The sequence below is a fragment of the Pseudopodoces humilis genome, chromosome 7, assembly GCF_049639895.1.
Source record: "Pseudopodoces humilis isolate 2021_Gansu_Grassland_sample_001 chromosome 7, ASM4963989v1, whole genome shotgun sequence".
Taxonomy (NCBI): domain Eukaryota; kingdom Metazoa; phylum Chordata; class Aves; order Passeriformes; family Paridae; genus Pseudopodoces; species Pseudopodoces humilis.
Window position 1 is genome coordinate 52,333,044 of NC_142206.1, and position 69,407 is coordinate 52,402,450.

General features: G+C 41.9%; 3 protein-coding genes across 11 annotated transcripts; 1 reads left to right on the forward strand and 2 right to left on the reverse strand.

Annotated features, from left to right (window-relative positions):
• The first annotated feature begins 883 nt into the window (after positions 1-883).
• DYNC1H1 (dynein cytoplasmic 1 heavy chain 1) lies at positions 884-46,031 on the forward strand. Its single transcript, XM_005520123.3, has 78 exons — positions 884-1,189; positions 3,761-3,848; positions 4,454-4,627; positions 4,840-5,095; positions 6,022-6,208; positions 6,384-6,655; positions 6,765-6,992; positions 7,450-8,526; positions 8,831-9,010; positions 9,936-10,085; positions 10,337-10,483; positions 10,628-10,768; positions 10,901-11,077; positions 11,179-11,289; positions 11,372-11,491; positions 11,724-11,963; positions 12,499-12,654; positions 13,019-13,132; positions 13,745-13,855; positions 13,935-14,144; positions 14,533-14,679; positions 14,899-15,065; positions 15,739-15,912; positions 16,615-16,780; positions 16,861-17,049; positions 17,131-17,319; positions 18,001-18,283; positions 19,597-19,697; positions 21,205-21,364; positions 21,631-21,874; positions 22,071-22,254; positions 22,735-22,947; positions 23,116-23,354; positions 23,465-23,621; positions 24,020-24,247; positions 24,481-24,711; positions 24,824-24,964; positions 25,209-25,442; positions 26,034-26,240; positions 26,336-26,457; positions 26,828-26,993; positions 27,234-27,397; positions 27,660-27,789; positions 28,563-28,696; positions 28,948-29,062; positions 29,187-29,348; positions 29,425-29,639; positions 29,726-29,930; positions 30,067-30,240; positions 30,341-30,460; positions 30,588-30,708; positions 31,311-31,506; positions 32,154-32,271; positions 33,207-33,422; positions 33,972-34,184; positions 34,364-34,491; positions 34,900-35,053; positions 35,775-35,921; positions 36,005-36,155; positions 36,326-36,579; positions 36,729-36,863; positions 36,958-37,052; positions 37,145-37,319; positions 38,137-38,212; positions 39,262-39,422; positions 39,677-39,788; positions 39,871-39,931; positions 40,303-40,426; positions 40,778-40,891; positions 41,175-41,345; positions 41,492-41,709; positions 41,900-42,003; positions 42,386-42,597; positions 43,070-43,223; positions 44,058-44,200; positions 44,586-44,754; positions 45,115-45,242; positions 45,649-46,031. Exons 1-78 carry the CDS (start codon positions 919-921, stop codon positions 45,775-45,777), a joined length of 13,950 nt encoding a protein of 4,649 aa, XP_005520180.1. The 5' UTR covers positions 884-918; the 3' UTR covers positions 45,778-46,031.
• A 1,968-nt stretch (positions 46,032-47,999) lies between these two features.
• On the reverse strand, positions 48,000-53,702 carry LOC148184032 (uncharacterized). 9 transcript variants are annotated; one of them, XM_088057581.1, is made up of 6 exons: positions 53,581-53,702; positions 52,946-53,091; positions 51,988-52,055; positions 51,281-51,331; positions 49,700-49,759; positions 48,000-49,509 (listed from the first exon to the last, which is right to left on the reverse strand). In XM_088057581.1, the coding sequence occupies exons 3-6, from the start codon at positions 51,988-51,990 to the stop codon at positions 49,021-49,023; spliced, it is 603 nt and encodes a 200-aa protein (XP_087913707.1). In that variant the 5' UTR covers positions 51,991-52,055; positions 52,946-53,091; positions 53,581-53,702; the 3' UTR covers positions 48,000-49,020. The 9 variants fall into 9 exon arrangements, with proteins under 9 accessions (XP_087913707.1, XP_087913706.1, XP_087913703.1 ...); XM_088057580.1 differs by having other exon boundaries at positions 51,281-51,334; XM_088057577.1 differs by having other exon boundaries at positions 51,281-51,334; positions 51,988-52,058.
• A 2,057-nt stretch (positions 53,703-55,759) lies between these two features.
• On the reverse strand, positions 55,760-62,635 carry HSP90AA1 (heat shock protein 90 alpha family class A member 1). Its single transcript, XM_005520122.3, has 11 exons — positions 62,479-62,635; positions 60,574-60,732; positions 60,114-60,480; positions 59,523-59,656; positions 58,739-59,047; positions 58,470-58,635; positions 58,019-58,209; positions 57,737-57,884; positions 57,117-57,385; positions 56,665-56,998; positions 55,760-56,505 (listed from the first exon to the last, which is right to left on the reverse strand). Exons 2-11 carry the CDS (start codon positions 60,730-60,732, stop codon positions 56,396-56,398), a joined length of 2,187 nt encoding a protein of 728 aa, XP_005520179.1. The 5' UTR covers positions 62,479-62,635; the 3' UTR covers positions 55,760-56,395.
• Between the last annotated feature and the right edge of the window lie 6,772 nt (positions 62,636-69,407).

A 69,407-nucleotide genomic window follows, 5' to 3' on the forward strand; every position in this document is an offset into this window, starting at 1 on the left:
GTTTGAGTGCTGGATTCATTAAATTGTAATTAGCACAGCTGGCTGACTGGGCTGAGTATGTAAAGCATATCCAGAACTGGAGATACTTCACTGAAGAAGCCTTGCAGTTAGCCTGCTGCTTTCTTCACGGGAATATGTCATTTTTGCCACCTGACCTTATGGCTTCTGGGTTAATTTTTCACGTGAAAGGAACTTATTTTGCTTTGGACAAATGAGCCTCGGGCCTGCTTTATCTTCCGGGTAAGGAGGCAGCAGCAGGAAAACACATCTCTCGCGGGTGCTGCTGCCAGAGCAGTGAGGGGGAGGATGTTGCCTTCCCCTTTCCGCTCACATCCCGCCCTCTTCTTCCAGAATAAACCACTCTGATAAAACGTTGTGAAAGGGTTTCCTGCAGGGAAGCCTTCAGTAATTGAAAGGAGCTTACAAGAAAGATGCAAAGGAGCTTTTTACAAGAATATATAGTGACAGAACAGTGCGGGAATGGATTCAAACGGAATGACAGTAGGTTTAGATTAGCGATTAGGATGCTCTTTATAGTGAAGATGGCGAAGCACTGGAACGGGCTGCCCAGAGAAGCTGTGGATGCCCATCCCTGGCAGTGCTCTAGGCCATTTTGGATGGGGCCCTGAGCAGCCTGGTCTAGTAGAAGGTGTTGCTGCCTCTGGCAGGCGAGCTGGAACCAGATGATTTTTAAGGTCTCCCCCAAGTTAAACCGTTCCATGATTCGAAGAATAGGTGGTGGCCGGGAGCGGCCGCTGCCCGGGCGGGGCCGTCGGGCGGAGCGGGGCGGGCCGGGCCGCCCGTCCCAGGCTCCCCCGCGGCGCGGCCGGGCGGGGCTGGCGGCGCGGCGGGCGGGCTCAGCCGGGGTGTGGTCAGGCGGGCGGAGCGCGGTGCCGGCCGGTGTCCCTCTGCCTCGGTATGTCCGACTCCGGCGGCGGCGGGGGCGGCGGCCCCGGCGGCGAGGAAGGCGGCATGGAGGTGTCGGGCTCGGCGGTGCTGAACGTGGCCGACGTGTCGGTACTGCAGAAGCACCTGCGCAAGCTGGTGCCGCTGCTGCTGGAGGATGGCGGCGAGGCGCCGGCGGCGCTGGAAGCGGCGCTGGAAGAGAAGGGCGCCCTGGAGCATATGCGCAAATTCCTCTCCGACCCGCAGGTCCACACGGTGCTGGTGGAGCGCTCTACGCTCAAAGGTGAAGCGGGAGCGGAGTCGCCGCGGTGGCAAAATGGCCGCTGCCGGCCACAGCCGCCGCCCTGCCGCGGGTGGGAGGGGCGCGCTTCCGTCGTGGCCGCGTCCCCGCTCCGCCTCAGCGCGGCCCCGGCCGGGAATCGCCGGGCCGGGCAGTGCAGGCCCGCTCCGCCTCAGCGCGGCCCCGGCCGGGGATCGCCGGGCCGGGCACTGCGGGTTTGCGGTGGGGCTTGGGCGACGGCGGCGGCACAGACCGGGTTTGGGCGGGTCTCGCCGGCCGGCCCGGCCTCCCCCGCCGCCTTTGTTCCGCGGTCCGGGGCCCAGGCGGGTGCGCGGCGGGGCTGCTGGCAGGCTGTGGGCCCAGATTTGCTGTGCTGCGGCTGCGGCCGGTCCTGCTTGGAAAGGCACCCAAAGTGCTTCATCAGTCGGCCGTGACAGCGCTCTTGCGGCAGACAGGCTGCCGGGGAAGTGACCTCTTGGCCGAGGTACATAGCCGCTCTGAAACAGAACAAGAGCGTCAAAACCCCAGATAAAGGGAAAACGAGAACCCCCCAGCCTGAATCGACCTGTAAAAAGCGTCGTTTCTTGGTTGATTAGGGAGTTCCCATAGTTGACAAATGAAGATGTGGACCTTACCGTGGCTTTGTTTAGTTAACAAAGCCTGGTGACCGTGCTGCTTGCGCTCGGAAACTCATTAAATGCTGCATGAAATACTGCAGCTAAGCTGAGACTGTCTTGAGTGTCTTTGTTGTTCATATGCTACTGTAACTCACTGTTTATTTCGAAAATTACTTGTCAACAGATCTATTGCTAAATAAGCTCCTACTGTCACAGAATGCAGCCTAATGAGCAGTGACAAAATACAGCTAGGTTTCATCAGTAGTGCAGACTTCTACTTCTAAACAAGCCTCTACAGTCTGCAAATGGCTACCTGACTGCCAGCGTGAGCTTGCAAAATTCTACTATTAAGCTTCTGGATTGCTTCTCCTAGTGTGCTGGTGGTTCTGGTCTTGTATATTTCAAATCCTAATAAAGTCGTATTTCATATTGCATTATTTAACATGTCAACAGAAATAGTTTAACATCCTGATATATGCCCTGCAGTTGCTGCACGTAGAGAGAAACATCAAGAAGGTTCTTTCATTCACTGTCTATTCACTGTAAACTTCAGATCTTGCTTAAAAATATCCCATCATTGTTTATTTTGTGCCTATTTCCAGATTATCCTCCTCTGTCCCCTTTCACAGTTTTGAGGCTTCTTTTTCAGTAGGGTTAATTTTCTTGAAGAGAACAAAAGAACAGCTGTCTTTATGCATTCATGATGCAGTGTTTAATAAGATGTAAAGAAAACTGTTTAATATTAATGCAGATGATTCCTGCATTTTTGCTATGCCTCTATCATGAGAATGGTTATCCCAACTTCAGGCTGGAAGCAATAAAGATAGTGGTGATCAGTTGTCTCCAGGCTCATGGCATAGATATTGTTTTATGTGTGTGCATAAAAAGAAATTAAAAGACTCTACATCTTTCAAAATCCAAATACTAATTTATGATGCACAGAAGCCATTTCTGTCCGTATCTTCTGATTTGATAGCAGTTATTTGGGCAGACGGTATTTTATGAATGACAGACAGGTGTTCTGTTAACAGATCTGAAACTTCCAGCAGCATATGGAGAGCTCTCACACTACTAAAAATGTTGTTACTATTGAAGCTTGTCCATGGACTACATAGGGTGAAGTAGATTATTGATTAGAAGTACAATAAAACAGAAGCCTTATTTCTACATTATGAAAGCTGCTCTTTGGTGTCACTAGCTCCCCAGCCTGCCAGCTGCTCTCATACGGGTTCCTGCAGTCTCAGGTGCTGTGTTGTTCTGTGACCAGGCTTCTGGTGCTTGGGGCCACAAATATGACACTCTGAGGCTGTATCTCCTAAGGGCTGAAGGAAATCAGAACAGGACAGTCTGCTGTATTGTGTCCAGTCAGAGTGTGTCCCCCAACAGGGAGGAACCTGCGCTGAAATCACTGCATTGCAGCAGGACTGCCTGCCTCCCCAGCAATTACATCATCTATGATGCACTGGCTGTGCTAATGCCTGAGTACTTCCCATGGCTTAGCTTTTTGTTCTGTCAAGAGATTTTTTTTCTCCTTCAGAGACTTGAATTTCCAAATAATTTTCAAAGTAGATGTCTGAAAATAAAAAGCCACCTTTGAAAGAAGAAAGCAGCTGTTAAATGTTCTCACTGAAGCATAGTTGTCCTGGCAACATATCTCTGCAAAGAAATGTACGTTCTGTATTGCAGATTTCTCCCTCAGAATGAGTTATAATTAATTTATTGTAATGTTTTATTATTTTTATAGCAACCTAAATCTTAATGGAGTTTTGTTTAAAGACAATGAACCCATTCTGCATCTGAGAGATATTGCAAAGCTACATTTGACCTAATTTAGTTAATTAAGTTGGTGTGGAGCTTAATGGTTAGAAAATAGTCTGGTAATAGCAGAAGGTGGTTGAGAAGGAGTGACAGATGTGTTAGAAATTAAGTATTACTTACATACTATATTTTCTTGCAGAGGATGTGGGAGATGAAGGAGAAGAGGAAAAAGAGTTCATTTCCTACAGTATCAGCACTGACATTCATTATGGAATAAAGTCGAACAGGTGAATTAATAAAATAGATCTTAACATTTCCACTCTTTATATGTAAAGCCCACACTGGCAGATTTGCCTGCTTTACCTACAAATTGACCTCTGGTGTACCTAGTGCTTTAAGGCAGTGTTTTTGTTCAAGTGGCACAATAGCTTTTCAAGGCCGTTTTTATTGGAGGCTGTGATTAAAAAAGGGTGTGTCGTGTGGTTGAAAAGAGCGGACCTAGGACTTCTAGCTCTGGGGTTAAAGAAACAAAGTTTTATTAATTTTGGCATACATGCAGCTGTAACATACACAACTTGGGTTCAATATTCTTTGGTTATGTCTGGCTCTTACACATTTGTCAATTATCTTGATGCATATTTTACTCTGAAGCTTTGCAAAATGTGTTTTTTCTTTAGTGTGCCCCTACTTCAAAGTCCTTATTGATAGCTCAGCTTGCTTGAACCGTAAAGATGTATTTATTAGGAAGACTTGTATTCTAGTCTGTTAGAAGAATAATTGTGAAGTATGGTGACACAGATTACCATTTGACTTCTAGACTTGCAGTCAGATTAAAGCTGTTGTGTCACTTACGTTTCAAATTACTGGTTAGTAATTCTTCTCTGTTCCATAGCCTGGCCTTCATCAAACGTACAGCAGTGATCGATGCCGACAAACCAGTGTCTTCTCAGCTCAGAGTGCTCACTCTCAGTGAAGATTCTCCATATGAAACTTTGCACTCTTTCATTAGCAATGCTGTTGCTCCCTTTTTCAAGTCCTATATCCGAGAATCTGGAAAAGCAGACAGGTAATTCAGTATAAATACTGCATTTCTGTGTTAATGAACTAAAGGAAGTCTTTTATTATTAAAAAAAAAAATAACAAAAAGTGAATCACGTGAATTGTTTAAGCACAGTTGTGTATGATGCTGTTGCTGACTCTGGAAGCAGTTCAGCTCTGACTGTGTTATGTATGGTTTTTGGTTTGCCTTCTTTTATGGAAACATCTGTGCTTTTTCAGGGATGGAGATAAGATGGCTCCTTCAGTTGAGAAAAAGATTGCAGAGCTTGAAATGGGCCTCTTGCATTTGCAACAGAATATTGAAATTCCAGAGATCAGTCTGCCAATTCATGCAACCATTACTAATGTTGCCAAGCAGTGTTACGAACGTGGAGAAAAACCAAAAGTTACAGATTTTGGTGAGAAGGCTGAGGATCCATTGTTCCTGAATCAATTACAGTCTGGAGTCAACCGCTGGATTAGAGAAATACAAAAGGTAACCAAACAAAGAACAGGGGAAAAAAGCAACTAAGTAATAAGAACTTCTATGTAGTACTGTGTATCTTCTTCCCAGATTAACTGGTAAAATGCTGCTTAGTGCAGGATATTCTGAAGATCTGAGACCAGGTTTTTGAGTCACCAAGAGACAGGGGTCTAAATTAGGCTAAGTCTAGTCCAAAATTAGGCTAAGCCTCGTCTAAATTTGGAATCTAGTCTAAATTGTTTTACAAATAACCAAGGGTGTGACTATGTTGTACATATTGTAATAGACTCAAGGAACTGGCAGTAACCCTGTGAAATTTGTAACTGTTCTTCAAAATCCTTACAGCAGATTGAGAGTAACATCTCAATCACATCTGATTGGCCTGTCTTGTTATTTGCCCCTGGTGCATCCACAACCACTTCACAATGGTCACTGCAGGCCTATCTTGTAATCTCATACTTCTGCCTGATACTTTTCAGAAGAACTGCTGGTCTGTTTTTGTTACTCAAAAACAGCATCTGTGATACTAGTCTGAATTTTTTGCCTCTGTGCACAGGAAACACCTATTGCTCATGGAACAGTGTTGTCTTTTCTTACTTACGAGCATAAAACATTTGTTATCTTGCCTGGCTCATCTGCTTTTAACCAGAATACAGATACTGTTCAGGAAAGCAGCCAGGTGACATTTTTAGACTGTGCTGAAGATTATTACACGAGCGTCCTAAAACCAACCCTTAAGATCTATGGAATTAAACTTGTAATTTGTTGCATGTAGTTCCTACACTTTTCAAATAATGAGTGCCAAAACTGAGGTTGGATTATTAAAACCTGGCAGTTGTTGCATGTTTAAATTATATTTAGTAACAGCAAGTTTTTACAGTTGAAAGTGCACAAATTAAATGCTTTTCTTTCTTCTCTTTCTCTCCATTACTTTGAAGGTGACCAAATTAGATCGAGATCCTGCATCAGGCACTGCATTGCAGGAGATAAGCTTCTGGTTGAATTTGGAAAGGGCTCTGTACCGCATTCAGGAAAAACGTGAAAGTCCAGAAGTTCTGCTGACTCTGGACATTCTGAAACATGGCAAACGTTTTCATGCAACTGTCAGCTTTGATACTGACACAGGTAAAATATCTGTTCAATAACATTTTTCTCAAATGTCCTACAGAACTTAAACTGTTTCAAGACTTGAACATTCTGGTACAAAGAACAATGCTGTTTAGAGGAACCTTGGACTAGTTAGAGGTAGAGATTTTCGTCAATGAAATGAAAAGTTATATTCAAAATCTTTTCCATTTAGGTCTGAAACAGGCGCTGGAAACTGTGAATGACTATAATCCACTGATGAAAGACTTTCCACTGAATGACTTGTTGTCTGCTACGGAGCTGGACAAAATCAGGCAGGCCCTTGTTGCAATATTTACACATTTGAGAAAAATCAGGAACACAAAATACCCAATCCAAAGGGCATTGCGTTTAGTGGAGGCTATTTCAAGAGATCTGAGCTCTCAGCTGCTTAAAGTGTTGGGAACCAGAAAACTGATGCATGTGGCCTATGAGGAATTTGAGAAGGTGTGTTCATGGCTTTGTGATACTGGTTGCTGTATTTTTGCATTGGACTGTGACTCTCAGGAAGCATTTAATTTGGGAGCTAAAGTTCCTGTTCTAAAACTTTTTTTAGGTAATGGTTGCATGTTTTGAAGTGTTCCAAACCTGGGATGATGAATATGAGAAGCTGCAAGTTCTGCTGAGGGATATCGTGAAGAGAAAAAGGGAAGAGAATCTGAAGATGGTGTGGCGCATCAATCCTGCTCACAGGAAACTCCAGAGTCGTCTTGATCAAATGAGGAAATTCAGGCGTCAGCATGAGCAGCTGAGAGCAGTCATTGTGAGAGTCTTGCGACCTCAGGTAATCTTGGTTGTTACCAAACAAAATTTGTGTGGCTTCTTCAAAGTTGTTACTATTACTTGAAGTTACCAGCACAAATGTTTCCATGTTTAGTTTTGAGCCCTTGCTAATAGGCTTAGCTTTAATTCTGATTTACATTTCATAATACATGCTCATGTTAATAAACTCAGCAAGTCCAGACATAACACAAGAGGAGATTAATAAGTGTTTAAATCCTTGAACTTGGCTAAACCACAGTGGAAAATAAGATTATGCCGCACAGTAGTGGAAGTTTGTAAAGCAACTGTCTTGCCCTATTCCTACTGGAAGTTAATTCTGAAGCATGACTGAAAGTTTGTTAAGAATTTATCACCGATTGTTAGGGGGTTGGTGCAGTGTTTTTTAGAACCAATTGCATCTTGCTACTTCCAGGGAAATTTTGAAGTATCCAACTCACTAAACTGTGATTCTAATGTAGGTAACAGCTGTTGCCCAGCAAAATCAAGGCGAGGTACCTGAACCACAGGATATGAAAGTAGCAGAAGTCCTGTTTGATGCTGCAGATGCTAATGCAATTGAAGAAGTCAATCTTGCATACGAGAATGTTAAGGAAGTAGATGGGTTGGATGTTTCCAAAGAAGGTACAGAAGCCTGGGAAGCAGCAATGAAGCGCTACGATGAAAGAATTGATAGAGTTGAAACAAGAATAACAGCCCGTTTGAGAGACCAGCTCGGTACAGCAAAGAATGCCAATGAAATGTTCAGAATCTTCTCTCGGTTTAACGCCTTGTTTGTCAGACCTCACATTCGCGGTGCCATTCGTGAGTACCAAACACAATTGATCCAGCGTGTGAAAGATGATATCGAGTCTCTTCATGACAAGTTTAAAGTACAATACCCACAGAGTCAAGCATGTAAAATGAGTCACGTTCGTGACTTGCCTCCTGTGTCTGGGTCTATAATTTGGGCAAAACAGATTGACAGGCAGCTCACTGCTTACATGAAGCGTGTGGAGGATGTCCTTGGCAAAGGCTGGGAGAACCATGTGGAAGGTCAGAAGCTAAAGCAGGATGGAGATAGCTTTCGCATGAAGCTCAACACTCAGGAGATCTTTGATGACTGGGCAAGAAAAGTTCAGCAGCGCAACCTTGGTGTGTCTGGTCGCATCTTCACCATTGAAAGCACTCGTGTTCGAGGTCGAACTGGAAATGTCCTGAAACTGAAAGTGAACTTTCTCCCAGAAATAATTACACTTTCAAAAGAAGTCCGAAACCTGAAGTGGCTTGGTTTCCGTGTCCCACTAGCAATTGTCAACAAAGCTCACCAAGCAAACCAGCTCTATCCATTTGCTATTTCTCTCATTGAAAGTGTCCGCACATACGAGCGAACGTGTGAGAAAGTAGAAGAGCGTAATACTATCTCACTGCTGGTCGCTGGCTTGAAGAAAGAGGTGCAAGCTTTGATTGCAGAAGGAATTGCACTTGTGTGGGAATCATACAAACTTGATCCGTATGTACAGCGGTTGGCTGAGACTGTCTTCAGTTTCCAGGAAAAGGTTTGTGTTTTCTGTGAAAATCTGCAAAACTTACATTTGTAATTCAGTAATGTGTGGTTATCTAAAAGTGTCAGTGGATAGCTGAGAACCAGTTCTGCAGCTCTTGCACTAAGTAGCTGACTGAATGGATCTTTTAGTAGTGCTAAAATTGCTATTAGCAGTACTATTTTCATTTGATATTGCTAAAATTGATGGATTGCTGCATCCAAATAAAGATACGTGATTAACTGTTACTGAATATTGTTATTGTTTCTTTGACCTAACCTGTCAAACTAAACATCCCACTTTTCCTAAACTATCTTAGGTGGATGATCTGCTCATTATTGAAGAGAAGATAGACCTGGAAGTGAGATCATTGGAAACATGCATGTATGATCACAAGACTTTCTCTGAAATATTGAACAGAGTTCAGAAAGCTGTGGATGATTTAAATCTTCATTCATACTCAAATTTGCCAATCTGGGTCAATAAATTGGATATGGAGGTAGGTTTGAGATCAAGGAGTGGTATACGTTTAGAGGTAACATTTTATTCAGATGCAAAATATATTTTGATTATTGTCTTTATAGTCACCCAGAGTGACTTTTATAGTCATACCAGAGACTAAATTCTCATTCCCTGAAAATTTCAGGGTATTTTTGGTATGCAGAAGATGCAAGACCTGTGTTGGGGTTTTTTTTGCTGTTGACCTTTGGGATTAATTAATTCAAGGGGAGTTTCATCTTTTGAAGAAAAAAGTTTGATGCAGTTTGATGGCCTAGAGGGTGCTGGGGGGAGCAAGGTAGATAAAGGGTGGTGGAAATTTGCTAAGCAAAGACTTGTTGCCCTTATATTGTTTCTTTCTGCCTGTTAAGTTTCAGATCACTGGTCACTAGGCCACCTTCAATACTGTTCAAATTGCTTAATTACATTAAAGTCCATGAGGACCAAGAGAAGCTTTGAATTTTATTCAGTGCAAATTTACCAAAACTCCTAAACCTCTTTCCAAACCTGGAATGGTTTGGGTTGGTAGAGACCTTAAAAATCATCTAGTTGCGGCCCCATTCCGTGGGCAGTGATGGCACTGATTTGGTAGCTCAAAGCCCCATCTAGCTTGGCCTGGAACACTTCGAGGGATGGGGTATCCATAACTTCTCTGGGCAACCAGTTCCAATGTCTCACCACCCTAATACCTAATTCTAAACCTCCTTTCTTTCAATTTAGAGCCATTATTCCCTGTCTTATTGCTACAAGCCCTAGTAAACAGTCCTTCCAATTCTTGTAAGCCCCTTCTGGTGCTGGAATGGCTTAGTAAAGGAGCACGTGGTTCTTTGAGGTGCTGTAATGTGCTTGTCAGAATATACTGGAAGTGGGGATCTTCATGCAGTGAATATGCAGTTTTTTCCTCCAATGTGCCTCATTTTCTTTAGATTGAAAGAATCCTGGGTGTTCGTTTGCAAGCTGGACTGAGGGCCTGGACCCAGGTTCTTCTGGGACAAGCAGATGACAAAGCAGAAGTTGACATGGATACAGATGCTCCTCAAGTGAGCCATAAGCCTGGTGGTGAACCCAAGATCAAAGTAAGTGTTACTCTTTTTTTTTTTTTTGGTTGGTTGGTGTTTTCCTTATTGTGAATTAACTAATGCAGAAATTATTTCTGAGGCTTCTATGGAAGATAAATACTTTTTCTGCATCTCTTTTTGGAGAAATATTTTCCTCTTTCCATTTAAGTGCGAGTTAATAATGGAAAAGTGCTTTTTGAAGTTCAAAATTCTTGTCTATATATAGCAGTATCTGCCAGTAAAATTGGGTGTTTTTGCTGTTTCTGCAGAACATTGTACATGAACTAAGAATAACCAACCAGGTGATATACTTGAATCCTCCAATTGAAGACTGTAGATACAAACTTTACCAAGAAATGTTTTCTTGGAAAATGGTAATCCTGTCGCTGCCAAGAATTCAAAGTCAGAGGTATCAGGTAAGTAATGAAGCTGTGTCTAAGTCTGAGCAATTGCTTTCACTTAGTAATTAACTGTCTTCAATATATTAGTGTATTGATCTAAAACCAAACCAGAGTGCCCTGGAAGTTCATGTATATCACAAGTATAACTGTGGTTCATAGGTTGGAGTGCATTATGAGCTGTCTGAGGAAGAAAAGTTCTATCGTAATGCATTGACGAGGATGCCTGATGGCCCTGCAGCTCTGGAGGAGTCATACTCAGCTGTCATGGGAATTGTGACTGAAGTGGAGCAGTATGTCAAGGTAGGAGGCTGACAGGATATAATGGAACAGCTAAAATGAACATGGAATTTCAGTTTTCCTTGGGGCTGGAGGGAAACGCATCTTTTGGAATACACTGGAGAAGTTCTGAACATTGTGAAATACCTCCATTAGGTTTGGCTGCAGTACCAGTGTCTGTGGGATATGCAGGCTGAAAATATTTACAACCGTCTTGGAGAAGACCTGAATAAGTGGCAGGCCCTTTTGGTTCAGATAAGAAAGGCAAGAGGAACATTTGACAATGCAGAAACCAGAAAGGAGTTTGGACCTGTTGTCATAGACTACGGCAAGGTAAGAAATTGTAATTATTTGTTGTGATAAATGAGTTTCAGAATAGATGTATAACGGAAAATAGCAAGGGTGACAAATTACTATGTAACATTCACTTGTAGGTACAATCAAAGGTGAACTTGAAGTATGACTCCTGGCACAAGGAAGTGCTCAGCAAATTTGGCCAAATGCTTGGTCAAAATATGACAGAGTTTCATTCACAAATTTCTAAGGTAAGAAAAGCTTTAATTCCAGCTTTTAACTTTCAGATCAGCTGTTGTAGAATGCTAAAATGCTAATTTGTGCCCTTAACAGTCCCGTCAAGAGCTGGAGCAGCATTCTGTGGACACTGCTAGCACATCAGATGCTGTGACATTCATCACATACGTGCAGTCCTTGAAACGTAAAATCAAACAGTTTGAAAAGCAAGTTGAGGTATGTTTGTTGTCTTTTGCTAATGATTCTGACTTGTAGAAATGTCAGGTTTAGCTCATAAAATGCAGCTTCATCGTAATCATAAAAGTATGTTCAAGTTCTCTTAAAAACAGAGTCAAACTTCATATTTTGAAAAATCCTGTGAGCTCTATAGTGAACTTATTAAAGTACATTTATTTAGCCTTGCAGCTTAAGTTTTGTCTTTTTAACTTAAAACCACTGTGTCTTGTAGCTTTATCGCAATGGTCAGCGCTTGCTTGAGAAACAAAGGTTCCAGTTTCCTTCCTCTTGGCTGTACATTGACAACATCGAAGGAGAATGGGGTGCCTTTAATGACATTATGCGTAGGAAGGATTCTGCCATTCAGCAACAAGTAGCAAATCTGCAGATGAAAATAGTTCAAGAGGATCGTGCAGTGGAGAGCCGAACAACTGACTTGCTGACAGACTGGGAGAAAACAAAGCCTGTAACAGTAAGTAGTGATGATTAATATTCAGTGAATGAGGTAGATTTACTGCATTCAGTAAGAAGTAGGGAGTTCGTTCTGATGCTTTTTTTGCGGTTTTTCATTTTAGGTGATAGTAAAAGTCTTTTTAAGGGTTCTGTAATAACCTGACATTGTTTTGATTTTTGGCAGTATTTGCAGAGGGAAATTTACCCTTAAAACATAGGCCTCTGTTAGGTGCAGAAAAGTAAATTACTTTCTTGACTAAGAGAGCTTTGTCTGAGACAAGTGTGTGTCAGAGGTATGCATGTAGGAGAATTCAGAAGCAAGCTGCTTTTTGCTCTTTCCCCCCCCCACCGAAGTGCTTTTTGGTAAAGCCAAAAAATGCATGTAAAAAAGAAATGAGACTTACTGTGGAATAACTAGTATGTTGTCTTATTGTCAGCAGAATGGAAATGTAAAAAAATTAGACAAACCAACATTTATATTTAGTCCTCACTTTTAACATGCCTTCAGCGTAACTCTAGGATTATTGGATTAATGTATCCCATGCAATCTTTAGGGAAATCTACGTCCAGAAGAGGCTCTTCAAGCTCTTACCATTTACGAAGGAAAATTCGGCAGGCTGAAGGATGACCGTGAGAAGTGTGCGAAGGCCAAGGAAGCTCTGGAACTTACAGATACTGGACTGCTCAGTGGCAGTGAGGAGCGTGTCCAGGTACTGCCGGCTCACACACTTGCCAGCTTTGGATAAAAATGTTTCAGTTCTGCCATTTTCTCCCTCAGGAGAGTGACTACTGTGTGTGCTGTATTAATATCAGGGCACAGTCTCCCCACTGACTCAGTTCTAGCCTTCAGAGCTTGTCTGTGATCTCTTCATTGACTGTCTTAATCTTTTGGAAGTCTGATGTGAGCCAAGATAGAAAATTTCTACTTGGTCACTTGCTGTTGCAGTTCTGTTGAACTGGCAAGCTATCCGAAGGTTTTTGATGTATAAGAAGTATTTTGTTTAACTCACTTATACTATTGACTTTGAAGAAATTAGGAATAACTGCTGATGTTTGATACACTCTTTACTACAGGTAGCCCTTGAAGAGCTGCAGGATCTCAAAGGTGTCTGGTCTGAACTCTCTAAGGTCTGGGAACAGATTGATCAAATGAAAGAACAGCCCTGGGTCTCAGTACAGCCTCGCAAGGTACTTCAGTTTTGTATACATGAACAACATAGCTGACACAAGTATATGCAAATTAGAAATTAGACCTCTTGAGACAGACATGCTCTACTGTCCATCTGGATCATTTTCAGTGTTTAGGTAAATTTTTCAGTATGTTGTGAGGATGTTTCTTCTGAAGCTAACCTAAAAAATACTCACAGGATTGTCGTAATTTAAGTAATTTTACAGGGAATTTATGCATTTTCCATAGTTTGAGATTGGACTGCATCTACAGAGAAGAAACTGATGTTTTTACATAGGCTGTTAGACCTCATTAGAGAAAGTTCATTATACAGTTGAGTAAACAGCATTGATTTTAGTTCAGTGCTCCGGAGGTAAAGAGCAGAAAGAACACTCATCTATAAACTAATTGCCTGTGACAAGATTGCATCATAAATCTCAGTCAGACCAATAAAATTACATTCTCAGCAGTAGAATAACCACATCTTAGGGAAATAAGGGTAACACTTAAAAGAGCTGTCCTGTTGCTAAAGTCTCATTAAAGAGTTTCTGTGAAAAATGTGTAGGCAACTTGTATGACTATGTGCAGGAGGATTGTAGAGGAAGATTTCATTTATTTTACGTTACTAACAGCTTCGACAAAACTTGGATGGTCTGCTGAACCAACTGAAAAACTTCCCTGCCCGTTTGCGACAGTATGCCTCCTATGAGTATGTTCAGAGACTTCTGAAGGGCTACATGAAGGTAAGTTGCACGCATTTCTAAAATGCATGTGTTTTATATTTAAGTTCAAAGATGTAACTTGCTTTCTTTTCTTCTGTAGATAAACATGTTAGTTATCGAACTGAAATCTGAGGCACTTAAAGACCGACACTGGAAACAACTGATGAAGAGGCTTCATGTTAACTGGGTTGTCTCAGAATTGACCCTGGGCCAGATCTGGGATGTTGATTTACAGAGAAATGAAGCAATCGTCAAAGATGTTCTGCTGGTGGCTCAGGGAGAGATGGCTTTGGAAGAGTTCTTGAAACAGGCTAGTAGCAGCTCTTGTATGTATGCATGTAATAGCAAACCTGAGGGTTGCTGTCAGATTGCTACTTGTCTAGTAAACTTGTCACTCTAAGCTGTTGAAACAGGTGCTAAGACTCCATGGTTTGCTCTGTTTTGGGGAATAGTTTAAAGCTATGTAAACTTCCTCTGTTGAAACTTTCATTATTTGGGAAAAGCAGTTCTTGGTAGTGACTGCAAAGATCCCACCTTGAACTGCATCATAGTCTCAATGTTTTTAACAAAAAGCTTGAGTGTAAAGCCAGATTCTTCAGGTAAAAAAGTAGTATCTGATTACTGTAATTCATTTCTGCTTTGTAACTACGTTAGAGCAGAAATGATTGATTTCGTATCTGAAACATTGTTTTCTTCAGATAAGAGAAGTGTGGAACACCTATGAACTGGACTTGGTCAATTACCAGAACAAGTGTCGTTTGATTCGTGGATGGGATGACCTTTTCAACAAAGTCAAGGAGCACATTAACAGTGTGTCTGCTATGAAGCTGTCACCATACTACAAGGTAAAATGGAGAACAAAGCTGAAGAATTTTTGTTTATTTCTGCCTTCCGCTTCTGTTTAGTTTTTATTTTTGTAAGCAGGGACTATATTCACTGTTTAAAGCTGACAGACTGTTAATTGTATATGCATAACTCTGAAAAAACTGTTTCCTCTAATAATTACTAGTAGTCAAACACTTAATAATATTAAAATGAATATTAATGCAGTGTTTAAACTTCAGGTGTTTGAGGAAGATGCCCTTAGCTGGGAAGATAAGCTGAACCGTATCATGGCACTCTTTGATGTCTGGATAGATGTCCAGAGACGGTGGGTCTACCTGGAGGGTATCTTTACTGGCAGTGCAGACATCAAGCACTTGCTGCCTGTGGAGACCCAGCGGTTCCAGAGGTAACTTTTTAATTTTGTTCTTTTCTTTCCTCCCTTGGGGCACCATGTGGACAGGCCTGAAACTTCATGACTCTCTCATAGTACTCTCTGAGTTGAAGTACTGACTGCATTTTTATCTGGTACAGCTGCTGTAGATACAAGTTCATCAAGATGTGCAACTATGACAGAAAACGTTTATAGTAAACAAGCTGATGTACAATTTTTAGAAGATGATTTGGACTCAGGTGCTTTCCTTGCTAGTTCCAGTCAGTTACTTCAAGGGTTTTTCTGGCATTGTGGCTGCAGCAAACAGGCTGATTTCTGTTGCTGCTGCCTTTAATCTTGCCCTTTAAACATTATTTACTTCCTCTCTTTTTAGCTGGTCTGATCATATGTACTTGTTCCACACACACGCTTGCCGTCAGATCAAAGAATCATATTTATGCATCTCCTCAGGAAGTAAAGATAACTAGACCTGCCCTGGACTTCGTAGATTGAACATTACAAAGAAGTTAGATTTTGTTGTTGTGGGCTTGAGGTAGATAAAGAGGAATTTGGGGAATTTAGGCTTGTGCTCCCTAGAGCTGCTGCAACCATTAGTGGTAGGTGGTCATTTAGAGACAAATAACTTTAGTGTTCTGTAGGCCTGTGGTTACTGAGTTTGCACTAATGTATTGTGTTATTTTACTTGCAGCATCAGCACTGAATTTTTGGCACTCATGAAAAAGGTGTCCAAATCTCCACTTGTGATGGATGTTCTTAACATTCAAGGTGTGCAGAGATCATTAGAAAGACTGGCAGACTTACTTGGGAAGATACAGAAAGCACTGGGAGAGTACTTGGAAAGGGAGAGGTCCTCTTTCCCTCGGTAAGCAGTTGACTCCTGAATTAATCTCAAGTTTCTGTGCAGGAATTGGTTTACTGCTCTGTAAAGCCTCTGCCAGTTCTTCTGTGGTGCATATATGAGATGTTATGACCATTTAAATATGTATTGTCTATATTCAGAATTCAGTTACAGATGCTTCTCTGGAAGTGGGGCTGAAACTTCCTTTACTTGCTCTTCTATGGCTGGTTACAGGATTTTGAATATTGCCTAAGGAACCATTGCAGCTGATTTCTGTAACTTGAAGAGCTTCTTCTGCCATTTGATTGAAGTATAGTGTCCAAATTGTCACAGTCCAGTATTCAGGTCATTGATTTTGACTTACCTGTAGTCCTCAACTAGTTTGTCACATCGCATGAGAAAGTAAGAGTGAGGGAGGTACTGAGCAGGAGCTCTTCATGGCTGATAGGCAATTCAGTGCCAAACTCTACTGTGGGTATTTCAGAGATGGATTAGTAAAGAAAATGATCCACACTGTGGAGCATGTATACACTTCTGTATGGTGCAGACCGTATGAACTTAATGTGGACACTGAGGTATAACACTGAGGTATAACTGCTAGCAAATGGTTCATGCACTCCTGCAGTGTTGAGGAAATGCTTGTAGTGGCCATGGATGAAGCACAAATTATAAATTAAATGTGATAGTTGGAGTTCTGATATAGATCTAATTTTATGTAATTAATAGGTTCTACTTTGTTGGTGATGAAGACTTGCTTGAAATCATCGGAAACAGCAAAAATGTTGCTAAGTTGCAGAAACACTTCAAGAAAATGTTTGCTGGAGTTTCTAGCATTATTCTCAATGAAGACAATTCTGTAGTTCTTGGAATATCCTCACGTGAAGGAGAGGAGGTATAGCTGCAGTATTTCTTTCAAAATAAAATTACGAAAATAGGTGAATGTGGGCTGACTTAAACTCTTAATACTTGCAGGTGCTGTTCAAAACACCCGTCTCCATCACAGAACATCCCAAGATCAATGAGTGGCTCACTCTTGTTGAAAAAGAAATGAGAGTGACCCTTGCTAAATTGCTTGCAGAGTCTGTTACTGAAGTAGAAATCTTTGGAAAAGCAACTTCAATTGATCCAGCAGTCTACATCTCTTGGATTGACAAATACCAGGTATTAATGTGGAACACTTAAGTATACTGCAGCTTGGTTACTTCAGCAAGGAAAACTATCTGATGAGGTTTTTTTACACAGGCTCAGCTTGTTGTGCTGTCAGCCCAGATTGCTTGGTCTGAGAACGTGGAGTCAGCCCTCAATGGTGGAGGTGGAGACAACAGTCCTCTCCAGTCTGTGCTAGCCAATGTTGAGGTCACACTCAATGTCCTGGCAGACTCTGTGCTGATGGAGCAGCCACCCCTTCGCAGAAGGAAACTGGAGCATTTGGTAAGTAAAAAACTCCTTTCTTTTTCAGAGTTTACAGGTGCACATTTTTAAATTTTAAGGAAAAAATTGATTAGTCTAAGACTTAATATTCCTCCAGGAAGAGATTTTGTGCAAATTAAGCAATTACTTAAAGGCTTGATCCTTAATGTAGGTGGTGGTATTTTTTCACTCTAGTCAGCTTAATGCATGATACCATGTTATAGGCTATCTCAGCGAATTGATCTTGAAACTGGATCTTCCAGGTATGGAAGTTACTGATTTTTTTCATAGAAATGTGAAATTTGTCATTAAGTTGCTTGTTATTGTAATCATAGTGTGCTTTTGTTTGTAGACAGGGATTGGAGGTGGGAGGAGAATTAAAATCATCCTGGGTTATTTCTAGAGGGAAATACCTGGTTTCTGGCAAGTAAAATACCAAGTTCAGTAGTGTAATGGATTAACAGGCTAACTGGGCCAAAGTGCTTTGCTGTAAACTAGGAAAGTCATTAAGAACAGTAGGTGATATTACTAGTTTTGGCTTTGTAGCAAGAGATTTTAAACCAGAGACAGGTTTTAGGTCATGATTTCTAAGTGATGGCAATTCACTGTGCTAATCTGAGAAGCTGTAGGATTCCTGTCTTTATTAGGATGTCTTTCTTGGCTTTTATTGTTGTGGTCTTAACAAGTTACTTCATTCTCCAGATCACTGAGTTGGTGCACCAGAGAGATGTTACAAGATCACTGATCAAAAGCAAGATCGACAACTCCAAATCCTTCGAGTGGCTTAGCCAAATGCGGTTCTACTTTGACCCAAAGCAGACAGATGTTCTGCAACAGCTCTCCATTCAGATGGCAAATGCAAAATTCAACTATGGTTTTGAGTACCTTGGGGTTCAGGATAAGCTGGTGCAGACTCCTCTCACTGACCGCTGCTACCTGACAATGACACAAGCCCTGGAGGCAAGACTTGGAGGGTCACCGTTTGGTAAGTTTGTGAGACAAGTGTATAAAATTCTTACCTTCTCTAATATATATGAGAATGAGTGGTTTAGGTCACTTAAAGAATCACCAGTGAGGTATCAGCAAAGGCAGGTTTAATATGAATTTGTAAAAGCACAAAAAATTCTATGGCAAGGTTCATTCTATTACTTACAGAATATATAGATAAAGCGCACAAGGAGAAATCTGATTTTAAAAAATCTAAAATTGTTTATGTGGAGACTGGGGACACAGAAGGATAAGCAGGGATAACAGTAAGGGATGCAAAGGGGTAAGAGAGACTACTGTTGGGTCACAAGGCTCCCTTGCCAAACTTAGCTTTAGACTGGATCAAATTTAGGTGTAAAAGATTTAGCAACACTTAATTACCTAACAATACAATAATAGCAGTACTTGAACAATTGATTAATTTAAAACAAAATTATTCAGTAGGATTTTCTATAAGCACAGCAGTAATTTGATGAAAAGTTTAGCTTAATTATAGACCTAAATTGGCAGCACTCATAAAGCACACAGACATGAAGTATGTGCAAAGATATACCTATAAAAAATTCCCCTTGAGTTCAGTGAAATACATCAGATGTCTTTGCATCTCTCCAGAAATGCAGGGTTGGGTGTCAGTGGAGGGGGGAGGTCAGTCCGGGTTCAGTTGTCAGCTTTCAGTGGCAATCCTTCATTGCGTACTGGAGGGATCACAAGCTCCAGGAGGCATCCCACTGGGAGGGAGATGCTGCATGCTGCAGTCCAGGAGATGTCAAAGGATCTCACTTAGGACCACTGTTTACAGAGCTGCAAAGTTACTGTTTCTAGTCAGCAGTAAATTTCCATCCTGGCCACAATCCAAGTTGGTAGTTACTGGAACTTTTCTTGAAAAGTCAAACAAGAGAAATACTATTCTACATGCTCTGTTGTTCAGACAGAAAAAATAAAACAGTAGCTTGTTAGACAGCAGAAGCTGTGAGTGCAGAGAGGGTTTCTGATAAGCTCAAGGGGAGCTAACTGGTGCTGTTAATGTAGGACAAAGCCTAACAAGCATTCCTGAGACTGTAGTGTGACCTGGGATGGGGTTTAGGGGGTGGACTGGGGAAAGGATGTGCAGCCCCACAATACAGTGTTAATGTGGACATGCAGAACACTTATAACTAAAGTAGTCTTTTGGGGGAAGTTGAAATAGTTTAGGTTTTGTTTGAACCCTCTTGAAAAGGCACCTTCACAATCCACATGCTGGCAGATTGCATGAGCCGGCAGTGCTACTCGGATGATAAACTCTAAAGTATGTCCATCCCATTTCAAAAACAGGTCCTGCTGGTACTGGTAAAACAGAATCTGTTAAAGCTCTTGGACATCAGCTTGGCCGCTTTGTGTTGGTTTTCAACTGCGACGAAACATTTGACTTCCAGGTAAGCTGTTTGATTAAAACAATGTAGTCTTTGGTAACAAGCAGTAGGAATCTCTTCAGAACCCTGAAACGGCCAACAGTGTTTATTTTCAAGATAATTATGTGTAAATCCTAACTGAGCTGGTATCTGTGGGTCATGTAGAACCTCTGTAACAAAAAAAAAATGCCTAAAGCAGAAGTGGGATGGAACATTGCTAGAGCCTGGGTTCTGGGTTTTTGAATGGGTAGTCCTGTAACAGCAAGTTGAGGGAAAGGAAGAGGAAGTACAGGAGCAGGGACTTAAGCCTGGCTTTAGGAAAGTATATTAGACTATGTAGTTTGAATTAATAGTACTGGTTTAATGAGGAACAGATGAGAGTGAGATTACTGAAGTAGCTGTACTGTTACCAAATTATTCTTTACAACACAGCTGTGCAGTTTACCTCAGCATGTGAAGAATTCTTCAAAACGAAGAAAATTTATCCAGATATTTGAAGATTAATGATATCTTCAAACTTAGAACCAGATGAGATGTTTCTGTAAACTGAAACACAGCAAATTTTCTTCAGATGAAAACCTTGGTCAAGTGTATAGATAAAAAACAATATAAAAAATGGACAAGGAATCACTAAAGTTTACGGACTCTGATAGGTTGCCCATGTGTGGATTTTTTTCTGTACAGCTGTATTTTGACCAGATCAGGATTCCATTTAGCCAGCATTTGGCTTGCAGGGGTAACTGTAAGAAAATGCCTAAGGGGAAGTATTAATACCACAGATAATGTGATCCTTCCTTGCCCCAGCTCCCTTCCTCCATCTGACAGTTAAGACAATCAGGATGTCCCAGAATAAGTGTGTTACTCTGTTCATGCTCCTTTTCTTCATGTATCATTTCTTCCCTTAAATCCACTTGCACACTTGGTTCTATAACATCTTTACCAAATTGTTCCACTGTGCACAATTACTACGCACTTCATGAAAGGGCAGCTTCTTTTGGTTTTTTTTTAATGATGCTTAAGTTCTTGTAGTAGAAAAGACAGTCAATAATTGATTCCTATTCATCTGAAACCAGTAGATTATAGACCTCCGTCACATTCCCTCATGTTGCCTTCTCCAGAATCTTACCTTAAGGGTTGTTCTTTATGTAGAAAGGTTATCATACTCTGGCCATCCAATTTGCTCTTCGGAAATGTTTTGTAATTCTTGTACCCTGCTTGTGATAAAGGACTAGAACTGCACCTGACATTAATGGTATCAGCAAGCAAAACATTATGCAGTGGACTTAGTTTGCCTGTTTTGGAGCAGTACACTGAGTTCGGTAGGTAGTAATAGGGAGCTATGATCATCTTCTGTAGTTCTGTGAAGCAGTGAAAGCTGAACTTCAGAACCCTTTCATAACTCTTAAAATACTACAAATACAGTAACCTACAAATAAACACAGCTTCTTCCTGCCTTGGATGCACTATATGAAGTGGACTTCTCTGTTCCTTTTGCCGAAGCAACTGAGTGAATTTTCCCCTCTCCATGCAGGCAATGGGACGCATCTTTGTGGGACTTTGCCAAGTGGGTGCGTGGGGCTGCTTTGATGAGTTCAACAGACTGGAGGAGCGAATGCTCTCTGCAGTTTCACAGCAAGTTCAGTGCATCCAGGAAGCCTTGCGAGAGCATTCCAACCCCAACTATGACAAGAGTATGTAATTCTTCTCTAACGTTCTTCATGTTGTTTTCTTGCTCAGCTACATTTCTTGCAAATAATGTAAAGATGAAGCTACTTTATTGCAAAACTTAAATATTTGATGTAACTTTCAGTTCATAGAAATTTATATTGTTTGAATTGCAGTACTGGAGAACCTGCTGTCCATTACTCTAGGAAACTAAAATAGAATAACGTATGACTTCAGTTCTCAGAGTGATGGATCACTGACTCAGGTATAACTAAATGCACTCTCTTTTCAGCTGCAACACCTATTACCTGTGAGCTGCTGAACAAACAAGTCAAAGTGAGCCCTGACATGGCAATCTTCATCACCATGAATCCTGGCTATGCAGGCAGATCTAATCTGCCTGACAATCTGAAGAAGTTGTTCCGTAGCTTGGCAATGACAAAACCAGACCGTCAGTTGATTGCCCAGGTCATGCTGTACTCCCAAGGTTTCCGTACTGCAGAAGTTCTTGCCAATAAGATTGTACCATTCTTCAAGTGAGTAACAAGTTTGTCTCCAGTCAGTAACAATAGAACTTACATTCTTTACAACTCACTAAGCACATTGTGCAGCAGTTATTTTAAGTAATTAAGTAATTTTAAGCAATAGTTTCAAGTAAAAAATTATATTTACCGAGTGTTATGTTGGTTCATACTGAGAAGCAAATTGTATTTTGTCTGTTTTGTTTCTTAGGCTTTGTGATGAACAGCTGTCCTCCCAAAGTCACTATGATTTTGGCCTGAGAGCACTGAAGAGTGTTCTAGTTAGTGCAGGAAATGTGAAGAGGGAGAGGATTCAGAAGATAAAGCGGGAGAAGGAAGAGCGTGGTGAAGTTGTTGATGAGGGAGAAATTGCTGAGAACTTGCCAGAGCAAGAGGTAATGTGTGTGCAAAATTCTTTACTTCTGTAGTAGAGGATGCACACTAAATAACAAAAGTAATCCTTCAGTGTTTACCATTTAGTATTAAGCCATGTGAACAAAATGTTAGCTACCAAAGATAATTTGATTGCTTGAAATCACCAAGTTAAACATGACTTCTCAGTCCCTGAATCATAGTGAAAAATGCATTCACAGGAGGTGGTGCATCCATGACACTTACTGCTACTCAGCATCTTCAGCAATTAATTCCAAAAGCATAATGAAGAGACATAAGAAAGACTTATATAAACTGCAGATCAACAAGAAATCATTTGGTAGTTCCAAAGTTGAAACCAAATCAATAGCTGTTTTGACTAAGACTACCCTGGTCTCATACTTAATCAATAAAATATTTTGTGAAGTATTCCTTGTCAAACACATTTGGTAAAGTGAACTTACAAAAAAAATCTTCAATGAAATGTGACTCTCTCTCTGCAGATCCTGATCCAAAGTGTATGTGAAACTATGGTACCAAAACTGGTTGCAGAAGACATTCCACTGCTGTTCAGTCTCCTTTCTGATGTATTCCCTGGAGTACAGTATCACCGTGGAGAAATGACAGCCTTGAGAGAGGAACTTAAGAAAGTGTGTCAGGAAATGTACCTTACCTATGGTGATGGAGAAGAAGTTGGTGGCATGTGGGTTGAAAAGGTAAAATATAAAACTGAAAATGTGGAGCTGAAATTTATGTATAAGACTAAATTTCCTTTTATATTATGGAGTCGAAAGCTTTTAAATTTTTCTTATCTTAAACAAACAATACCTAAAAGCTTAGATTAACTGCTGAAGTTAATTGGTACGTTATTTCTTGTGTAACAGGTTCTTCAGCTGTATCAGATTACACAGATAAATCATGGTTTGATGATGGTTGGTCCCTCTGGAAGTGGAAAGAGCATGGCCTGGAGAGTACTTCTGAAGGCCCTTGAACGGCTGGAGGGTGTGGAAGGTGTTGCTCACATTATAGATCCAAAAGCCATCAGCAAAGATCACCTCTATGGTACTTTGGATCCAAATACCAGGGAATGGACAGATGGCTTGTTTACACATGTCCTGAGAAAGTAAGTTTTTAATAGCACAAATACAAAATGGCTGGAATATTTGTACCTAGGATAACCTCACCTGACTGAGTTTTAATTCTCTACTTCAATGAATATTTCATTTAATATAGAATCATAGACAATGTGAGAGGTGAACTACAAAAACGTCAGTGGATTATCTTTGATGGTGATGTAGACCCTGAATGGGTTGAGAACTTGAACTCTGTTCTGGATGACAACAAACTTCTGACTCTGCCAAATGGAGAACGTCTCAGCCTCCCACCAAATGTAATGTTACTTTTTTTACATTGTGTTTATGTGCTGTATATAAGCTTGTTGGTTTAATTTAATATATACTAGTGTTGTGCCTCTTTCTCATCACAAGCAAAGCAATACTTAGTTCAGATTACAGTTTGCTGGGGTAAGGGGTTTTTGTGGAAACATTTCATGTTACACTTACTCTGACCCTGTAAGACAAAATGTGAATTATATAAATCTTACAGTAAATGTCAATAATGATGAACTTGCCTTAGGACCATATAATGCTGATGTTGATTATTCAGAGTCTAAATACAAATTTGCATATTTTAAAAGGTCTCTTTTTTCAGGGAAAGGGTTTTTGTACTGTTTTGATCTTGGTTGGTTGTTCTTACTCATAAGTGTTGTTTTAAATTTCTATTTTTCAGGTGCGTATCATGTTTGAAGTACAGGATCTGAAATACGCCACTTTGGCTACTGTGTCAAGGTGTGGTATGGTCTGGTTCAGTGAGGATGTTCTCAGTACAGACATGATATTCAATAACTTCTTGGCCAGACTAAGAAGCATTCCTCTGGATGAAGGTGAGGAGGAAGCTCAGCGCAGGCGAAAGGGCAAAGAAGATGAAGGAGAAGAAGCAGCATCCCCAATGTTGCAGGTATAACTTAGATTGCATTATGGAATAAAGTAGTAAAAATGCTTGTCTCACAGGTACACCATACGTAGAATTTATGACAGCCTGTCATAGAAAATCTGACTTCTTCTTTACATATTTTATTTTTTCTTTTCTTTTTTTAAATATGAAGCATTGCAAACCTTAAACATTTTTTTTTCTGTCTGGTAGTCAAACGAGAAGCAAATGCTTAGAGCAGTGTTTGTCTCCCTCAACAGATTCAGAGAGATGCTGCAACAATAATGCAGCCATATTTCACATCCAACGGCCTGGTAACCAAAGCACTTGAACACGCTTTCAAGCTGGAGCACATTATGGACCTCACCCGCCTGCGCTGCCTTGGCTCTCTGTTCTCCATGTTGCACCAGGCTTGCCGCAACGTGGCCCAGTACAATGCCAACCATCCTGACTTCCCCATGCAGATAGACCAGCTGGAGCGTTACATCCAGGTAAGTGCAGTCTGCTGCTACATGACTTCTGTGTTTGCCTAGATTTGAGTTACTCACTGAGCTTTGTTCCATTACTCTAAAACCAATAGTTGGCTGTTGTTGCTTCTTCCAGAGGTACCTGGTCTATGCGATACTGTGGTCTCTTTCCGGAGACAGTCGTTTGAAAATGAGAGCGGAACTGGGAGAATACATTAGGAGGATCACCACTGTGCCACTGCCAACTGCGCCCAACATACCTATAATTGATTATGAGGTAAACCTTTCTTGTGCTAGAAATGTTGCTGTCTCATTTTCTTAAAAGCATGCTTTAGGTTTTGGAGACAAACCTGGAGAATAAACTTCTAGACTGTCTTAAATTTTACATTTTCACACTCCAACAAACAAGCTGCTTGTTTAAATAAGCACATCAAATTTGATGTCACTTAAAAAAATCAATTTAATTAAGGTTGAACAGGATTCCTGTTCTGAATTCTCTAATCAAGTTTTTGTGCTTCTAGGTGTCCATTACAGGTGAATGGGTGCCATGGCAATCCAAAGTTCCTCAGATTGAAGTTGAAACACACAAAGTTGCAGCTCCTGATGTTGTAGTGCCAACCCTAGATACAGTTCGCCATGAAGCATTGCTGTACACTTGGCTGGCAGAACACAAACCTCTGGTGCTCTGTGGTCCACCAGGTTCTGGAAAGACCATGACCCTCTTCAGTGCTCTCAGAGCTCTGCCTGACATGGAGGTACACGAGAGTTGTGTGCGTGTGTGTGCACATGGGTGTGTGAATTACAGAGTAGTAGCAAGTCTTTAATCTTCTTAAGATTAAAGATAGCATGGAATTTATTTCCTAGCCAGAACTCAGTGATAGCTTTACCTCAGTTGGTCATGTGTATATATAGCAAAAAATAAAAATCATGTTGAGGAGAATACAATTTCATTTCTCAAGTTCCTTAGCCTAAAGCTGCTTTCTTCTCTTGCCACTTCAGTAACAGAGGGACATTCCTGCCTGCGTTGAGTGTTCAGTTAAAAACCTGTGCAAATGTTTAAGAGTAGCTCTCATTCTTCTGTGTATTTAGGTGGAGTGACAGTTACATGAGGCTGTGATGTTCAAAATACAGGGTTAGGCAAGAAGCATTGCTGCATAGTAAATGGAAAAGCTGCAGTGGGAAGCAGAGTATCTAGGCTGTGTATGGCTGTATATATGTGGCAGTATACCTGTAACGTGGATGGTATATGTACTTGCATTGTGAACAGCTGAACATAGCAGGACTCCTGATACACTCTTTCAGTCCTTAGTGTATTTTAATTTTTTTTTCACTATTCTCTTTTTAAGGTGGTTGGACTCAACTTTTCAAGTGCTACCACTCCAGAACTGCTGTTGAAAACTTTTGACCACTACTGTGAATACAGGCGTACCCCTAATGGAGTGGTGCTGGCTCCTGTGCAGTTAGGAAAGTGGCTGGTGCTGTTCTGTGATGAAATCAACTTGCCAGATATGGATAAGTATGGCACACAGAGAGTCATATCCTTCATTAGACAGGTTTGTTTTTCTTCCTAATCTACTGCATCACAGCAGCTACCTATAGGGAAATAAAATGTTCCACTGATTTGATTTTATTTTTGTTTTTGTTCCAGATGGTGGAACATGGAGGATTCTACCGTACATCTGACCAGACATGGGTGAAACTGGAGAGAATTCAGTTTGTTGGTGCATGTAATCCACCTACTGATCCTGGAAGAAAACCTCTGTCACATAGGTAATGTGTCTAGTAAATTCTAGGTAACAATGGTACAGGAATCAAAACTGAAGCATTGATTATGTAATCTGTTCTTAGATTGTTTACACAATTTTTAACAACACTTGTTTAACAACAGCTGTGCTGAAATTGTGTTCCTTGCTTTTGCACTATCTGCTGTTTGGCTCCTAACTTGACAGCCTGGCAGTGGACTCAGTTTTAGACTGTTGAATCACCTGTCTGAAACACTTGAGAATGGGAGCAGTCAAACCAACTACAATAGTTGCTGATTATTTTGAATCAAGCAGTTATTTAATTTTGGTGAAAGATAATGAAGGGAATGCAGATAGTAATTTGACTTCCTGTACTGTGTAATATGCTAATCTTTCAGATTTTTACGACATGTTCCCGTGGTTTATGTGGACTATCCTGGACCAGCTTCACTTACTCAGATATATGGAACATTTAATCGTGCAATGCTGAGGTTGATCCCATCACTTCGCACATATGCAGAACCTCTCACTGCTGCTATGGTAGAATTCTACACAATGTCTCAGGTAACTTGTTAGGTGCAACTCCAAACTACAGTTAGAAGGCTTTCTTCTATGATGAATCATTTAACATGTGTTGTTAGCCTTTCACATGTATAATATATGTACAAGAACTCAACTAATTACTTGAGGTCTGGCAAAAATGACCAAATTATCTTGTCAGAGTAATATCTTGCAATCGCAAGGCCTGTAAAAAAATATGGAGCAATTTCAAGATAAAGTAACTAATTAAGTTTAAATTTTTAGGAGAGATTCACTCAAGACACGCAGCCACACTACATCTACTCACCTCGTGAAATGACTCGGTGGGTGAGAGGTATATTCGAAGCATTAAGACCACTAGAAACCTTACCAGTTGAAGGGCTTATCAGGATTTGGGCCCACGAAGCTTTACGTCTCTTCCAGGACAGGTAAAAAATTCATGAGCTGGGGAAGCAAAGCCATAAAAAGTTGCCTAATGCTTGCCAACTTTCGTTAGAATGTCAAACTGAAGTGTGCTTTATATGTTAAATAGCTGGAATACCAGTGAGAGTATTTCCTTTCACTCCAGCTTGACTCTCTTGGGAGTTGTATCTGTACAAAGCAGAAATATACTCCATAGTGCTGCCATGTGGTGTGATCATGTCCTCCCATTATAGAGGAATGTACTCACTGACTTACTTCTTTATCCAGACTTGTAGAAGATGAGGAGAGACGCTGGACTGATGAGAACATTGACATGGTTGCTCTGAAACACTTCCCCAACATTGACAAAGAAAAGGCAATGAGCAGACCTATCTTGTACAGCAACTGGCTGTCAAAGGCAAGTTAAAATTTAAAAAAAAATAAACCCCAGAATTAAATTGGTTAGATGCAGCTGAGTGATGCAGCTCTTGTGACCGTATTAAAGTGATAATCGGTGCCCATCATGCTGTTAAATTGATCCCCAAGAAATTTTTACTATGATTATCTGAAGTGAACTCTGCCACAAAGTTAGTAGCTGCTGTGCCAGGAATGCTGGTGTAAGAGCTACCATGGAATGTAAAGGCAGTATAAAATGCTGTTTCTCAAGAATAGTGTGACTCTATCACGTGACAGTTATTCCTTATGGAATCTCTTGGATAAGGCAGTGACCCTTGAGCAATACTGGTGTTACACATTTTCTGGTGACCTGTTTCTTATAATCTGAATTGATCCATCTGAGCAACCTGTACAAATCCTGGTGAGTTTAGGCAAAAGTCCACCTAGCTTGCTACCCATCTCTGGCCAATAGTAAAAAAGGAAAAGTTGTTTAAAATAAATTGGAGAAGGAAGTAAGTCTGTAGTGCTACTTCCCAGTCTCTGGTAACTGGCAGCATGGGCTCAGCCTATGGTAAGTTCAGTAGATACAGTGTTTAAACCCCATGCTGCTACCTGTGGCACTCTAGGCAGTGGACATGTTCCTGTGCAAGTTAAATGAGTACAACGTTCTTAAGCTTTTGTAGAGGATTGCTACTTTAAGTATTCTAGTAGTTCTGCTTTTGGGTACTCATAAATTTACCCCTAAACAAATTCCCGTAATCTCACCTTCCATACTGTATTGACTGGTTCTTTTAGGATTATATTCCAGTGGATCAGGAAGAATTGAGAGATTATGTGAAGGCTAGGCTTAAGGTCTTTTATGAAGAAGAACTTGATGTACCACTTGTCCTGTTCAATGAAGTCTTGGATCATGTGTTAAGAATTGACCGGTAAGTTTATATAATTGGTGCTGCTCATATAAACAGTATTTAGAGTTACTCTAAACCAGAGTAGCTTCAGTCCAGAGTAATGGAGCATGGTCTCGTTGTCTATAGAAAATAAACTGCCAGCCTCCAGATAGCAGGATACTATCTGGAAAGGTGTGCCAGTTTTGGTAGTAACTTGAAGCTTAGGTGTTCTAGGGAAAGCTTCAGTAAGTTGCTAACACTTATCAATCACACTTGGTTGTGTTCTTTTTCAGAATCTTCCGTCAGCCACAGGGCCACTTGCTGCTAATTGGAGTCAGTGGAGCAGGGAAAACAACCCTGTCAAGATTTGTTGCCTGGATGAATGGTTTGAGTGTCTACCAAATCAAGGTTGGTGTGCTAAGTTTAACTTCTAAACACCTGTGAGTCAATACTCCCCCTTGTATATTGACCCCTAAAATCCCATTAAAAGATAAACCAAAATGTTAATGACCAAAGTGTTAACACTTACCAGGTTCACAGAAAATACACAGGTGAAGATTTTGATGAAGACCTTAGGACAGTATTGAGACGCTCTGGCTGTAAAAATGAAAAAATAGCTTTTATTATGGATGAGTCAAACGTCTTGGATTCTGGATTCTTGGAGCGAATGAACACTCTCCTAGCCAATGGAGAGGTAAGAAGATTTTAAGTAAGTATTTTTTGCACCTTTTTGCAACCATAAACTACAACAAAATTGTCTTTTGAATTAGGTTCCTGGTCTCTTTGAAGGAGATGAATATGCTACCCTCATGACTCAGTGTAAAGAAGGAGCACAGAAAGAAGGTTTAATGTTAGATTCACATGAAGAACTCTACAAATGGTTCACCAGCCAAGTTATTCGCAATCTCCATGTAGTGTTCACTATGAATCCATCTTCTGAGGGCCTGAAGGACAGGGCAGCTACCTCTCCTGCACTCTTCAACAGGTAATTGCTACATACTCCAACACATTTTACAGGTACCATTAAAAAACTACTTTTGGGGAAGTCTTCACAAATGCTTTGTATTTCAGATGTGTCTTGAACTGGTTTGGAGACTGGTCAACTGAGGCACTGTACCAAGTTGGCAAAGAGTTCACAAGCAAAATGGATCTTGAGAAACCAAATTACATTGTGCCTGATTACATGCCAGTTGTGTATGATAAACTGCCACAGCCACCATCGCATAGGGAGGCTATTGTTAATAGCTGTGTGTTTGTCCATCAGACTCTTCACCAGGTATGTTATTACACTGCTTAACTTACACTTACCTCTACGCCATGGCATCATTCACCAGTTTCCTAAAAACTATAATCCTTGGCATCCAAATAAATTCTAAAACAGTGCATACTCTACAACACTTTGTTCCCTAAAGGCTAATGCTCGGCTGGCAAAACGAGGAGGCAGAACCATGGCAATCACACCACGCCACTATTTGGACTTCATCAACCATTATGCCAACTTGTTCAATGAGAAGCGAAGTGAACTGGAGGAACAGCAAATGCATTTGAATGTTGGTCTTAGAAAAATCAAGGAAACAGTTGATCAGGTATGTATCTTTAAAACTTTGACCTTTACAAAGCTGGAGTGAGTAAATAGATCTCAATGCTCAATATGAATTCTCTCTTCCATCTTACAATCAATCTTAGGTGGAGGAATTGCGGCGTGACCTCAGAATAAAGAGTCAGGAGCTGGAAGTGAAAAATGCAGCAGCCAATGACAAGTTGAAAAAGATGGTGAAAGATCAACAGGAAGCTGAGAAGAAAAAGGTAAAAATTTTTGTTAAATCTCTGTGCATAGTAATTATTTTATTTACAAAACAGAGCCTACAGAGCAAGTACTGGAAGAATTTCAGCTTCTAAAAAGCAGTATTTTATCTGTGAAATTTCCCTATAGGTTATGAGCCAGGAGATTCAGGAACAGCTGCACAAGCAGCAGGAGGTCATTGCAGACAAGCAGATGAGTGTGAAAGAAGATCTTGACAAGGTGGAGCCTGCTGTCATTGAAGCTCAGAATGGTATGTTAGCACCTCAAGAGATCATACTATGGTCTTGGATCTAAAATTGATCTGTGGGAACGTGTTTTCTTGTGATCCGAGTTGGTCCTGTCTAATAAAAGAGTAGGCTTTTAGCATGGGGCTGAACAGAGTTGAAGAAATTCCTTTTGTATTCACAGTCTTTGAGCTGTGGCTGTGATTTTTGTGTGGGTTTTTTTTTTTTTCTGTGTATAATAGTACCAATCTGATTCTTGATGCTCCTTCTATGGCTTGTGGCTTAGTTTCTGGCAGACCAGCTGTAGAAAGACCAGTGATGCCTTGCTGCTGAGCAGACAGCATACAGTCAAGCTGTCCATTCATTAAACTGGGTAGACAAATCACTGGTTTGAGTGAATCATTTTTAGGCAGCAGAATAAGTTGCCTGTGCCCATTTGGCAAGTTGACATTCATGGAAGCGTGTGTTGTAATATAGTAATTATTCAGTAGTATCTGCTTCTCTAATAACCTCATATTCCTTTTCAGAATTTTGAAGCATTTATGCAAATCTAGGGTATTTTGCTGGACTTTGCTAACTGTTTGTTTTCTTCCCAATTAACACTTTCTGTCTTTCTGGCACTGGTCAGCTGTGAAGTCAATAAAGAAGCAGCACCTGGTAGAGGTCCGTTCCATGGCTAATCCACCTGCAGCAGTGAAGTTGGCACTGGAGTCCATCTGCCTGCTGTTAGGTGAAAGCACCACTGACTGGAAGCAAATACGTTCCATCATCATGAGAGAGAACTTCATTCCAACCATTGTTAACTTCTCTGCTGAGGAAATCAGGTGAAGTGCAACTGTGAAATATTTATGTGAATAAACCATTTACAAAGAACAGAGGGTTTTAAGTGGACTTCCCTCTGTGTAATTGCTTTGGTAGCACTTCACTTCTTTTGACACCAGCTTACTGCACATGGTGAACATGTAGATGCTACAGGAAATAGACTTCTGAAGCCAAGGTGTATCATGACAGCTGGGAAAAAGCAGCTGCTTGTTGTGTGACTTAATGGCATGGTTGCATAGCAGTATGTTGGTATCCAAAGCCACATTGTCAGTTGAAAGTGGTTTTGCAGCAATAACAGACCAGGCTGCTGAGGGCTTTATTTAGCTTAGAAGGTCAGCCTCCTAGACGTCTCTAAATGTGAGCAGAAGGTCAGACCAGAGACATCTGAATTCCCTCCAACTCCAGTTTTTTTAGAGCAGAGTTGAGCAGTTTGTGAATGCCTAGTCTTAAAATATTGATAATTTTTTTTTATCTCCTGTAAGCTGTAATTTCTGAAACAACACATTGAACTTCCTAACTACTACTCAGCAAAACTGACAGGAAATGTTTCTTGTCAGCTGTGGAAAGCAGGCTAGATAAAGGGATACTGAGCACCTGTGTGCTGACATATAGTGTACTCATGCTCTCTGTAAAAATTTTTCCCTTGCAGTGATGCCATCCGGGAGAAGATGAAGAAAAACTATCTGTCAAATCCAAGTTACAACTATGAAATTGTAAACAGAGCATCACTGGCCTGTGGACCCATGGTGAAATGGGCAATTGCACAGGTAAAGTCAGCTTGAGGAGGCAAAGACGAGGTGAAAAGAGTGAGCCAGAAGGCACATAGCAATGTCTAAAGGCTCTGAATTTGCCTTTATTCAGCTAAGTATTGCAAGCGGTTTTGCTTCAAAGAAATGTGGTAAATGCTTTAGATGAATGCTTATGGGATACATAATGCCATGCCACAGAATTATTGGCCAGTTGTGATACAGCCTCTGCACTGAAAAACTTTAGGTTTACAGTGAACACTGGTGGATACTTTCTGTATGTGATGTCATTCTACAGGACAAGACAGTTCTCCACTGGAGAATGCAATGCAGTCCTCTTAATGAGACTGCATTTGTCTTGCCTCAGAGAAGGACATAATCAAGGCAGACTTTTAAGTTTCCTAAAGGAATAGGCTTTGGGAATCTTGCCCCCAGAGTGAGATACCCAAGAATTATTTTACTTGCTTGTTGGTGTTCCAATACAGCAAAATTCTTGGCTTGTTAAAACTGTGCCTGCTTAGAGTGGCATGATCTGGAGAGACTGTATTTGATTCTTGCAAACAGGCCCGGTCCTAAATGTTCTGTGGCTTAGCTTTACTCATTTCACTGGTAAGAAGGGCAGATTAGCACAGTACTGGCATGGACACCACATTGAATATTTATGTTAACAATGCTGTGCACTTCTTAATGTGAACCTTCTGATTTACTTTGTGTAAATCTACAGAGCAGTACAAGGATATTGCAAAAAGCAATTACTTACGTTTCTGTGCTTAGTTTAAACTAGAGCCCTAGGGACTGATAAACAATACTAAGTTTCTCTTAAGTAGTTATTAATTCTTACACAGGTCAGAAGTACATAAATTTGAAAAGATGCAGTTGATAGTATATACACCATGCTGTGGTTCCTGTTAACGTGGCATTTTAGAAAGTGTAAAGGTTCTATTTATCATTTGCAGCTGAACTATGCTGATATGTTGAAAAGAGTGGAACCTCTACGCAATGAACTGCAGAAGCTGGAAGATGATGCCAAAGACAACCAACAGAAAGCAAATGAGGTGGAGCAAATGATTCGTGATCTTGAGGCCAGTATCGCTCGTTACAAAGAAGAATATGCAGTACTGATTTCGGAGGCTCAAGCTATTAAGGCAGACTTGGCTGCTGTAGAAGCAAAAGTAAGACTTCATATACCAATAATTTTTCATTCTTTAATCTTTGACAATCCAAAATTGAATCATTCTTTGAATTTGAGAGCGGACTTGGTTGCTTCTCCTGTGTGGTGCATTTGAACTGTTTCATCTCTGGGTGTCACGAGGCTTCTCAAGAAACCTGTCTGGAGTTAAATACCTACTCATGTTGCTACTTGATTAACAAGACAGTTCTCATAAGGTTTAAAATACCTAGAAAGCCTTTGAAAACAGGTATGGATGTAATAGGATTGTAATGTCTTTAACTGGACTTCAAGGAGGAAAGTGTGGATTTCTCTTTGAACTTGATCTCATCATTAGTATGTTGCTACTGTACTAGTACTTAGCACTTTTAAGTTCCTCAAGGTTACAGTTGGAATCAACTTAATAAATTAGCACTGAAGAAGCCCAAATTTAATCTCATTCTGAGCTTTTAAATTTAACTTGGGCCTTGAGTTTGAATTTAAATGTTCTGAGAGACTGGCAATAAAAGAAAATTTTATAATCTTAAGAATCTACTTCACCACTTATTTCTAGGTAAACCGTAGCACTGCTCTTCTGAAGAGTCTTTCTGCTGAACGTGAAAGATGGGAGAAGACAAGTGAAACTTTCAAAAACCAGATGTCCACTATTGCAGGAGACTGTTTACTGTCAGGAGCTTTTATTGCCTATGCTGGCTACTTTGATCAGCAGATGCGTCAGAATCTGTTCACTACGTGGTCTCACCATTTGCAGCAAGCAAATATCCAGGTAAAGATACAGTCATAAGTTAACCATAAATTGATTTACTACAGGAGTTAAGCTTTAGTTTTCCTAATGGAGCTGTTTGAAAGCTGTTGCAGCTTTGTAGAGCTGCATTTACTTAAAATGTCTTCACCAGCTGTTTGGAGAATGTCAAGTTAAATACTAACTGTGTTTGCTTCCTGCAGTTCCGCACAGACATTGCAAGGACCGAGTACCTTTCCAACGCCGATGAGCGGCTGCGCTGGCAAGCAAGTTCTCTGCCTGCAGATGACCTGTGCACTGAGAATGCCATCATGCTCAAGCGCTTTAACAGGTACTGCATTCTAAGATGTGAAGTTCTTAAGCAACATTCTCACAGCAATTTGCACCTATTGAATCACAGTAGCTCCTTCAAAGCACTGTTTCACTGGGATGTGAATGTCTAATTTTCCTAAAAGCTTCTAAACCATGTGTAAACGTAAAAACTCTCATTCATCTTTGCTTACCTTTTTTGTTATGCTTAGCTGTTAAAATAAGTTAACTATTTTGTTATTTGAGGTATTTTGTTGCCCAAATACAAACTTACCTTTTAAAACTGAAGCGAGTCATTGAACCTGCCTCAACATAGTGAAGGAATAAGCAAGGTTTTAGAGTTGAGACTAATAATGCAGTGTAAATTCATAAAACTGCTTAGACACTGTCTCAAACCTAAATAATGGAAATGTTTTATTATTAACTTAAGGTATCCATTGATCATTGATCCTTCTGGGCAAGCTACAGAATTTATCATGAATGAATATAAAGACCGTAAGATAACTCGTACAAGCTTCTTGGATGATGCTTTCAGGAAGAACTTGGAAAGTGCCTTGAGATTTGGTAACCCACTTCTAGTTCAGGTTAGTGGCATGATTGTGTATTAGAAAGCTATTTAAATTCTTGTATTCGGTCCTATGTATTAGAAAAGTTTGCAATTTTTCTCTTAGTAACATGCAAGCAACTTTATTTTCAATTTACAATTTAACAAGTAAACTAGTGATACATGTGGTGTTAGTCCTGAGAAGAACTAGTGAGCTACAAAATCAAAAGAAGGTATTTCCTTTTCTACCATTTCAAGATCAAATTCTTTTATTTTGAAATGATCTTTCCATACGATAAAATGACTTACAACCTGTTGATCTGTTCATTTTCACGTGCTTTCTCTAGTCATAGATAATGGCAACTAATGTGGTTAGTTATCTAGAATTAAATCTACTCTGAGTATCAGGGAGAAATTTCAATAATATGAAGAAATAGGCAACTATAGGAATAATTGACTTTCACTTGAAATGGGTATGTTTTTCATTTCTTAGTATGGAAATGGAAAAGATCAGTAGCTGTTGCTTGTGCTCTTTAGAATAAGGCTTACATGCAGTAGAGTTAACAAAATTACAGCCACTGATAATACTTCTCTTCTATACCTGTGTAGCTCAACTAGACATCTAAAGTGCAGATACCTTCTGAATGTGATCCCTATTACAAACCGTCAATTGTTTGCTTATCAGAATTTTAAGCCCCTGTTGGATTGTGAGTTTTAGCTTGAGATGTTTGCAAACAACAGTCTTTAACACTTCCTTCTAGGATGTGGAGAGCTACGATCCAGTTCTGAATCCTGTTCTGAATCGTGAAGTCCGAAGAACTGGAGGCAGAGTTCTGATTACTCTAGGAGACCAGGATATTGATTTATCACCATCCTTTGTTATTTTCCTTTCCACCAGAGATCCAACAGTAAGTAAAATCAAAAGCTGTCCTATTTGTAGAATTGGCATGTGAAGAGAGCTGAGAAAATTTTTTCATGTTTCCTGTGACAGGTTGAATTCCCACCAGACCTCTGCTCTCGTGTTACATTTGTGAACTTCACAGTAACTCGCAGCAGCTTGCAGAGCCAGTGTCTGAATGAAGTCCTGAAAGCTGAAAGACCAGATGTTGATGAAAAACGCTCTGACCTCCTCAAGCTTCAGGGTATGTTTACCAAAATTAACTTCCTCCTGTTCTAAAAGAATACAGTGGGTTTGCTCTAGAATGGTGAAATGTCTTCGTACTCTTTGCAGGATGCCCAATGGCAAAGTACATACAATTCACATAATTCTTTAACATATCTGTGCAATGTAACTTTTTTTCTTCTATTTCAGGTGAATTTCAGCTGCGCTTACGTCAGTTGGAAAAATCCCTACTACAAGCACTTAATGAAGTGAAGGGACGCATCCTGGATGATGACACCATCATTACTACGCTTGAGAACCTGAAGAAGGAAGCAGCAGAGGTCACCAGAAAAGTAGAAGAGACTGATATAGTCATGCAGGAAGTGGAGACTGTTTCCCAGCAGTACTTGCCTCTTTCTACAGCTTGCAGCAGTATCTACTTTACTATGGAATCACTGAAACAGGTAGGTTGAGTTCTTCTATCCGGTGCTTTGAGTGTTTAATGGTTAAGGCTAAATAGGCACTGCCCAATATTGCAGTTTGGTAGGCATACTGTCTTGGTTATCAAACAGCAGGATTGTGGAGAGAAAAAATAAACTCTCTTCTCTTTCAGATACATTTCCTGTACCAATACTCCCTCCAGTTTTTCTTGGACATCTATCACAATGTCTTGTATGAGAACCCAAATCTGAAGGGAATTACAGACCATACTCATCGTCTCTCAATCATCACAAAGGATCTCTTTCAGGTTGAGTTTTTTAATTAATAAATGTAATTCTTTAATGATTCTTGAAGGGTCAGAGTTCAAAGCTTCTTACACTACTACTCTGTTTTGTTCCTAGGTGGCCTTCAATCGAGTGGCACGTGGCATGCTGCACCAGGATCACATAACATTTGCCATGTTATTGGCCCGGATCAAGCTGAAAGGCACTATTGGGTAAATGCTTGTTTTCTTGCTTCACTTCAGTTGAAAAAGGGAGGGCTGTCTTGAAGGCATCTAGCTAAAGTCTTCTTTTCCCTTAACATTAGGGAACCTGCATATGATGCAGAATTCCAGCACTTCTTGAGAGGGAAGGAGATTGTACTGAACACTGCATCTCTCCCCAAAATCAATGGTTTGACTGTAGAGCAAACAGAAGCAATGATGAGGTTGAGCTGCCTTCCTGCATTTAAGGACCTTGTTTCAAAAGTTCAAGCTGATGAAGTAAGTGTTGGCTAGGGTCTGTCTCTCCACTGAACTAGCTTGTTAAGCTTTTCAGGTGTCTGCTTGAAAAGCTTCATGCTTACGAGTTACCTTATGCTGTGGAAAGGGAAGTACTAAAGATTAACTAGTTGTAGTTGTGGAAATGAATGTTCATAATTCCTTTGTAAGAACCTTACTTTCCTAGCTGTGAAACTTGTAAAGACCAGCACGGTTCATCACTCAGGAACAGTTTCACTGTTCATCTGGCTTTGTGGTTGACCACCTTTGGTTCCCATGGTAGCAGAAACTGGCGCTGCATATCTTTTGCTGTGTCACTATTGTGATAATTGTGCAACAGAGGGGAGCAGCCCCAGCCATACCTAACTTCATTGTGGTGGGCTCTTGGACATGCCTATGTGGAATGGATTTGGATAGTACTCCACTGCTGAATACTGTATCTTCTCATGGCAGAAATGTTCAAAGAGTAATACATCTTTGTCTTGACTGTGAAACTGTATACCACAAATTATGTCCATATCTTAAATAGTACCTGTTTGGTTTGCCCTGCCTAATTTTTATATTAGAAGTTGAATTCTCTTTACTACATCTAGTTTTTCTCAAACTGTTCAGCCTGGGGTAGAATAACATACAGCTTGGCCTGGGATTTGATAGAGATTGTAGAATCAGGGGTGCTGGAGGCTATCAGTGAAATGATTTGGCACATTTAAAGACAGGATAACAGACAAAGTGTAATTTGAGTTTTACATGTCCTTGCTATACATTTCTGATATCTTGAAACTCAGCTTAAGATTTTTTACATATTTTTTTTTTAATACAGCAATTCTGTATCTGGCTGGATAGCAGTTCCCCAGAACAGACTGTACCATACCTTTGGACTGAAGAAAAACCTGCAAGTAAGTGAAGGTGCACTGTTGTCCGTACCAGTCCTACTGTACTGATCTAAGCAGTCGCTATGATTTTAAAAGAAATACTAAAATAGAATTTAATGGTTGAGAAAATTATTAAGTTGGGATTGTATAAGAACCTCAAGTTGAGTCGGTTTGGTTCTGGCTTGTTTGGGGGATTTTTGGGAGGTTGGTTTGTTTTCACTGGGTTTTTTAAAACCCAACTGTTCTAAGCAGGAGTTACTACACTTGGTTTGCTGCACCTTAACCTGTGACCTGGTCTTCCACTGAGGATGAAATGTAATTCTACAGTCTCATTAGATTGCATAATAGTTTGGATTAACCTTAGTCATTGCCAGTCTGGAGATAGTCAATACTCTAAAAAGCTCCAAGACAGATTTTCTGAGAACAGAGCTGATCAAATTGAGTGTTTAGACCTGCCATTGTACCTGAGCATGAAGCCTTACCTCTTGCTACATTAGTTGCAGAGCTAACTTCTTAAGAGTGAGAACTTGAGGGTAACTGTTGCCTTTCAGTTCCTCTCCCCATCTAAAGGTAACTTTAGGAAGTGTTTCCTGTCTTTGATCATTCTGATCTCATTCCTGTAACTTCCTAAATTAAGGCTTCTAAGCGTGTATTTACTAGCTGCTTATTAAAGCTGCTGGACAATTAACTGAAGCAGCTCTAGGTCATCTACCCTATCCATGTAGGGTACAAGTGTATTTGCATTCAAAATCTAGCAGAAGAGCAGATTATTTTGTGAGTGAGAAGATGCGAAAAGATCTATTGTCCCTGGAAATTAAAATCACTCATGTCAATAATTCTAGCCTGTAGATCTTGTAAATCAGCTGAAGCTGCTAAGTTTTTTTCAGTTGTCAAATAGAAAACAGAACATAAGCATTTCATTAAAAAGTTGCATCACGTCTTCCAAAGGGATAATTAACTTTCTAGATATGTAGTCTTCAGAACAACATGGGGAGAAATTGGAGAAGTGAAGAGAGGAGGGTGTCAGGAATGGTTTTCTTGCCTGTCCATCTAATCCTGTCTCCTCTTTGCAGCTCCCATTGGACAGGCCATTCATCGCTTGCTTCTGATCCAGGCCTTCCGTCCGGATCGTTTGTTGGCCATGGCACATACCTTTGTTTCAACAAATCTTGGAGAATCTTTCATGTCCATTATGGAGCAGCCTTTAGATCTGACACACATTGTGGATACAGAGGTAAACTACTTACTTTTGAAATGCTTAGTGCTACCTTGCATGAGTTCCACAGTGAGTTAAGCTATCCAATGAATATATCTTCCACTTACCCTTCTCTGGTATGAGAAGTGAATTGGTTTTGGTTTTTTTTTTTAACTAAAACTAAGAGTAACATAATGGTTTTAGTTGTACAGAGGGAAGAAACACTGAGCTTACTGCATTGTCGTATTTATCTAGTGATTGATTCATATCCTTTTCAACTTCTTGGAGTACAGGTGAAACCAAATACCCCTGTGCTGATGTGTTCAGTGCCTGGTTATGATGCCAGTGGTCATGTTGAAGACCTTGCAGCTGAGCAGAATACACAGATTACTTCTATTGCTATAGGTAAGAGCATATCTTATTTCAACATCTAAGCATGAATGAAATCGTTAGCAGTGAGAGGTTTAGCAACCTTTCTGTCTTTTAGGTTCTGCTGAAGGATTTAACCAAGCAGATAAAGCAATAAACACAGCAGTGAAATCTGGAAGGTAAGTTCTGTATCATTTTCAGTAGAATACTGCATAGTAGAAAGGTAAAAGGGGAAGTTATCTATTGGTTAAAGAGATAAAACTGAGTAAAACAAAAAAGTAGGCCTATCTTTTTAATTTAAGTTTGTAACAGCAAGCACATGTTTAAACATCTTCTGTTTAAGTATTTTAAGGAAAAGTAGGCTGTACCTGCAAAACAAGAAAGTTAACCTATTTGCAATACAAAGTAACTGATTCTATGTAGAAGTCAAGTTTAAAAGAGGGAGGGAAATTTGTAGCAGTGATCCATTCTGTTACTCTTTGTGATGATCACAGCCAGGATCTGTAAGTTGTTCACTAAAAAGCGCTTGTTCTGTTTCAAAAATTCACAGATGGGTAATGCTGAAGAATGTTCACCTGGCTCCTGGCTGGCTCATGCAACTAGAAAAGAAACTACATTCTCTGCAACCCCATGCTTGCTTCAGACTCTTCCTTACCATGGAGATTAATCCAAAGGTAACACTGATTTCAAATTTGATTATCTGGCAGAGTAACTGGCTTGCAGAGCTAAGAGTGCTCCCCAGGGAATGTTCTCTCACAGCTGCCTTTCTGCAGTAAAGAAGAAGGAAAATACACACCTGTCAGGGCATTTATTAACCTTGCTTTCTGATAACTGGATTGTAGCTGTAAACCTCATACTGTTCTTTTTGCTGATTCCCCTAACCTCCAAAAGAAGGGCAATACTTCATGTGCTCACTGTAAGGTTTTGTAGCTAATGCAAACTGTGCTGGGATTTAATTTAGTGAAGGCTGATTTAATTTAGTGAAGGCTAAAGCAGCTGGATTTGAGCTTATTGATCTTCTCTAGGTGCCAGTGAATTTGTTACGTGCTGGCCGAATCTTCGTGTTTGAGCCTCCTCCTGGTGTAAAAGCAAACATGCTGAGGACCTTCAGTAGCATTCCAGTTTCTAGGATGTGCAAGGTGAGGCTGTGGTTTGTCTTGATGAAAGTAAATGGAAGAACATGTTTGTTGAAATCTTACCTTAGATGATAAAACCTCAGATACTAAAATGTACCTGAAGTGTTTTTTCTCTCCTCACCCAAGCAAAGTAGTAGTACCTTTTTCTGTTGGTAGAATATATTCAGTTTCAGTAGCAATCTAGCATTAAATCTGATACTTCCTAGTCTTTTAGAAGGCTTTGGTTTTATCAGTTCACTTGAGTAACAGTTGTTTGGTTTTCTGTTGTCTTTGTCCCCACTTCTAGTCTCCAAATGAGCGTGCTCGTTTATATTTCCTCCTTGCCTGGTTCCATGCCATTATCCAAGAGCGCCTGCGCTATGCTCCACTGGGTTGGTCCAAGAAGTATGAGTTTGGAGAATCTGACCTGAGATCTGCCTGTGACACAGTGGATACCTGGCTGGATGATACAGCAAAGGCAAGTAGTGTTGTGTACTTAGGCACAGGTAACAGATTACTTTGGATCTTCACTAAAACAATCTGTCCTGGAAAAATTAAGGAAGTTAAAAGAGTAGGCACAAAAAACCTATTGGCAATTCAACAATTGTTTCCTGCTAATTACAGGGTCGCCAGAACATTTCCCCTGATAAGATCCCCTGGTCTGCACTGAAGACCCTGATGGCCCAGTCTATCTATGGAGGTCGTATCGATAATGAATTTGATCAACGTTTGTTAAACACTTTCTTGGAACGTCTGTTCACTACCTTAAGTTTTGACAGTGAATTCAAACTGGCTTGCAAGGTTGATGGACACAAAGATATTCAGATGCCAGATGGAATCAGGTATCATTTTTACCTTATCCTGACCTCTTACATACAACCTTTTTTTAATTAGAAAACAGCACACAAAAACAACAAATCAAGCACATAGCCTGTATTTCTGTGCTGTGTAAACATCTGTCTCAGGCAAATCGTTACCTTGGCATTCTAGCAGAGGAAACCCTTTAATGAATATTAAAACTCTGCCTTGCAGGCGTGAAGAGTTTGTCCAGTGGGTTGAGATGCTCCCAGATACACAAACACCATCATGGCTGGGACTGCCAAATAATGCAGAGAAAGTTCTTCTCACCACACAAGGTAAATGCAGAACTTTAGCAAGGTCATCCATAGACTATCAGGCCACCATTTAACTAAAAAGCAGAAGGGAAATACAAATTTCGCTGAAGAGTTGATAGCTTTCTCCTTCTCCCTCAACATAATTGGTTTTTGAGTAATGCAAAAACTGACCAGGAGCTTGTGAATCAAAAAAGCCAGTTACATTTAGTCTTCCAGATGGCAAGCTCCTATCATGGTTCTGGAAAGCCTTATTGTAAGCTTCTGGAGCCACCTACAGCTGTGCAGTTCTGAATCTTAGGTCTAGATTAAATAATGGAATAATGGAAAGTCCTGGTTCTTGCATGTAGTGGGATGTTTTAATCTTGATGCTGCTGCTTCTCTAACAGCAAATCTTCTGTTTTAGGCATAGATATGATCAGTAAAATGCTGAAAATGCAGATGCTGGAAGATGAGGATGATCTGGCTTATGCAGAAACTGAGAAGAAGACAAGAACTGATTCTACATCAGATGGACGTCCAGCCTGGATGAGAACACTGCATACCACAGCCTCGAACTGGCTTCACCTTATCCCACAAACTCTAAACCATCTGAAGCGGACCGTGGAAAACATTAAAGTAAGAGCTGTGTTTTATTTAACATGGGCATGGGAAAAACACAAGTTCAGGTGCATTGCGATTTGCAAGCACCAATTACACTGCTGAGGGGTCAATGGAACCTGTATTGATGCTGGTTTTGAGTGCCACAGCCATGTAATGACCTGCTGGGTTTCTTGAAATGCTCCTAAAACCTGGTTTATGTTTTTTTGGATAGTATTTGAAGAAATGCAATACCAAACAATCTAGCCAGGCAGTCTGCATTAATTGTTCAACTGCGACTTATATTTTCTTGCTTCTCTCAGGGAGAGGAGATTGTTGGCTGTAAAACAATTTCTGCAATCACTTTCTGCACCACAGGCTGCATCCTCATGTTCAGTGCTTGTAGTCATAGTGTCACTGCTCCATCCCCAGAATTTGGGGGTTGTTTATCATAGCAGTTTTCCAGCAAGAACTTTGATATGTAGCTTACTTTGAATGTTGTTGCCATCAGGATCCTTTGTTCCGGTTCTTTGAGAGAGAGGTGAAAATGGGAGCTAAGCTGCTCCAGGATGTTCGTCAGGACCTGGCAGACGTGGTTCAAGTGTGTGAAGGGAAAAAGAAACAAACCAACTATTTGCGTACACTGATAAATGAGCTGGTGAAAGGTATGGGAATTCAAATTAGCATCTTCCAGGGCTCTCTTTGCTTCTTGCACTCTGTAAGAGGCTGCTGTGGTCAGCAGCTTAGGAAAAAAAACAAAAATGGTAGAAAAATGTGGATAGACTTTGCCATTTGACACAAGTAATACTTAAAGCTGAGCATAAAATTCCCATTGGCTTGGTATGAGATATCAAGTTGAGGTTGATAATAGCCTAATAATTAGGGTATAATAATAATAATATAATAGTTCGTTTGATAGTAATATTATGAGGCTTTTTGTACAATTTATATTAGCAGCTTAATTTCTAGGCTGAAATCTTATTCAGACTCAGAGAGAAATTCTCACAATTTCTCACTTATGACAGAACAAAGTTAATTATTCCGCCAAATGAGTAACATTGGTCCTGTAAAATCTAGAAAATATTCAAGTTCTCTGAAGTTATATTTAAAGATTGTACATACATGTGGAATTTTCACAGACATGCATGTTGTAATATATGGTGATTTGAACAAAAGCATTTTCTGAAACGCAGATACTTGACATCTTCAGTTTTTTCTAAAGAACTCAGATCTTCATGCAGAGTTGAAGATTAGGTCTTGCAGTAAATAGCTGTGTGTACCTGCAGCTGCTTTTGAAGGGTGTCTGTAACTGGGTGGTGTTTTAAATACCAAGTAGAGCTGGAGGCCATCTGCTCTGTAATCTTCCAACGTGCTTTCACTTACTGAAGGGCTTTTTAAAATAGAGGTTGATATTCTAGTTCAAGTGTTCAAAGTTTCAATATAGTGTGTTATTTCAACCTGCGTATGAACAAAACTTAATTCTAATCACATCTTTGTAGGTATTTTGCCTCGTAGCTGGTCTCATTACACAGTGCCAGCTGGTATGACTGTTATCCAGTGGGTGTCTGACTTCAGTGAGCGCATTAAACAGCTCCAGAATATTTCCCAGGCAGCTGCATCTGGTGGAGCAAAAGAACTGAAGGTACCTTGTGCTGACTTCTCGGGGTTATTGGTGTAGCTGTGTAACTGCTTCCTGGAGTCTTCACATCAGGACTTCTAAATAGCTCCTCAGTCAATGAACTTGGGTCAATGTTCTCTGAAATGTCTGTAAGTAATGCTGAGCATCTCCTGATCACAGCGTGATGAGGCTTAGCGGGCTAACTGCGCAGAGATCAGAGGGAGCATTAGTGTTGTGGAATAACAGGAGACAAAGCCTTAGAGGAAAAAGCATCCTAGCAGTTACGCTGTGTTCCAGTAGTAGCAGGAATATCTTAGTGTAAACAGATTGCTGAAGTATTTATAATAGTCATTAATTAATACTGCAGCTGAAATACTTTTTTTTCCCTGTATTTTCCCCCCTTAAACAGAACATCCATGTGTGCCTGGGTGGTCTGTTTGTACCAGAGGCATATATTACTGCTACAAGACAATATGTTGCCCAAGCAAACAGTTGGTCCCTTGAAGAGCTCTGTCTTGAGGTCAATGTTACAACTACCCAGAATGCAGTCCTGGATGCCTGCAGCTTTGGAGTCACAGGTAAACCTAGCTGAAAGGAGGGACCTTGCTCTGAAATGTTCTCAGAAGCTTCTGGTATTAAATGGGCTATGTGAAATGAAAAAGATGCTGTTGTTGCTAAAGTTAATACACACTTTCTGAAAGTATTTTCAGATTAATTTGATACTAGTTATTAGGGAAGTATTTACAATGCTAATAAATCTTAAGACTGGGGTCAGTGTATATTGACGTGGTATTGCATAGTGTATCACCTACAAGCTCTTTATTTTTCAGTATGAAATACTTCTCAGTTAGTGGACTTAGCCCTTAAATGATACAGAGGGAGACAGCCTTTGGATGTATGAAAGGTCTTAGAAGTCTAAATTATATTGCAATTTGCAGGCCTGAAGCTTCAGGGAGCTACATGCAGTAACAACAAGCTGTCACTTTCGAATGCTATTTCAACGGTCCTGCCCATTACACAGCTTCGCTGGATCAAGCAGACAAATGCTGATAAAAAAGCAAATGTTGTAAGTATTGATGAAAGTATTTCGACATCCCTAGCAATTTTTTTTCCTAAGGCTTTATGGATACTTGTACCAGGCACAACAAATGAAATTGGTGTTTTCTAATTACTCTTGGTGTCAGTTGGCATCTGATTTTGGGGCTAGCACCAAACAGACCTAGTGCTGACCATGTCTTTCCTTTGTAGATAGAAAAAAGGAGAGGCATCCAAAAATGATGTTCAGTTCAAAACTCAAATTTATACCTATAGCAGCATCTGTGAATTTAAGTCTTGGGGTTTTTCCTCATATTTTGTGCACTGAGTTATCTGAGACTAAATTCCCATCTCATTGGTACCATATAGTGTTACAGAAACCTGTGACACTCTTCAGCTCTCTCACAGAACTCTTCTATATTCATGTTTTTCCCCAGGTTACTTTACCAGTTTATCTGAACTTCACTCGTGCTGATCTGATTTTCACCGTTGACTTTGAAATAGCCACCAAGGAAGATCCCCGCAGCTTCTATGAGCGTGGTGTTGCAGTTCTCTGCACTGAGTGAACAAATTTATTTTCATTGGTTAATGCCATAGTAAGTGTCAGTCTTCTATGTAGTGCTCACCTGTACTTTTGTAATCAGGGTAGTTTAGCAGATGGATTTGTGTCAAGTTGGCTGGAAAGGCGATGGTGCATTGGGAAGCTGATAGGCCAGAGAGATTTCTTTGAAGGAAAATTGAATAAGATTTTTAGGTGGTTATTGGTAGATATGGTATTTGATGGATTATGTTATATTAAATAAAATATAGCAAAAATTTTGACTGTCTATTTCTATTAACCTAATTCTTAGTGATGGTTTTGGTCTGGAAAACCTATACCTGTGATCTTTTCAGAGAATAACTATGAATTGCTCTTCAAGCTAACCTCCACTAACAAGAACCTTGGAATGTAAGTCTGTAGTGCAGTAAGACACAAAGCCTGACACCTGCTGAGATAATTCAGGCCATTGCATTAATTACTTGCAATGGACTGGGTCTTACTTGAAGTAAGCTGCTACAATGCACTGAGAAGCTGGAGCATCCTCAACTAAACTTTCTTGTCCTATTGACCAGAGCTTCCTCTCTCAAACTGCTTTTATGGTGAAATACATCTTCAGATTCACGTTTCAGTAACCCAAGAGGAGGCTATTAAATGCTCACACAAGGAGTTACAATATTATTTGAGAGTCTCACTAATATTTGAGACTCTCACATGTGACCAACTATTCTTAAATTAGGGAAGCTGAGAGTTCCTGCTAATTGCTGCTTGTTTGGGCATTTTCTTGCTTTTTTCTGATCCTGAATTCATTGGCTAAGCATTTCTGCCTTTCTGACCATCCTCTCAGAACAGCTGTCCTCTCTGACCATGGCTAAAGTCAAGTGTTCAAAGATGTGTATGAAGAACGTGGGTACACAGCTTTCTGACCTCAAAACTGAAATCTTGGGAGCCCCCTCCTTCAGTGATTGCTCCTGTGAAAGCAGTGACTTTCATCAGCTCTAGTATTTTTCTGTGATAAGGGTTCCTACAATACAAGCCTGTACTGGGAGGAAAAACTGCTATCTCAGGCTGCCTCACATACTTGTTTTGGTCAATGCTTGCTGTTTACTAAAATGGAATTATGCTGTCTGCCCTCTCCCTACTGTTTTGCAAAGTTAATCTCTAAGATTGAAATGTCATGGCTGGTTTTGTTACCTTAAAAGGTGTGAATCCCAGACCAGTGAATCATGTAATCTTTGTGCAGTTCTTACCCAGTTGTGAGTATCAGAGATGAGAACTACATGCATCAAGATCCAAGATGAGTTGTAATTATAATGCCTTTGCTTTGTTTCATCCTCTATGAGAGACTTCGCTCTCCAGTACCAGAATATGTCTGGAACTAGTATCACTGCCTTCAGCATCTTTCAACTACATTGTACAGAAAAAAGCACCTCCTGCTAGCAGTGTGCTCTGGATACCAGCTGCAGTATGAAGTATTAGCTTGCACCTTCCTCTCAGCAACTGCTGTTTGTGCACAGCTCATAGACCTGGGCTGTGGTTCCACTTAGACCTACTATTAAACTCTGCCTGATCCACTTCCACCTATCAGCAAATGCTGATGCAATCAAGAGTTTCAAGTATCCAAGACCTTGACCTTCCCAAACTCTTCAGCTCTTTGATGTTAACTTCTGCATTAAGCCTGAATTAACAAAAGATGCAGTTTCACTTCACAAGTTAATCCACAGCTGGATTCTCATACTGAATAAACATATTCCAATCAGTAGATACTGTCCGATGTTGCATACCCTTCCACTTAGTTATCTCCTATCATGTTTTTTCCTGTGTGAAACAACTACTTTAAGTGAAATCCTCTTGAGGTAGATTTAGAGTTTTTGGCAGGAGTTTGAAGGTCAGAGGGTTCAGTTTTATTTAGCTGATGGGGCTGAGAGATAGAGTGTTGAACAGCTAGGATTTCAAATGAGGGGCTTCGCTGCATGACAGCGTTGTAGTCTTAAGCTTTGCACAAGTCTTCATTCCAGAGAGAGCTGTAGCCTAGTTGTAGTACACACAAATCTATAGCTGTAATTGGTTGTTTGTTGGCTTGTTTGGGATTTTTTCAATTAACTTCACAGTTTTCATGCAGCAGTCTTTGCCTCTGGACAAGTCAAGGGGCAACCACACTGCCTTCTGTCTCAGGGCAAAGGCCTCTGAAACTTACTGTTAAACCACTTATATTCCAAGCTGATTAAAAAACATTGCCAACTGTGGGAATAAGGATGAAAGAAAAGTTGCTTTAATAAAATAAATACACAGGTGGAAGGGTGCAATGCTAGCAGTTAAATAATATTTTGAGTGGCTTTCCATCTTAGAAAAGAAACTGGAAACTAAAATTCTCTGCCAGTTGTACAGAACAAATGTTCTAGCAAGTTGCTGGTACTAACATCTTTCAAGCCATCATTATACTTTCATAGTTAGTAGTTCTCCTCCCACAAAAATGGACTACCCAGATTCCAAAAGTGATTAAAGCAATTACTATATAGGAGAGGGAGATCAGAGATAGTTTTTGCTCCCTAACTGGCCTCCCATCTGTGGGCGCCACTCCTGCAGCTCCTGAACAATTGCTTTCACTAAGAAGCTCTGAGCTAATGTTCCACATCACATTGTAAACACTGATCTGGCAGCTACACAAAAACTGCCCAAAACATTGGTCAAACGAGGTAGGAGCAGCTGTGGGGCAGCTGTGTTAACAGCAACTAGACAATTTCTCCCCCTTTGAAGAAGATAAATGCTGGATTGTGGCACTTGCAGTCAGTTCAGATGTTGGTAGTCAAACCTGTGTCGTTCATCACTCAGAAGGTCAGATACAGCAAGAGCCAAACATGACATGAAGCAGGTGCCAGACAAGCCATAGCTATTGGAAGCTAATTGCAGCCAAGGGGTCATTCTCCTTTCCCTCCTCAACAAACCCTTGTCAGTGTTGGTGAAATTACACTGAAACTGAGCAGCTGCCTCCAGGTACTGCACACAGGAGCTGGGGCTGGTGCTCCCAGAGGACCTGGGCACCAAGCTTATCTGTCATGCTGTGGATATACCTTTGCTAATTTTCACTGGAACTTCCAGACAGCCTGACTCTGTTTTTCAGGTGGATGTCAGAGCTTACTGTACAGCGCAGTGCATTTGTAACAGGCTTGAGGCAGCCTGTTTAGTTCAGGTACACTATACTCTGCAAAAGAAAACTCTACCAGAAGGATCCTTCAGAACAGTTTGTCCAATTATTTATTCATCCCTTAGATTAAGTTGCACGGAATTTCTTTCTCTTTAGTTTTTCACTAGCATCCTCTGGAGCAGGAATCCTTCGTTTTCTTTTAATTATGGGCTGCTCGGCCATTGTGCCATCACAGGGAGCTGCGAACAGGAGCTGTGGAGCAGTGTCAGCCGGGATTGCGGGGAGATCCGCGGAGAATGAAGGGTTAACAACCATCGGTAAGGCGTGGTCAGGTGTCAGCCCCGTGGGGGTAAATGCTTCTGTGGCTGGAGGCGGCTCAGGGGTTTGCAGCAGATCCTGTTCGAGGCCAGGAAGCTCCAGGGCTTCTCTACAGTAATTTACTGCCTGAATGTCACTGACATTTGGAGGATTAGGGAAGGATCGTTCATCTTCTGAAGTGTCAGCATTCTCCAAAGGCATTGCTTTTGAGGCACTGTTTGGCCATGGTGTATCTTTTATACCACAGTCAGTGTGAACAGATGAATCTTCTGAATCACCGTCATAAGGATCTAAAAACTAAAATAAACATCTCTAAACATGGTGGATTTTTGTCCTTAAAAAAAAAACAAACCAAATGATAAAACATACAATGGATTTTAAATTCTCTTTCAACCTAAGTCACAGACTTATGTGGAATATTTTCTGTTTATCCACACACTCCTGCCTCCATTTTAGTTTTTGGAACTATGTAGTACCCAAAACCTACTTGTAGTCCTCTGGATTCCTTCGCTTTCTTGAGTCCTCCAGCAAGTGGACTAGGCACAACCTATTTAAGAGAAGTTAACAAAGGTTTCTAAAGCTCTTTCCCATAAGTTACCAAATGAACAACAGAATAGGTGGAAATCCTAGAGAAGAGGAAGCCAGATTGTCACTTTGCTAAAAGACAATAAGCGTGTCTCCATCTAACTTTTAAAGGTTTGGTAAAATTGACCTAAAATAGAGCAAATGGTAAGTCTTAGTGCACTTAAAGCCTTGCACTAAAGAGAACAGTAAGTAATTACATACCACCAGAAAAGTAACCAAAACAGCACTTAAATAATTGTAGTCAGGATACAATTTAGAGTTTAGAGAGCTTCCCTCCCAACTCAGGTCCCTTTTTTTCTTTCACATGGGGATGATTTGAAATCCTGAAACAATGCTTAGAGTCTGGGTCTAATAATTTTTTTAAAAAAGCCACGTAGGGAGACTCCCTTTAGAACATAAACCCCACGTACCAAGTCTCACAAAGGGAAAGAAATTAACAGCAAGAAAAGTGGGAAGGTTCTTGAAAAGGATCCAGCACAGGTGCTCAAAGAATACATTGCCAGTCAGTGCTGTGATGCTTCCAGTGGGAAGGGGGAGAACTGAGCACAGCTGAGACAAAGCAGGGCTCAGGAATCTGGGCTCAACAGTAAACCAAAGGCTTTATCAGAGGAGCTGAAGTCCAAGCCCTTTTGTGACTGTGTATTTTTGTGCTGCATCAAGGACAGAGACACTCCCACAAAGCCCTGCTGCTTCTCCAAAGAGCACAGAGATCCCCAGGACTGCCCTGGCACCTGCCTCAGCACCCTCAGTGAGAGCAGCCAGCTCTTTGTTTAGGCTGAGACTTGTGCAAGCCCCTCTTCCACCCTGCCCAGCCATCACACAGCTGGAATTCCAACCTGGTTTCTCCCAGGAGAACACAGACAACTCCAGCCTTGCCCTGACCTTCCTGGAAAATAAATGGCAGGCAGCCTCTCCAGGTCACAAAGCACAGTGACTCACATAGACCAACAGTGAGCATCAGTTCCAGTTTTACCCACAAGTTAAGTATTTTGTTCTCCACATCAGGTCTTTTTTCATCAGCATTAAACACACCGATTTGATAGAACAATGTTCAAGAAGTTAGCAATATCCATAACTAACTGCCACAGCAACAGAGCTGCTCTTAATCTCCTCCAAAAGGGACAGTCAGAAGGTAGAGGTTCACTACCCAGGGCTGTAGAAATCCCAATGGACTAGAGCTGGAGAGTTCACCACCAGGAACAGCCCAGGTTGGCACTTTTTTAACATTTGTCTTCCTAAAACACTGTCTCTTTTCTGCTTAGAATTCCCTTAGAATCAACTTTTCTAAAGTTAGTAACAGCTGTAAGAAAGAGCCTGATGGAATAGGTAGTATTTGGATTGGGGTAGTTTTAGGTTATTTTCCAGCTGCAAAATCAACAGCTCCACAACATGCCTTGGATGCTCCCTATTGAGGCTGAAGGAAGACTTGGATACACATCAGGGAATTACATCACCATCAGAACACTTGAGAGTCAGTCCTTACCTCTGCCCTGGCTTCAGACTCAGACTCCGTGCTTGACTCCACTGTGCACTTCTGCTGCAGAGGAGGAAGGGAAAGAAACGCCACTCAAAGCAGAAGTTACTGCAGCTTCAAGCTGAAGCTGAAATTCTAGTACCATCTGTAGGTGCTGAGCCTCTCCAAAGCTTCCCCATCTGAAGCCAGCTTGTCTTTCCAAATATCCCACAGTTGTGGTGCTGGTTGGCTAGTGCAAGTGAGACTCAAGGGGAAAATAGAAGCCTCTCTCATCGCTTCTCACCCCCAAAACCACAAAGAGAAGTAGACCAGAACATGTCTCACACTTGCTAAGAATGATTACTCCAGGCTTGTAATTTTACAAAACATTTTTCAGTTTGCACTGTGGTTCTGTTCGTTTCTTTGCATTTGGTGGCCCTACAGCTCAGAAATGTAACTGCAGATGAATGACTCAAAACACCCTCATTTTTTCTAAAGCTCTTGCTTAGAAAGAGACCTTACAAACAAAGAGCTCCCTTAGTCCCCAGAGGGTAGGGCAGAAATAGAGGAGTTGCCTCCATCCCTCCCATTTAAATTAATTCATCCACACCTGTTCTTCATTCACTCTTTTCCAGCTCAGCCAGCTGCTGATCATCAGGCCAAGGGCAAACCAACAAACACTTTCCGAATTGTATTTTAAAAGGTGTAGGTACAGAAGCAGCAATTAGAAAAGTTACCATGTATTTTCGTGCCAGTCTTTCTACACAGTCTGGGCTTTTAACAGAATCCTCCTTTTCCTGAGCATCTACTGGAAACAGGCAGAGGGTAGGAGAGCACATTAGTGAAAATCTTCTCTGAGATAAAATGCCAAGACATGACTACTCCCTTCATGCTAGAAAAATTAATCAGTCCTTCACATAATCTGTTTTAAGCTCTAATCAAAGGCAGCTTCTGTTTAAAAGTAAGTAAGAAGCAGCCAATGTCTTCTACCACAACAAGATTCATCTATTTGTCCATACAGCATTGGGAAAATATAATTTTTTTTGAAGAAGCTTATACCAGACCATAGAGGGTTTTGTTTGTTTTTTTTTCTTTTAGGCACAACAGATTTTCTGAATCCTTAAAGAAGCATTTGTGCTCAAGATAGCCAACCAGACTAGAGAGGGATAAATGCAAAGCTGTGCCATAAGCCAGCCCTCTGTTCCAGTTCTCCACTCCCAAAGTTCATTCCCTCTATGCTCACACATCCCCCTCCCCACTTCAGGGCTCTCTTACAGAGGCTCCCTCCCTTCCATACCCTCCATGGCCTGCCCAGTCTCCCTCCTCTTCCTCCGCTGCCTCTTCCTCACCAAGGCCATCCCCGTCCCAGCACCTCAAGCCTCTCCAGCTTTATTGGCTGGCCCACGCCTCCACCCTCACAGGCCCTGCTCAACCTCCTCCACCTGGAGAGCTGCTCCTTCAAAAGAGAGAAAAATAAGCAAGAAATAAGAAAAGTCGAGAGTGAAACCCTCCCATGGCCCTTTGTGCCACTGCAAGGCTCCAGGCTGTTCTGCAGCAGCACTGACTCTGTGGGGCCTACACTCCTTTAGTCACTACATTTCCCAAGTGTGCATATAAAATACACACACATATGCACACACATCCAGTCTGCAAGGCCTGGCAGCCAGGGATGTGACATTTCCCCTCCACTCTCACCGATTTATTTTCTGGAGCCCCATTTCCTTCACACGACCCTCAGGCTGGCAGAAGAGTCAGCAGTCAAGGGGAGCCCCTCTCTTCCCTCCGGAGGCAGGCAGGATGATCAAAGCTGTTCCTGTGATTTGCTGGAGCAGATGATCTCCCTGTAGCAGAGGGACAGCTGTAGCTGAACACAAAAAACTTTCTGAGCATCCTTCTTAATCACTTACAATCCAGCACAGCCATTTTACTGTTTTTAAACACCAGGAACAGTATTTTTTTCAGAGGTACTGGAGAACTACTTTGTTTTTCACAAGGAAGCGGATCTGATTTGACCCTTTTAAAGCCATATCTCCATCCCCTTTCTTGTTCTTTCTGTAGGAAACGAGGAACTATTTTTTCCAAATCAAATTTCCTATTCTTCCCATTATCTCTTTCCTATATAGCTTTCTTGCATCTTTCTGCACAGTGCAGAAGGTACTACTGTATAAAAACCTCAGCAAAACAAACATCTCACTCTAAAGCCAGCAGTGGGTTGTTGCTCTGAAAAGGCACCAGGAACAAGTCCCAGTGGGGGTGACAGTGACAGCAGCTGTACCAAGAGTAGCTCACAAGCCCCACAAACCTTCACCCCACTTCTGCCTGTTGCTTACATCTCTTTTCTTCACAGAGACCTGCCTTTTCTACCCCTACTAAAACTCCATGTCTTCAGAATCTCCAACCATTTTCCAAACACAGCAACCAAGAATCTCACTCACCACCCCACAGCACCTCCCACCACTGAACTGGGAGTTAAGGGGCTGTGTTAGTACCTGCAGCACCAGCTGAGCTGAGTAACCACAAATGATCATCCTGCTTCACCCAAGTACAGGGCTGGGAGTCGTTACTCCCACAAAAGCCTGCCCAAAATAAGCTACGAATTCTTTACAGGCAGCAGCTGTTAGCATCAAGGCCCTGGGCTCCATGGGCTGGTTGGTCTGTGAGGGGCTGCAGACAAAATGGCTGCAAGGGTGAGCACAGCCCAAGGCTCCCACAGCACACCTACTCCCTGCACCCTTCTGGGCAGGGCCAGGCAGCAGCTCCAGTCACACAATTCCAAGGGAGATCTCGGGTGTCCAGGTCCCAGAGCACACAGGTGATGCCATCGCTGAGCCCTGTGGCTGCAGTGTGAACCAGGAGGTGGCCCAGGGTCACAGAGGTGCAGCAACGCTCGCTCCAGGGCTCATCCCCATCATTTCCCACTGCTCAGCGCCCTGCACAGAACTCATGCCAGCCCAAACATGCTCTGATTTCCCTTGAGTCCAGGCTTTATGGTCTGGCTGCTCGGTGTAACACAGGGCATGACTCAAAAACACGTTCTCAGGGGAAAAATGCTGGAGACAGCAAGTTTCACCTGGATTATTTTCTTAAAGATGTATTAGTTTTCAAGAAAGGTTAAGACTTGTGCCATCACCGAGCAAGTGAAAAGGTCTTCAGCATTGTCACTGGATGTTTTAAATCCCAGTGTTACTAATTGGAAGGTATTTTCACCATTTTTTCACATTATGGAAGATTTTGTCAAATATTTTAGTCACAAGTCACACGTACCTTAAAACCTCCCTTAGTTTTGATACAATTGAATCAGGTTTTTTGGCACTGAGGTCTTGAAGCAATAACCTAAAGACTGATGAATTCTGCTCTCCTGGTAACTTCCAACACTGAGCCATCACAGAAGGAAGCCTTTTCCTTCTATCATTGCTTCTGCCACCCACACCAAACTCAAAGTCAATCCTGGTGCACACATTAGGAACTCTAACTCCCTTTCTGCATCTGGCTTGATGCCATGTTTGATATCACAGCAGCAGCACATCCACCACTGTGAGGGGTGCAGATGGAACACAGATGCCTCAGCCAGGGCGAGCAGACGGCTCCTGCCGGGGCACAGGGACACACTCGAGTTCAAAGCACAGCACACAGTCCCCAGGCACGGCTGAGGGGGAATCCCAGCTCCTGCCTCACTGTCCAAGGAAATGACAGCCTTGCTTTGACGATGCTGCTTTCAAGTCATGCAGGCACCAGTTTTTTCTACACTTTTATGAGGTAACCATAATTTGAAATGATTTTGAACATGTTTTGATATAGCTGATGTGGAAAACAATGCCGCACTTGTTACACATATTCAGCCTCCAGCAACTGTGTAAGCAGCATCAAAGCAGTGGATATTCATATCCCATCTTCTCACTTCTCATCTTTGAGAAAATTCAGATCTGGAACAATGTGATTATCTCAGTCGAGTGAACTGACATACGAACACCAGCTTGAGTTCTAGCAGCTTGCAGTGCCCCAGCCTACCTACACAACAGGGACTGATCACTCCCTACCCTCAGAGTGCTGCTTTAACATAAAGATCTCCTCAGGCAGCCGGAACTTGCACAAGTTACTTTGGACTAGTTTGCAGGAAACAGGTTTTGCCCTTTAACCCTTCCCTCCTCCTCTCAAATCAGTTCATTGAATTTAAGCTATTAAGAATACCAAATACAATCTGCTTAAAGTCAGCAAAAAGGGTACGTTGCTGGATGGAGCTGCTAAGAATTTCTCTTTGCTACTGTAAGACAAATGCCAAGGAACACAATACAGCACAACCAAGTATGCCCTGGCAGGCTGTGTGATGTGTAATAACCACTTTTCCACAGACATTTCCAGCTCTGGTTTGTAGTGGGATCACCAAGCACACCCTATTAATTAGACTTAAGGCACAGCAGCTGGAGCTCAGGCTCCAGCACAACAACTCCTCGTGGGCATAGGCAAAGCAGTTTTGTTTTGGTGTGAACAGACAAGTCAGTGACACAGCTCCATTCTTAACACTTTTATTCTTACAGTTCTAGGTTTGAACTGTACATGCAGAGTTGCATAAGTCACAATAGAGATTTACAGTGGATTCTATTCTATGGTAGAGTGCAATCCAGAATCCTTGAACAGTATAAAAAACAACTTTAAACATCAAGACCTTGTTAGGAGCAGAAGGATTAAAGCTTCCCCAAGAGATTCAGCTCTCCTAGATACCTAGTTACTAGGTACTGTATGTTAGACACGTAAGAGTTGAAGAGCTGTGGAACACTAAACAAACTTGAACACCCTGATGTCTTCCCATCTTCGTTACTTCTTTCCACATTTCTGGCAATTAAGAATAAGTCAAAAACCCTGCCACCTGCAACCAGCTAATACAGACAAAAATAACTAACTCCTTACTTGCCTGTTTAGGGTTGTACAGTGTTAAAGAAAATATTCCCTCAATGGCATTTGTATCTCACATCAGCTGAAAAAGCAATGTAACAAAAATAAAGGTATAACATCTTTGAAAATAAATATAAAGAGGGAATGCAGACAAAGTGTCAAAGATTTTTTTTTTGGCAGGTAACATTCATAATATACAAAATATAACTTATTCATATTAGCCAAGGAAACATTCATGAGTTCCTGTAAACTGGTTTAATCCACCTCCTCCATGCGTGATGTGTCATCATCTCCCTCAAGAGGTGGCATCTCCTCAGTGACTGCTGGACTGGCTTCTTCTGCAGCAGTGTCATCTTCATCAATGCCTGTGCAGGAAACACACACCCCATTAGTGCTGACAACACAACACAAACATTTCATCTCCACAGCACATCACCTGAAGGGCTCATTTTCCACACTGCCAAGCAGGACCAAGACAATAACACCCCAAGTTCACTTGAGCCAGGACAGATTTGGGAACTTACCCAGCCCAAGTTTGATCATTCTATAAATGCGGTTGGCATGTGTCTGAGGGTCTTCTAAGCTGAAGCCAGAGGACAGGAGTGCTGTCTCATACAGCAGGATGACAAGATCCTTCACAGACTTGTCATTCTTATCAGCCTCTGCTTTCTGCCTCAGTGTTTCAATGATGGAATGATCAGGATTAATCTCCAGGTGTTTCTTTGCTGCCATGTATCCCATTGTAGAGTTGTCCCTTAATGCCTGCGCTTTCATAATCCTCTCCATGTTGGCTGTCCAGCCGTATGTACTTGTTACAATGCAGCAGGGAGAAGTAACTAAACGATTGGACACAACAACCTGCAGAGGGAATACAAAGCACAAGTTTGCAATTTAAGCATTTTAACAAGTACAACTGATTTACCCTAAATTCTCTTTAGATTGCACTTTTACAAACATGTAAACAAGGTATTTTTACCTTTTCTACTTTCTTTTCAAGGATATCTTTCATTATCTTGCAGAGATTTTCAAACTTTGCTTTCTTCTCCTCCTGCTTCTTTTTCTCTTCCTCATCTTCTGGAAGCTCCAAGCCCTCTTTTGTTACAGAAACCAGGGTCTTGCCTTCAAATTCCTTCAGCTGCTGCACACAGTATTCATCGATAGGCTCAATCATGTAGATGACTTCCAGTCCATGCTTGCGAAGACGCTCCACAAAAGCAGAGTTGGCCACCTGATCCTTTGTTTCACCTGCAACACACAACAGCACCACAGGTAAGCCTCAGCACAAGCAGCAGCTTGTTCAGCTTCTGCAGAGCCTATGCAACAGCTGTGGTGCTTCATGTCCCAACCACAGGAAAAAAACCCAGGGGCACAGACAGCCCAAAGACACTCAAGCTGTTTAAACTGAAGCTCCAGCATCTAATACTCTGAAACTTATTTTAAAGCCAATTTCCATTTCCCGGAGTCCCAGGTAAAGAAACGCTTCCCATTACTGCCAAGCAAGGGAATTTGGAACCCTGTAACAGCATCTATAAATCCCCCGGAAGATAAACCTACACACAGCGTGGGCACTTCTGACCATTTCAGCTCCCAACTCACCAGTGATATAGTAGACATGTTTCTGGTTTTCCTTCATCCGAGTGCAGTAATCCTTCAGAGAAACCATCTCATCACCAGATGCAGATGTGTAGTACCTCAGTAATTCTGAGAGCTTCTTGCGGTTCTGCGAGTCCTCATGGATGCCAAGCTACAATAAGCAGGAAGAAAAATCAGTAAGTGATTCCCTCAAGTAAATACTGAACTGTGGTAGTTTAGTAGCTCAGGCACAAGAACAATCTGCATGTGCAAATATCCACACTGTTCAGCAGAAAGACTACAAACCTTGATGTTCTTGGAGAACTGCTCATAGAACTTCTTGTAGTTCTCCTTGTCTTCAGCCAGCTCAGTGAAAAGTTCCAAGCACTTCTTCACCAAGTTCTTCCGGATCACTTTCAGGATCTTGCTTTGCTGCAGCATCTCACGAGAAATATTCAGAGGTAAATCCTCAGAGTCTACCACACCTCTCATGAAATCTGCAAAAATGACAGGAACATCTTTGTTAGTTTCACGTATTACTGGTCCCTCTACCTACATGTGGCTCTGTCCATTAGAAATTATGTATTTGTTTCTGAAGAACTCCAGTAAACATGAATTAAGGCATTACTGCTGAACAACCGTTCGGAATTCAAATCTTCCCCCTTTCCCAATTTCTTTACATACAAAAAGAAAGTACAGAATAGCTAAGCAGTTCTTCTAACCTCTTAGGCAACACTTTCCCCACAATTATACTCACTCAGATATTCAGGGATCAGTTCCTCACAGTTGTCCATGATGAAAACTCTGCGCACATACAGTTTGATGTTGTTCTTCTTCTTCCTGTTCTCAAACAGATCAAAGGGTGCACGCCGTGGGACAAAGAGGAGAGCCCTGAATTCCAGCTGCCCTTCCACAGAGAAGTGCTGTGAGAAAGCAAGATGATTGTTTTAGTCCATTTGCATGGTTCCACTGCAATAATCACGTAACAGCTCTCCAAATGCGAAACACAAACGTCAAGAAACTTACTTTGACAGCCAGATGGTCTTCCCAGTCATTAGTCAGACTCTTGTAGAATTCTCCATATTCCTCATTGGTTATGTCATCTGGGTTCCTGGTCCAAATGGGCTTGGTCTTGTTGAGCTCTTCCTGATCAATGTACTTCTCCTTGATCTTCTTCTTCTTCTTCTTATCTCCATCCTTCTTCTCTTCTTCTTCATCAGAACCAACATCCTCAATCTCTGGTTTATCCTCTGTCTTTTCTTCCTTCTCTTCTTTTTCCTCTTCCTTTTCCTCAGCCTCATCATCGCTCACCTCCTTATCACGCTCCTTCTCCACCTACAGAACAGCATCAGTAGTTGAATTCCAAAAGCTGTAGAATTACTAAGTAGCAGTTCTAAGGTACCCCTTGCAGCCTCACAAAGCCAGAGAATCTCACAAAACAGTGTCAAGCTGTCCTATACACACTCCAAATACTCTCATTCTGGGTGCTGACACAAGTGGTGGTTGTCTCCATGTGCTATTAGCAAAGTTCTTACTGTTCACTTTCACTACACTGAATGACTCAACAATACACCCAGATGAATTAATCATCTGGTAACCAACATTATTGGCTTAGAAAATGCCTTTTTTCTTCATCTAGTCCTGTGAAATTCAGTTTTAAGTAATGGAACTACACTTCCCCAGAATTCCTCCATATAAGGTATTTGGAGAAACCAAAACTAACCAAAGAACGATTAACTGCTCCTTCTTACACGAACTCTCACATGTGAAAGTGGTGATACTTGTGTAGCATTTAATGTAAGGTACGTACAAAGAGTGTAATTGGGTAGCCAATGAACTGAGAGTGCTTCTTGACGATTTCCTTGATTCGCCGCTCTTCCAAGTATTCAGTTTGATCTTCTTTAAGATGCAGGATGACTTTTGTTCCACGGCCCAGAGGTTCACCTAGAATAGAGTTTCCATGCTTTACTTTGCTGCAGCAGACTTAATGTAACATTTTAAAAATGCAGTGCTCCATCAGCCACATTTTCCACCAGTAGGAAAACAAAGCTTCCATGTAAATTAACAGCCTAGGTTAGGTTACACTTTCTCAAGTTTACTGTACCCTGCATGTATTTCAAACAAGCTCCAGAACATGTTTACTACTCTGTTCAGAATTTCTGAAGACTCTGCATACATCGTTGAAGTCTGACTAGTATTTTTTCATGCTTTAAGCTTTGAAAGCTTAATGCACCATTTACCTGGGCATTCAATATATACTGAATTATGCCAACTAAAATAGCAAGATATGACGCATTAGTTGTATTAATTTTTTCTATCTTGTGTCCTTTCCAAGGCACACTATGTATTATTGCCAAACATCTTTAAAAATCATCATTGAGCAAGAACACTGAACACTCACCATTATCCAGTCTGACAGTGAAGGACCCTCCAGCTGAGGACTCCCAAGCGTACTGCTCATCATCGTTGTGCTTGGTGATCACTGTCACCTTTTCAGCAACCAGGTAGGCGGAGTAGAAGCCAACACCGAACTGACCAATCATGGAGATATCAGCCCCTGCCTGCAGGGCTTCCATGAAAGCCTTGGTGCCAGACTTGGCAATGGTACCAAGGTTGTTGACCAGGTCAGCTTTGGTCATCCCAATGCCAGTATCCACAATGGTAAGAGTGCGATCATGCTTGTTTGGAATCAGGTTAATTTTCAGCTCTTTTCCAGAATCCAGCTTGCTTGGGTCAGTCAAGCTTTCATATCTTATCTTATCCAGAGCCTGTAAAAGAACAGACATGCTTTAACATTCCCTGGCTATTCCTTGAAAATTTCAGTAATTGTCAGAATTAACCAGACTAATTTTGTTACTTACATCTGAGGAATTGGAAATCAGCTCACGAAGGAAGATTTCCTTATTGGAGTAGAAAGTGTTGATGATCAGAGACATCAACTGAGCAATCTCGGCCTGAAAGGCAAAGGTCTCCACCTCCTCCTCCATTGGTTGGTCCTGAGTTTGCACAGCTTCCGGCATCTGTGAAGGAAGAAGAGGGAGGAGTTGAAATTCCATCCGGAACAGCTTAGCTAACATCCTCCGGCAGGCAATGACAATGGCATTCTGAAATCAAGTTTTTTAACCACGTGCTTTCAGCACCAGGGAACACACATATATTAAAAAAAAAACAACAAACTTCCCAAATCCTATTCCCAGACAGTAATCATTCAGGAATTTTAAGGAATGCAAAAGACACATGACAGAACTTTTACTACAGGCTTCCTTTACACTCACTTTACCTTACAGCACTTAGGATAAGACAGCACTTTTCCTCTCGCCTTCCTTAATTTATGCATTAATACTGGACCTTTATTTTCCCTTCTTACGGAAATACCCGAAACTTTTACTTGGGATCTCTCTTATTTGCAATCCCCCTATTACTTCTCATACACGGCTATCACGTCCAGCAGCAAACACTATACACAGCTCTCACTTATGTACCAACACTGCTCAATCGGATCCGTTTCTCTGGACAAGTATTTACATTAACAAATACTCGTCCTTCACCGGGTACCTGCTACCCCCATTTTCCCCCCGTGCTACGGGAGCCAAACTCAGGGGCGGCGGATTTCGCCCCACGAAGATTTGTCCAACCACAACCCGGCTCTAATAGCTACAGAGGGAAGCGGCGCGGCCGCAGGGCGCAGGCCCGGCCACCGCCGCGGGGCGGCCCCGGCTCCCCCGCCCGCGGCAAGACCGCGCCCCCGAGCGGCGGCGGCGGCGCAGCGCCCCCTGGCGGCGCCCGCCGGTACCACCAGACGTTCTAGAAACTGCCAGAGCCTTCCCTGCCCCCCTCACCCCCGCCCGCGCACTCCCCCCCCCCCCCCTCAAGCGCTGCGGTGCCGAGCAGCCCCCGAGCCCGCTCCCGGCCTCGCTTCCTTGCCCCCACACTCCTGCCCCTTCACGCTGCTCTTTCTCCCCCTCCCCCTTTCTTTCCCGCCTACATTCCGCTTTTCTCCCACTCCTTCCTTCCTGCCGCCCCCACTCTTTCTCTCCCCCCCCCCCGCTGCTCCCTTCCCTCTTGTCCCACCTTTTCTCTGGCCCCCGCTCCTACCCCCCACAGTAACTCAGTTCATTCCCCTTCTAGCCGCTATTTCTTTCCCCACCGCCGCCGCTCCCTTCTCCTACTCCTGACTCCTTTCGTTCCCCCTCTCGCCCCCGCCGCCACCTTCCCGGTCCGGAGCACCCTCCCCCCACCACCGCAGCTCCTCCATCTTGCGCGTTCATGGCTGGGTACCCTCATTGAGAATGCATCTCTCCAGCCACCCGATACCTCCGCTGATACCTCAGCCCCCCACAGCCCTCCCGAGCATGCTGCGAAGCGGAGGCGGCGCTGCAGCTGCACCCCAGGACAAGAACAGCCTTCCCTGACCGCCACCTACACCCCCAGGTCCACTACGATACCAGATACCCCCAAGGAACTGCTCGGTTTGCCCACCTCTGCCGCTATTCCTACAAGAACACGAATTTATCTATCTGGGTTCAGAATTATCAATACCCCTCTTTTTCTCAGCCATACCCAGACTATGAGCCCAAATCACTTTTCCCAGGATCTAAAAATACACAGAGGGAAGCACGACCTGCGCCACGCGGCTCGTGCAGCACACCCCACCCCCACCCAACTCCGAACACGAGCCCCGCGCCCTCAACCACCGAGCCCCAGGATTCGGTCGGAAAACACTCCCTGCGCCGATCCACCGCCGGCTACCACCCCCCACCCCTCACCTTGGCAGGGGGAAGGGGCGCTGCTCTCCTCGGTGGCGCTGTGACACGGCTCTCACGCTCCGCTATAACCTCACTAGTGCGCGCTCCCCACAGCCCGCCCGATTTATATACGGCGGGATCCGCCTCCTTCCAGAACCATCGGGAACCTTCACCGCTGGCGCGGGGGGGCGCGAGGAGGGGGCCGCGAGGCGAGGGCGGAACAAGCCGGCCGAGGGGCGGGGCCGTGCCGCTCGCAGCCAATCGCAGCTGTCCGCGACAGGCGCCGCGGGGCCGGCGGCTGAATGGGCGCGAGCGCGCGCGCTCCCCCCGCCCCGCCCCGCTGCGCCCCCAGCGATTGGCTGGGCCGGCAATCCGCGGGGAGGGGGGAAGCCGGAAGGAGGCGGGCGCAAGCGCGGGGGCCGCGCGGGCCGGCGGTGAAGGGGCGGGGCCCGGGGCGGTTGCGCGCGGACCGGATGACGTCACTCGCTGCCGAGCCTCGTTCCGAACGCCCTAGAAGGGGGTGGGGCCGGGGTCTCTTCCCCCCAGTTCTTGTCCGTCCTCTCCCCGCCCCCGTGGAGCGGCAGGGAAAGGCCTGGAAAAGTCGGGGAGCTCCCCCACTCCTGCCGGGAACGGTCCAGGGCTGGGGTTCGGGTCCAGGACCACCCTCTCTCTCCCCGTGCTGAACCCCCGTCTCTGCTGCATGGCCGGTGCGCCGCCGTGCGGCTGTGCGGGAGCGCAGGGGTGCGGGTGTGTGAGGGTGGGGGGTGCGGGTGTGTGAGGGTGTGGGGTGCGCAGGTATGTGGGTTTAGCTGTGCGAGCTCAAGGATTTAAGTTATGGATTTAAGATATGTGGGTGTGCGGGCGTGCAGGTGTGCAGAGGTGCAGCTGCGCGGGGGTGGACAGGTGGAGGTGTGCAGGACTGTGGGTGTGTGTGCACAGGTGGAGGTGTGCAGTTGTGCGGCTGTGTGTGTGCAGGTGTGCAGTTGTGCGGCTGTGTGTGTGCAGGTGTGCAGGACTGTGGGTGTGTGTTCAGGTGTGCAGTTGTGTGGCTGTGTGTGTGCAGGTGTGCAGGACTGTGGCTGTGTGTGCACAGGTGGAGGTGTGCAGTTGTGCGGCTGTGTGTGTGCAGGTGTGCAGTTGTGCGGCTGTGTGTGTGCAGGTGTGCAGGACTGTGGGTGTGTGTTCAGGTGTGCAGTTGTGTGGCTGTGTGTGTGCAGGTGTGCAGGACTGTGGCTGTGTGTGTGCACAGGTGGAGGTGTGCAGTTGTGTGGCTGTGTGTGTGCAGATGTGCAGGAGTGTGGGGGTGTGTGCACAGGTGAAGGTGTGCAGTTGTGTTGGCCTGCAGATTTAGGTGTGCAGCAGTGCTGGTACATCAGGTGCTGCCATCCCCTTGGCTGGGACGAGGGGCTGCGGGAGGGCGGCGCCGCTCCCCTTGCCCTGCTCACCGGGCAGGATCCGGCCGCGCTGCCGGGCGTAGCCGGGTGAATCACGGCTTAGGGATGCTGTGGTAACGCGTTTCGCCTGCTCAGGGAAAGCAACACTGGTTCTCACGCAGCAGGTATAAGTCTGTGAGTTAACAAAATTCTGCCTCTCAGTCTGTGCACTTGCACAGGGTAAAAAGAGCCGTGGGACCGAATCCAAGCGGCTCCGCAGACCTACATAGCTATGCAGTTACTTAAGGATTTAAGTGCTAATAGTAGACATGAGGCGTAGGCAGTGCTGTTTGGTTTGTAATAGCCCACAGCCCGAAACCCGCTGGGATTCTCAGCCTGAACATGGCCTTTGCCAGTTCATCTGGGAAATCTCGGTTGATCTTCAAAGGGCACTGTAAGAGACACCTTTATACATACATTTACATATCCTGTCTAAAGGCTTTGATATGTACATGTCTCATTATACTCAGCAGCTCTGTGATTGCAGCATTTAGCAGGGCGGGTATTTTTATATCCTGAATGACCTGATTGGGAGCAGGGAGTTAAATGCAGATCTTTCGCATCTCAGGAGAATGATCTGCATCCCATGTGTTCCAGACCAGACTTCTGAAACTTTCTTCTTGGAGCTGATCCACTTTCAAGGATATAAATACCAAGAGAAACTACATGTTAAAATTGTGCACTGATGTAAGCATGAATCTAGACAAATCTCCTTCCTCTAAAAAATAGCTATTTATTTGAGGAGTAAAAATAACATTGCTTCTGTTGCAAAAATTTATCTCGGGTGCAAGTTCTTTCCATTTTCTTTTGGCTCTTTGATGTGCCCCAGACTCCTGTCTAGTTCAACATCTGTCTGACTTCAGGGAATTGAAGTTTAAGTTGCTTAACCTGCCCTTCTCCAAGTTGAGCATCTGAAATAGACTGGCTAGCATGAATTAGATATTCCAATACTTAGATCCATTAACACATTTAATTAGAAATCCTCATGCTGAACTTAATGTCCTTTGCATTGGTTATCCTGCAGTTTTAACCCAGACAGGCAGATCTGAATTGGGGTCCACTGGCTTGATTTTGTTGTAGCATTATGTTTTCAGGGAGTTTTCAGTATTCTGACAAGATACATTAAGTACATGTGTAAAACATGTAGGAACACCGAGGAATTAAAATTACAGCTTGTCTTGCTGCAGTTTCTGCAGTATCTGGATCAGTACATGCGTTGTACTGCAATGTCTTAAAGGACTCTGCCCTTCTAAATCCTGGTGCTCCAGCTCTGACCCAAGCAGTTGGCCAAAATACAGGATAGGATCCTGCAGATTATTTTAATTAGGTGGAAAAACTAATTGTGGTGTCAACAACGTAAAAGGGTGTATAGATGAGCTGCTGCTCAGCCCACAGGAGAAATCAGACTTCAAGGGTGAGGTTATTTTCTCACTGTTCTAAGTTACTGAAAAAGCTGGATTTCAGCCAACACAGCCTCAGAAGTTCTGCACTTATGTCTGGGTCACCTTCTTGGTACTTAGGCTGGTTTTTTTCTGTACTCTCTTCAAGTTTGATTTGAGGTGCTTCTCCATGCATTTCTCTTCCTTTCTCTCAAACATGTATGCCTGTAGGAAATAATGTGCATCAAAATGCTTTCTTGAGTACGACAAGTTCCTTTCTTTGCACAGTGACTATGATTTGAGTGATCTGACAGCTGCTTTGGTTGTCTGCTTCCATAAAGCAGCCTAGTGGCTCTTTACCACTGTCCTAATAAAGTGTGGCAGTTACACTCAGGCATAATGATGTAACTTCCATGTTTTATCTTAGATTAAGAAATAGTCATGGTATAGTATAAATTCTGTAGAATGAGTCTATTAGGCTGAAACTTTCTTACATTCAGACTGCATTGACTGAAACGCTTTCTAAAATGTATTTGCATCCAAATAACTTCTGTACTTCAGAGAACATATTGCAATATATGGAAATCTGTCCAAGCATTTTATCAAGCAATATCCTACTAAATTTTCTTGTGTGCTCTCCTTTTGAGGTGTCCAGAATTTTAGGGGTGCCACTTTTATAAAAATATTCAATATGTTTAAGAAAGTATTTTCCTTTCTAATGTCTCGATTAATGTGAGTCCAGTGATTCAGACTTAGGGATGTATGTCATTTCAAGCATGTGAAGACCTATGGGAGGTTTTGCATATGTCTGCAGGATCACATGCCTTTATACTGTCTACTCTCCAGTCACATCATTCTGTTTTCTCTTTTGTGGTTGTATTTTTCAGCTTTCAAAAGCGACTGATTTCTTTTGTCAAAGTTGTTTGACAAGTGCACTGGGAGCATGTCATCTCATACCAACCCATCTAAGTTTTCCCAGCTCTGCTTAATCTGAGTTCCTCTGTGCCTGTGTAAAACACATATTTTCTTCATGACTTGTGAATAACCTGTATCCTTTTTGTTCAGTTATGGAGTGAGGGCTAGCAAATATAGACACTTTGTTCCTATGGTTACTCTATTTTAACTGATCCCAGTTTTTTTATTGCTTCACTTTTAGGCAAGAAGAAAAATAGAAAAAAAGACTGGTTCCAAACTTGGTTCGTGTCAGAGTTAATTTTGGAGGAAATTCTGAGTGAGATAGATCCATTCTTCAACCGAGAGAATGTGCTGGTTTTCATTGGGGTAGAGTTAATTTTCTTCACAGCAGCCAGCATGGAGTTATATTTTGAATTTGTGCTGAAAACAGTGTTGATAACTCAGAGATGTTTGTGTTATTGCTGAGCAGTGTTTGGACATCACCAAGGCCTTTTGTGCTCCTCACACTGACCCCCAGCAAGGAGGCCAGGGTGGCACAAGGAGCTGTGAGGGGACACAGCTGGGACAGCTGATCCCAGCTCACCAACAGGACACTCCTTAGCAGAAAGCCTCCATTGTGCATTTCCTGGTTTCCTAAGGATTAGTCCCATACTTGTTCTCTGTATACATTTGCATCCTAATAGAGTCTTTAATTTCATAGAACTCCTTGCTATTTGAAAGTTATAATATTTAAAAAGAACAAAGTGAAAGTTGGCTGAAAGGAAGTTATTTAACATTCAAAGTGTTGAAATAACACCCAGGAAAACTGGGTATTCTTAATTCAATCAGAGTTTTTTCTGTGTTGCTGAAGAAGATTTTTTTGTTTTTTACAAGCCACAAACAAATTTAAAAACATTTGCATTGAGTATTTGAATTCCAGCGTTTAACTTAACTTCTGAGTGTTTGGTATTGTAGCCTTAATGCTTTTATAGCATTGCTTTAAAATTAATTTTGTTTGAGTTCTGAGACAGTTTTGCCATGTTATCTCAGTGCTTCAGGGTTTACTGAAGGAAAACAAAGCTGCAGCAACTGAAACTGCTTAACAGCAGATTTCAGAAGAATGATGTAAGTAGAAAGATGTGGTAATATATGTCTAGTTTGCTTTAACATATGGAATTATGCATGTAAAATATGTGTTATCATAATGAAATGTAAAGCTGGGAATGGATATCTGTCTGAGCAAAGCTTCATGTTTTCTTAAAACGATTTCCCAGGCTCTCTTCTTTTGTGCTTTCTCATTGCTTGCTGGAAGCTAAAGTGATCATAAGATCTGTAGGTCACAAAAAAAGGTGATTTATATTAGAAATAGGATCGATAGTCACTTAGAAGAAATGTTTTTCTGGTGAAGAAGCTACTTAAGAGGCAAAGAACAGAATCGATCTCATACAATGTAGTTGTACTGTGGAACTGCAGGTGGCAGCAGTAATTGCATGGACCATGGGCTCTGTGTACATTCTTTTTCCCTAAGAGTTTATAGTTCTTGAAGTATGTGTCAGGGACTGTGAAAACCGTCAGTCATTTCTCTCAGAAGGAATTCTAAAGGGACTTACTGTTGAACAAGAATATATTTGTTATAGTAGAAGTCGACAATTTCACTACTAACAAATGTCAATTATAATTTATATATCTATTATATAACATATATTTATATAGATATGTAAAGCTTAGCTGCATAGGAAAGCTGAGAGAATGAGCATGGAAAGGCCTGGATTCATGGGACATTAATAAGGTCCCAGAATAATTGTTCAGTCTTATCATAAATTTGTGTGTTTGTTACAAAATGAATAGGTTAGCTTTATAACAACTCAAATTTGATATTTTAAATTTTTCCTCATCTTAGTATTCCCTTATGGCTGCAATAAAGCATATTTTCTTTATAGTTTTAGACCTTATATAATGTTTTACACTTTCCCAGAACAATTACAAAATTATGTACTTCTTAGCTGAAATTATACATATAGATCAAGCATGATACCTATGCCAACTGAACTATACAAGACACTTTGTCTTCCACCAAGTTAAAAGTGTTTCTTTCACTCTCTGGTTCTGCTTTTTGTTTTAAGAGCCTTGTAAGATGACTGCAGTACCTGTTTGTGGAAATGTGTGCGGCCTCTGTCTAGCATGGGACCAAAAAACCAGGGCACACAGTTACATGGCTTGGAGAGTGACAGGAGAATGTCATGCCTGTCAGAGCTCCCTTAAATCAGGAACAGTTACATAAAACTGTAAACTTTGGAGGGAGAACAAGGGGTATGGTGGCAGCTATAACTTATTATCCATGGTTAAGAGCTTTGTTCTATTCATAGGCATAAGTTTCAATAGATCCTAATTCAGAAGGACAAGAAGCTTGGAGAAAAAGCCCTTCCAGACAGCAGAAGGTTTGAAGTAAAAAGTCCCTAGACAAACAAAACCCTAGACTTCCCATGAAGATGTTAAAAACAGTAGTGATGGTAAAGTTACAGCGTTAGAAAAATAACTTCATAGAGCCCCAGTATCAGCAAGCATGGAAATAAACCTGACACTTTTTTCCCTGTACATACTCAAGTTCTAGGGGATTAATTCAGTATAACAGTAAGGGTTGGGGGTTTAGTACCTATAGCAGCTGAGCACTCTTGCATATTTGCTGTCAAGTGTAAGTATGTGTAGAGTGCTTACATACTTTATTTTGTGTGTGGTAGATTTGGAGACAAAACTCTCCTTCAAGCCACCTTCTAAATGTTGGATACTATTGGTAACTATGTCACAAAGCATGAGTTCTGTACTTCACTAACATTCTTGATGCAATAGTATTGATTTTGCAAATTGCTGATGACAGCTGACTTTTCAAAGTTAGGTGATTACAACATGAAAGAAGAGTTGATAGTAGGAAATAAATTTTCAATTAATTTTAAATAAAAGCACAGAAGGTAAGTTCTAGTTATGTGTTTCAAGCAGATAAGAAAGATTATGTATTTTTGCATTAGGAAGATTTTATATAAAGAAGATACCTTTGGGATCAAATTACTCTGGTGACTTCAGCAAAAGGAAGAAGAACAATTGTTGGAAAGGCCTTCATAGTTCAGGAACACTTCCAAAGCATCTTCTTCTTTATAAGTACATTTCCTAGAAACGAAGAGAAAAAACTTCATAGACAGGTTTACCTTAGAAATCAGAGGGAAAGAGAGAGCAATCTAGTATGGAGATC

What these genes read in the sequence shown, in the direction of transcription:
- DYNC1H1 (XM_005520123.3), top strand. Translation starts at nt 919, where the DNA reads ATGTCCGACTCCGGCGGCGGCGGGGGCGGCGGCCCCGGCGGCGAGGAA. An exon ending in CAACCCCAACTATGACAAGA is followed by an intron (nt 21,365 to 21,630) that starts GTATGTAATTCT and finishes CTCTCTTTTCAG; the next exon opens with CTGCAACACCTATTACCTGT. An exon ending in CAAAAGTTCAAGCTGATGAA is followed by an intron (nt 37,320 to 38,136) that starts GTAAGTGTTGGC and finishes TTTTTAATACAG; the next exon opens with CAATTCTGTATCTGGCTGGA.
- LOC148184032 (XM_088057573.1), bottom strand. Translation starts at nt 52,608, where the DNA reads ATGGCCTTGGTGAGGAAGAGGCAGCGGAGGAAGAGGAGGGAGACTGGG. An exon ending in AGTCTGAAGCCAGGGCAGAG is followed by an intron (nt 49,760 to 51,280) that starts GTAAGGACTGAC and finishes TCTCTTAAATAG; the next exon opens with GTTGTGCCTAGTCCACTTGC. An exon ending in AGGAATCCAGAGGACTACAA is followed by an intron (nt 49,510 to 49,699) that starts GTAGGTTTTGGG and finishes TGTTTATTTTAG; the next exon opens with TTTTTAGATCCTTATGACGG.
- HSP90AA1 (XM_005520122.3), bottom strand. Translation starts at nt 60,732, where the DNA reads ATGCCGGAAGCTGTGCAAACTCAGGACCAACCAATGGAGGAGGAGGTG. An exon ending in TGATTTCCAATTCCTCAGAT is followed by an intron (nt 60,481 to 60,573) that starts GTAAGTAACAAA and finishes GTTCTTTTACAG; the next exon opens with GCTCTGGATAAGATAAGATA. An exon ending in ACATGTCTACTATATCACTG is followed by an intron (nt 57,386 to 57,736) that starts GTGAGTTGGGAG and finishes TGTGTGTTGCAG; the next exon opens with GTGAAACAAAGGATCAGGTG.